Consider the following 72,089-nt stretch of genomic DNA (forward strand, 5'->3'; position numbering starts at 1 on the left):
CTTCCAAACCTGAAACACCTCAACGGTACCAAATATCACACCATTTCTGATGCCATGGCAGCTATGGATGACTGGTTTGAGGCACAACCGAAATCCTTCTTTTTGCTAGGCTTACAGAACATAGAATACCGATGGAAGAAGTGTGCTGACATCAATGGAGATTATGTGGAATAAATGTAAAGTTTAATCATCCTACCTCTTTTCTTTTTGGGTAAAGCCAAAGACAGCAGCCCCTCGTACAGAACTCAGCATTCAGAGAACTGGTAGTTCTACAGCAGATAAAGCAGTGATTTTATCAAAGCAGTCCAACAAGTGAAACTTTGCTGGAATCAGGGTCTCTGACCCTACATTATGCTATTATTGGATGGGGTAGAAAGAACCTGGTGATAGATTCCTTTTAAACAAACCAACAGATCCTGTAAAACACAATCACTCTTTTATCCTATTTCACAACAAATAACCAATGGTATTCAATTCAGTAAAATGGACCTTAATAAAATAAATCAAATGTTAGTATCTATATAACCTTCCAAAATGTATTCTACTTAAGCTCTATTGTCTCTTCGATTCATAATGCAACATCGTTTTAACGTAGGATACAATAAAACCCGGGAATCTCTCCCATTGTTGTAGCCTTTTTTTTCTTTAACTGAATATTTATAGTAGTATGAAATGATTATTGAATAAAAATATTATTAGTGTAACAAGCCTCCCTCATAAGGGAGAAGAGATAAGAGCTTGAATACCATTCATGGGAAGATTGGCATGCATTCATCTCTAATGCACTTAATCAAGACCTACAAGCAAACCGTGCGTGGTGATGGAGATGCTTAATCTTTTATCGTTACATACATTTTAATAGGAAGTTTGGTAATCAGTAGCTTGGAAGAACCTATTAAAAGTGAATAAATGCAAGCAGAAAAGCAAAATAGTAACCCCTTTCTGTTCTTTTATACATTTTTACAATTCTAAGGAACTCATCAACAGTAGAGAAACTAGCGCACAGTCTTCCTTGGCTCATATATATGTATATTATCTTCACCTACTGTGGCATATCAACTGCCATGCTTGTTATCTGGCTCTAGCCTCCCATTAACAGAATCCCTGGTGGAAAGCCGTTTCTCTACATTATATTGTAATGCTCTTGTTAATGATAAATTGATGAAGAGCTGCTTTTTTAGATTAGGTGAGTGGTCCTTTGATAATGGGGTTGGACTCAAGCCAGGGGTTTTATTCAACTTTGCCTGGAGGGTGAGAACTAACTAAAATATTCTTTTCTTGCGTTCACTTAGAAACTGAGACTTAAAGAATTTGCGCTTCACCTTTTTAGACGAGGAAATTAAAAGTCTTTTCTGCAAAGTCTTCTATTTTGTTCCCACTTGTCTTTTTTAGGCAGCTTGTAATTAATTTAAATTAGATCTTATTTACATTATACTTTAATTAGATTGATTGTTTTCAGTACTCACTTTGACAGATAAAATGGTGTTAAATGCCAGTTTATTCTCATTGGGCAGAGTGCAGAGTTATTTATGCACTGACATTTTTATTTTCATATGTCTTTATACCTAAAGAAGTGAAGTGCATAGTAAAGGATTTAGGAGAGAGCTGTAAGCAGGATAAGGCTACATGTGGGATGTAGGGTCTTTCCTTTAAAGAAGTCAATTTCATATTCTTAAGGGTACTTTACACGTTGTGATATCGGTACCGATATCGCTAGCGAGCGTACCCGCCCCCGTCGGTTGTGCGACATGGGCAAATCGCTGCCCATGGCGCACAACATCGCTTACACCCGTCACACGGACTTACCTTCCCTGCTCCATTGCTCTGGCCGGTGAACCGCCTCCTTTCTAAGGGGGCGGTTCGTGCGGCATCACAGCGACGTCACACGGCAGCCATCCAATAGCAGAGGAGGGGCGAAGATGAGCGGGACGTAACATCCCGCCCACCTCCTTCCTTCCTCATTGCCGGTGGACGGAGGAAAGGAGATGATCGTTGCTCCTACGGCGTCACACATAGCGATGTGTGATGCCGCAGGAACGAGGAACAACCTCGCTATGTACGAGACAACGATTTTTGGTAAATGAACGACCTCTCATATACCAACGATTTTTGTCTCTTTTGCGATTGTTTAAGGTCGCTCCTGCCTGTAACATGCTGCGATGTCGCTAACGGCGCCGGATGTGCGTCACAAACACCATGACCCCGATGATATATCATTAGCAATGTCGCAGCGTGTAAATGGCCCTTTAAGTATCGTTTTTTGACTCTTGGGGGTGATTGGTGCATTTTTTTTGGACGGGGGGTCTTTATTTTCTTCTTCTTTACTTTCCTAGGGGTTTATTTCATTTGACTCACATGGATAAATAAGGGCTTGTTGTTTGTAGAATAAGTTATACTTTTAAATGACAACCATCACTTCACCATATAATGAACTTATAATGTTGTAACCAGTGTCCTTGCACTGCGCTGCCATTCTCCCCTTGCGGGGATGCCAACATATTCACCCTCCTGGCCGCCCAGTGGTGGCTGATCCATCCCCAGTCCCTGCCATCGGCTCCTAGCAAACTGCACATGTCCCGTGGAAGCATGCATAGAGCTTGAGTACCTTTTCTTAACGTGCTAGCGCTCTAACCCAGAAGTGCTAGGTATTTAAGGCCTACTCCCCCGATGAGAGGTGCCTGGGCAATGTGGTCTATCCTTTAGAGACACATTGCTGGTTTCAGGTCTCATGTTCTGCTGATATTATGTTGCTGTGTGCTGTATCACTAATACCCATCCGTGTTCCAGTACCTGATGTATCCACTGCTGCAACCTATCTACACCAGCTGTACCTGCCATATCCACTGCAGCAACCATAAATTAGCCGTGCCTGCCACATCAGCCATCCATCTGCATCTGGCTATTAGAAACTGCCAGTTTCCATAGCGCTGGGGTCAGCTATCGCAGCTCCAAGTCTCCTTGAGTGGCACCTCGTGGCTACCAGAAGCCCAGTCTATCCTCAACACCAGAGACTCTAGTGAATACCAATGTGCACCTAAGTCATGCTCCTCGGGTGTACAATGTGCTGAGGCCCAGTGGGCGCACTTCCGCTCGCACCCACAAGCATTACATTACTGAAACACTGGAAACAAAATTCAAATTGGGTGGAATTGGGAAAATAGATCACTACATATAACCTCGCATCACCAATAAGGTGCTCAGGAGAAATTAATAAACAATAAGTAGGAAAAGTACTTTGGCACTCTTAACACTAGAACTACTGGACTCGTGACACCTATATAGAAATACATGGTGCAAAGTAGTCAAAATGACTACCTCAGTAGTTCTAGTGTTAAAGGTCCCAGTAAGAAAACCAACGAGAAAACGGCAGGATTCCCTAAGACACTAATCTTTACACCATGGCATAAGACCTCCTCATTTCCTGGGACTTATTTCTCCCTTCAGCTGTCACATGCTGCTTTACTAATAGACATCTTGGGCACCAGTACCCATTGAACATTAAGGCATTAGAATCCCTGGCTCCTCCCCGTTGGATTAAACATCTACCTTCACTGACCTATTGCAGGCTGTGATTAATTAAGTCACATGACTCTATTGTCACCGTCTCATTCATTTGTTTGTATTATCTACCATATTATAGACTCGACTGATACTCTTTTGTGAACCAATCCCCATTTCTTACCTTCTCTGTTGGTCCATCTGATAGTCCGAGTTTGATAAAGGCCAGGGGCCGAAACGTCAGACTTGTTTTTCGGACTTTGCCATAATTATCACACAGAATAAAAACAAAAATTTAATACAATTTTTTTTCTAGTTGGTTTTCTTACTGGGACATTTATGAGTGCTGGAATTGGGAAAATAGACTGTCAGAAGGGAAAAGATGAAGAAACTTTTTTTCCTTGTTTCCATGTACGAAAAAACTGATGACACTCGGATCACACTCTCATCAAAGACTAGTAAAAAAAAATTGGTTCTATTATTCTCGTACATGCAAAAATACTAATGTGTGAATAAGGCCTAAGCTGGATGTACACTCCCCAGCTTTATTGGTAAACTGCACATGCCTAAGGAGGCAGTGGTTATGTAGGACACAGTGAGTGGCAAGATTTGCAGAGCCGGCGGTGACTGCTGTCTGAGTCAGGCATCACCACTGCCTAACTGGGGCATGCACAGTGCACTGATGAAGCCAGAGTGTGTAAACCCAGCTTCATTATGTTTTACCAGGGTAGCAGAGATTTACAAACAGTTGGTGGTGATGCCACTTTTGCAAATTATGTTGCTCATGCCCACATGATGACAAGATTGATAGAATGACTAAACTAGGATAAACAATGCCTACAAGGCTAGTCACCCACCTATTAGCAAATAGTTACCACAAGTAGAAAATAGTTTTTTTGGCATATGAAATAATCAATTTTTGATCATGGCACTGTGACGACCAGGAAAATAATTGCCACCGCACCACAAATCGGGATGAGCCCGTTAAAGTTCCGGGATTGTTGCATCTAATGGATGCGACAATCCTGGGTGGTTGCAGCCTGCTATTTTTAGAAAGTACAAAGGTATCCAGCTCACCTGTTCCTCCAAGTGTACGGCATCTGTCCAAGGCAATCCAAGAAAAACTTTGTTCCAGCGCATACGGACACTCATGGGCCTCCCCATCCTGAGAATACCAGCCCCCAGCTGTTGGGCTTTATCATGGCTGGGTATCAAAATTAGGAGAGACCGCATACCGTTTTTTAAAGTTATTTGAATAATTAAAAAAAAGCCGCATGTAGTTCCTTTTATTTTGATACACAGTCAAGATAAGCATATGGCTGGGGCCTGCAGCCTGTATCCCTATGCTTTATCTGTGCTGATACCAATATGTAGGGGAACCACACGGCATTTTTAATTTATTTTACACTAGAAGTATTATGCTGTCAGAGAGGATGGAGGCATGGTCTAACTGCAGCCAGAGACATGACCCACTTTTGTTTGATATTTTTCCTCCATCATATAATTTTTGGTATACTCTTAACACTAGAGCCTTACTGACCATCTGACCATTCTAGCAAAAGCCAGATGGACTGGTGTGGCTTTGGGTTGCCCAAATTGCGACTTTATTAACAGTATTGGCATCATCAGGATGCTGCTACAGTTATCAGCTGTGACAGAGCAGGGAGCTGCAGACCCTGCGCTCCATCACTTATTCTGGCAGGCTACAGAATACTTAAGACCTCGGCCTTCTGGTGGCTGATGCCACGCAGGTGTTGTTGTGTGGTGCATCATGCTGCCCACATCCCCTGCAAAACTGGTTAGAAGAGGAGAGTGGTTGCTATGGCTATGGAGGCTGGATTAGTTGAGTATAATTTTTTTTTCTTGTGAGCTGTGGTGCCCTAATAATACTGAGTAGGAATACCTTACTCTATAGTGAGCTGTTAAGAACCATTATACTGTTTGGGGCTGGGGGGACCATCATGCTTTGTGGGGGGTGTCATATTATATTGGGGTTGTGGGTGGATCATCATACTCTATCGGAGGCTGTGGGGGAATCATCATACTGTATTGGAGATGTGGGGGACCATCATACTGTGTGAGGACCATGTTACTATAAGGAAGGCTGTGGGGGAACCATCATACTGTATTGGAGCTGTGGGGGATCATCACACTGAGTGAGGACCATGTTACTATATGGGAGGCTGTGGGGGAACCATCATACTGCATTTGGGCTATGGAAGACCATAAAATGACCAAGTGTGGATTGGACAAGGCGACTTAGATGGATTCGTAACTAGCTTAGAGTCAAAGAGTGCACATCCAGTTGGAAGACTGTCTCAAGTGGGGTACCACAGGGCTCTGTCCTGGGCCCGTGTTGTTCAACATCTTTATCAATGATTTGGATGAAGGAATTAAGGGTAAACTGATTAAATTTGCTGATGACACAAGGCTAGGAGGAATAGCTAATACTAGAGAAGAGAGGAGAAGAGAAAAAGAGGATTCAACAAGATCTAAACAAGCTGGAACAGTGGGCAGCAACTAATAGAATGGTTTTTAAAGGGAGAAATGCAAAGTCATACATCTTGGCAAGAATAATGAAAAGAGCATATACAGCATGGGAAGAATAGAGCTATCCAACAGCATGTGTGAAAAAGACTTAGGTATACTAATAGAACACAGACTGAACATGAGTCAACAGTGTGATGCAGCAGCAAAAAAGGCAAACACCATTCTAGGATGTATTAACAGAAGCATACAGTCTAGATCACGTGAAGTCATTATCCCCCTTTACTCCTCTTTGGTCAGACCTCATCTGAAATATTGTGTCCAGTTCTGGGCACCACATTTTAAAAAACACATAAACAAACTGGAGCAAGTTCAGAGAAGAGTGACCAGAATGGTGACTGGTCTGCAAACCATGTCCTATGAGGAACGATTACAGGATTTAGGATTGTTTAGCTTGCAAAAGAGAAGACTGAGAGGAGACCTAATAGCTGTCTACAAATATCTTAAAGGCTGCCCCACTGTAGAGGGATCAGTTTTATTCTCATTTTCACAAGGAAAGACTAGAAGCAATTGGATGAAACTGATGGGGAGGAGACACAGATTAGATATTAGAAAAAACTTTTTGACAGGGAGGGTGATCAATGAGTGGAACAGGCTTCCACAAGAGGTGATGAGTTCTCCTTCAATGGAAGTCTTTAAAAAGAGGTTGGATGGACATCTGTCTGGGATGATTTAGTGAATCCTGCTTTGAGCAGGGGGTTGGACTAGATGACCCAGGAGTAGAGTTGAGCGCGGTTCGTGGTTCGTGGTTCTCCAGTTCGCGGCTCGAGTGATTTTGGGGCATGTTCTAGATCGAACTAGAACTCGAGCTTTTTGCAAAAGCTCGGTAGTTCTAGAAACGTTCGAGAACGGTTCTAGCAGCCAAAAAACAGCTAAATCATAGCTTGGTTTCTGCTGTAATAGTGTAAGCCATTCCCACACAACCTCTTCATCCCGTTCTCTCTCTGTTGGTGTCCCTCAAGGCTCTGTCCTGGGACCCTTACTTTTTTCTATCTATACATTTGGCCTGGGACAACTCATAAAGTCCCATGGCTTCCAGTACCACCTATATGCTGATGACACTCAGATCTACCTCTCTGGTCCAGATGTCACATCTCTGCTGTCCAGAATCCCAGAGTGCCTATCTGCTATATCTTCCTTCTTTTCCTCTCGCTTCCTAAAGCTCAATATGGCCAAAACTGAACTGATCATCTTTCCTCCATCTCCCCTGCACTCTCCACCTGATCTATCCATTACAATTAATAACATCACGCTCTCCCCAGCACCCAAAGTTCGGTGCCTCGGAGTGACCTTTGACTCTGCCCTGTCCTTCATACCGCACATCCAATCCCTCACCACCTCCTGCCGTTTTCAACTCAAAAATATCTCCAGAATCCGCCCTTTTCTCAATCCCCAATCTACAAAAATTCTAGTGCACGCCCTCATAATCTCCCGCATCGACTACTGCAACATCCTCCTCTGTGGTCTCCCTGCTAACACACTCGTCCCTCTCCAGTCCATCCTTAACTCTGCTGCCCGACTGATCCACCTCTCTCCTCAATACCACCCCGCTTCTCCTCTCTGCAAGTCCCTCCACTGGCTCCCAATCTTCCACCGTATCCAATTCAAATTACTAACACTGACCTACAAAGCTATCCATAATCTGTCTCCTCCATATATCTCTGAACTAATCTCTCGCTACACTCCAAAACGTAACCTCCGGTCCTCCCAAGATCTCCTTCTATCCTCCTCTCTCATTCGCTCCTCATGCAACCGACTCCAAGACTTCTCCCGAGCATCCCCAGTCTCCTGGAACTCACTGCCTCAACACGTCAGACTATCTACTACACTCGCAAGCTTCAAACGGAACCTAAAGACTCATCTGTTCAGAAATGCCTATAACCTTCAATGACCTCACTGCTTCACCACCGTGCGGAGCTGCCGCCCCACCACCGTGCGGAGCTGCCGCCCCACCACCGTGCGGAGCTGCCGCCCCACCACCGTGCGGAGCTGCCGCCCCACCACCGTGCGGAGCTGCCGCCCCACCACCGTGCGGAGCTGCCGCCCCACCACCGTGCGGAGCTGCCGCCCCACCACCGTGCGGAGCTGCCGCCCCACCACCGTGCGGAGCTGCCGCCCCACCACCGTGCGGAGCTGCCGCCCCACCTACACCCCACCTACTGTCTCCTCCCCAAAATCCTTTAGGATGTAAGCCCGCAAGGGCAGGGCCCTCTTCCCCCTGTGCTAGTCTGTCTATTGTAACGTGTACATGTATTCTGTATGTAACCCCCTCATGTACAGCACCATGGAATCAATGGTGCTCTATAAATAAACAATAATAATAATAATAAATAATAAGTCACTCTGTGAATCAAACTATTATGACATTTCAGTGTATAGTGTGCGTGAACAGCGCCTTCAGATCACTGCTGTTTCTATAATGGCGATCGCCATTTTTTTTTTTTTTTTTTCTTGTCTTCCTTCCCTAAGTGCGCGCGTCTTGTGGGGCGGGCCAGCATGTCAGCCAATCCCAGACACACACACAGCTAAGTGGACTTTGAGCCAGAGAAGCAACGGCATGTGTGATAGGATCTGCATGTCACATGTCCCTGCATTATAAAACCGGACATTTTCTTCACGGACGCCATTATCTGCCTTCTGCGTCTTTGGTGTCAGACATCACTGTCGCAGCTCCGTCTTCCTGAGTCCTATAGCCGATACAGCTGTATGCGCTGCATACACAGCGTTAGACAGCTTAGGGAGAGCACTTTATAGCAGTCCTTTTAAGGGCTCCAACCGGCAGGGTCAGAGAGCCATAGGTGACAGGTCCTGCAAACAGCAACAGCGTCTGTGTAGCCCAGGTCAGGGATTTCCTCCCTGCATTTCACCATTAGGAGGGAATAGAAAGGCAGGCTTCCATTCCTCTACCCAGAGCACCACAATCCTGCCACTGTACCCTCTTGTCCTCTGCACACTCCAACTGATAACTAAGCCATTATACTAGCAAACACTCAGTGTACCTAGTGGCATCCTATACGTGGCTATTGGACTTTGCTATAGTCCCACTAGTGCAAAGACATTTGCAGAGCGCGTCTGCCTGCATTGCACACTACAACTCATTCTAAACAAGCCATTATACTAGCAAACACTCAGTGTACCTAGTGGCATCCTATACGTGGCTATTGGACTTTGCTATAGTCCCACTAGTGCAAAGACATTTGCAGAGCGCGTCTGCCTGCATTGCACACTACAACTCATTCTAACCAAGCCATTATACTAGCAAACACTCAGTGTACCTAGTGGCATCCTATACGTGGCTATTGGACTTTGCTATAGTCCCACTAGTGCAAAGACATTTGCAGAGCGCGTCTGCCTGCATTGCACACTCCAACTCATTAAAACCAAGCCATTATACTAGCAAACACTCAGTGTACCTAGTGGCATCCTATACGTGGCTATTGGACTTTGCTATAGTCCCACTAGTGCAAAGACATTTGCATAGCGCGTCTGCCGGCATTGCACACTCAAACTCATTTTAACTAAGCCATTATACTAGCAAACACTCAGTGTACCTAGTGGCATCCTATACGTGGCTATTGGACTTTGCTATAGTCCCACTAGTGCAAAGACATTAGCAGAGCACATCTGCCTGCATTGCACACTACAACTCATTCTAACCAAGCCATTATACTAGCAAACACTCAGTGTACCTAGTGGCATCCTATACGTGGCTATTGGACTTTGCTATAGTCCCACTAGTGCAAAGACATTTGCATAGCGCGTCTGCCTGCATTGCACACTCAAACTCATTTTAACTAAGCCATTATACTAGCAAACACTCAGTGTACCTAGTGGCATCCTATACGTGGCTATTGGACTTTGCTATAGTCCCACTAGTGCAAAGACATTAGCAGAGCACATCTGCCTGCATTGCACACTACAACTCATTCTAACCAAGCCATTATACTAGCAAACACTCAGTGTACCTAGTGGCATCCTATACGTGGCTATTGGACTTTGCTATAGTCCCACTAGTGCAAAGACATTTGCAGAGCGCGTCTGCCTGCATTGCACACTCCAACTCATTAAAACCAAGCCATTATACTAGCAAACACTCAGTGTACCTAGTGGCATCCTATACGTGGCTATTGGACTTTGCTATAGTCCCACTAGTGCAAAGACATTTGCATAGCGCGTCTGCCTGCATTGCACACTCAAACTCATTTTAACTAAGCCATTATACTAGCAAACACTCAGTGTACCTAGTGGCATCCTATACGTGGCTATTGGACTTTGCTATAGTCCCACTAGTGCAAAGATATTAGCAGAGCACATCTGCCTGCATTGCACACTCCAACTTTTTTAAACTAAGCAATTTTACTAGCAAACACTCAGTGTACCTAGTGGCATCCTATACGTGGCTATTGGACTTTGCTATAGTCCCACTAGTGCAAAGACATTTGCAGAGCACGTCTGCCTGCATTGCACACTACAACTCATTGTTACTAAGCCATTATACTAGCAAACACTCAGTGTACCTAGTTGTATCCTAAACGTGGCTATTGTACTTTTGTCTATTCACAGTATTGGAACGATATTTGCAGCACGTCTGCCTGCATTGCACACTCTAACTTTTTTAAACTCAGCCATTTATAGTAGCAAACACTCAGTGTACCTAGTTGTATCCTAAACGTGGCTATTGTACTTTTGTCAATTCACAGTATTGGAACGTTATTTGCAGCACGTCTGCCTGCATTGCACACTCAAACTTTTTTAAACTCAGCCATTTATAGTAGCAAACACTCAGTGTACCTAGTTGTATCCTAAACGTGGCTATTGTACTTTTGTCTATTCACAGTATTGGAACGATATTTGCAGCACGTCTGCCTGCATTGCACACTCTAACTTTTTTAAACTCAGCCATTTATAGTAGCAAACACTCAGTGTACCTAGTTGTATCCTAAACGTGGCTATTGTACTTTTGTCAATTCACAGTATTGGAACGTTATTTGCAGCACGTCTGCCTGCATTGCACACTCAAACTTTTTTAAACTCAGCCATTTATAGTAGCAAACACTCAGTGTACCTAGTTGTATCCTAAACGTGGCTATTGTACTTTTGTCAATTCACAGTATTGGAACGTTATTTGCAGCACGTCTGCCTGCATTGCACACTCAAACTTTTTTAAACTCAGCCATTTATAGTAGCAAACACTCAGTGTACCTAGTTGTATCCTAAACGTGGCTATTGTACTTTTGTCTATTCACAGTATTGGAACGTTATTTGCAGCACGTCTGCCTGCATTGCACACTCTAACTTTTTTAAACTCAGCCATTATACTAGCAAACACTCACTGTACCTAGTTGTATCCTAAACGTGGCTATTGTACTTTTGTCAATTCACAGTATTGGAACGTTATTTGCAGCACGTCTGCCTGCATTGCACACTCAAACTTTTTTAAACTCAGCCATTATACTAGCAAACACTCACTGTACCTAGTTGTATCCTAAACGTGGCTATTGTACTTTTGTCAATTCACAGTATTGGAACGTTATTTGCAGCACGTCTGCCTGCATTGCACACTCAAACTTTTTTAAACTCAGCCATTTATAGTAGCAAACACTCAGTGTACCTAGTTGTATCCTAAACGTGGCTATTGTACTTTTGTCTATTCACAGTATTGGAACGATATTTGCAGCACGTCTGCCTGCATTGCACACTCTAACTTTTTTAAACTCAGCCATTATACTAGCAAACACTCAGTGTACCTAGTTGTATCCTAAACGTGGCTATTGTACTTTTGTCAATTCACAGTATTGGAACGTTATTTGCAGCACGTCTGCCTGCATTGCACACTCAAACTTTTTTAAACTCAGCCATTTATAGTAGCAAACACTCAGTGTACCTAGTTGTATCCTAAACGTGGCTATTGTACTTTTGTCTATTCACAGTATTGGAACGATATTTTCAGCACGTCTGCCTGCATTGCACACTCTAACTTTTTTAAACTCAGCCATTTATAGTAGCAAACACTCAGTGTACCTAGTTGTATCCTAAACGTGGCTATTGTACTTTTGTCAATTCACAGTATTGGAACGTTATTTGCAGCACGTCTGCCTGCATTGCACACTCAAACTTTTTTAAACTCAGCCATTTATAGTAGCAAACACTCAGTGTACCTAGTTGTATCCTAAACGTGGCTATTGTACTTTTGTCAATTCACAGTATTGGAACGTTATTTGCAGCACGTCTGCCTGCATTGCACACTCAAACTTTTTTAAACTCAGCCATTTATAGTAGCAAACACTCAGTGTACCTAGTTGTATCCTAAACGTGGCTATTGTACTTTTGTCAATTCACAGTATTGGAACGTTATTTGCAGCACGTCTGCCTGCATTGCACACTCAAACTTTTTTAAACTCAGCCATTTATAGTAGCAAACACTCAGTGTACCTAGTTGTATCCTAAACGTGGCTATTGTACTTTTGTCAATTCACAGTATTGGAACGTTATTTGCAGCACGTCTGCCTGCATTGCACACTCAAACTTTTTTAAACTCAGCCATTTATAGTAGCAAACACTCAGTGTACCTAGTTGTATCCTAAACGTGGCTATTGTACTTTTGTCTATTCACAGTATTGGAACGATATTTGCAGCACGTCTGCCTGCATTGCACACTCTAACTTTTTTAAACTCAGCCATTTATAGTAGCAAACACTCAGTGTACCTAGTTGTATCCTAAACGTGGCTATTGTACTTTTGTCAATTCACAGTATTGGAACGTTATTTGCAGCACGTCTGCCTGCATTGCACACTCAAACTTTTTTAAACTCAGCCATTTATAGTAGCAAACACTCAGTGTACCTAGTTGTATCCTAAACGTGGCTATTGTACTTTTGTCTATTCACAGTATTGGAACGATATTTGCAGCACGTCTGCCTGCATTGCACACTCTAACTTTTTTAAACTCAGCCATTATACTAGCAAACACTCACTGTACCTAGTTGTATCCTAAACGTGGCTATTGTACTTTTGTCAATTCACAGTATTGGAACGTTATTTGCAGCACGTCTGCCTGCATTGCACACTCTAACTTTTTTAAACTCAGCCATTTATAGTAGCAAACACTCAGTGTACCTAGTTGTATCCTAAACGTGGCTATTGTACTTTTGTCAATTCACAGTATTGGAACGTTATTTGCAGCACGTCTGCCTGCATTGCACACTCAAACTTTTTTAAACTCAGCCATTTATAGTAGCAAACACTCAGTGTACCTAGTTGTATCCTAAACGTGGCTATTGTACTTTTGTCTATTCACACTACTGCAAATCTATGTGCAGCACCTCTGCATGACAACCTCGTGCTCTGTTTTTAATAAGCTATAATGATAGCACAAAATACTGCCATTTTGTGGCATCATAGAACTGGCTGTTGTATTCCATTAGTGCCCCACTGGTGACAAGCTATTTCTAGCACCTCTACATCACACCCTCATGCACATTTAGCTACGCTAATGTTATAGCAAACTCATGGAATTCATTGCTGCATTTCATAATTCGGAGGGATAGAAAGTCAGGCTTCCTTTAGCTTTTCCTTCTGTTCATAGACAGCATCTCCAAGACAAATTTCCCCTCCACGTCTAAGTGTGGAGAGGCAGCTAGTGCGCATGCGTGTGCCGATGTACCCCAGCTGCAGCATAATTACAGTGTTTCGCCTAGTGAGTATGCTCAGCCTGACTGTGCCATTCCTGACGCTAAGTCTTCATTTCGGGATACAGCGCATGCTCCCACACTAAGTGTGAAAAGCCTCTTTGCACAGGTGCTTGCATTCTGTGCCGGGTCTAAGTCCTGTTTTGTGCCTAGACACCATGCTAAAGCTGATAGTCTTTTTTCAGAGACTGTATTTCATGCTACTGAGCATGCTCAGGCACTTCCTGCATCAGAGACTAGGTCCGGTAATGAACTCTTTGGCCCTGGCCCTGATGTGGGGGTCCCATATAGACCACAGGGCATCAGGTGTCCTCCCAAATGGCTTGCAGAGGCCCACACCTATGACTTGTCACCGCATTATTGATGGTCAGACGATGACTGGTGAGGTGTTTGGGTCATGGCAGCCATGAGGTCATCATTGAAGTTGCGTTTCCAAATAGGACGCTAGTTATGCCACTCATGACGTGTCACTCTGCTTTTGTCTCCAGGAGGTGCATTGTGGTTCACCCTGGTTTGGGGCGGACCCAGGTTATAAAAGGGGCTGGAGCCAACAAGGAGGTGCGCAGTCTTCTATTATGCTCCGAAAGAGCACACCTCCATGTGTTGAACCCATTGCGGCTTTAGGCCAGAGGTAGGCAGGGATAGGGTGGTGGATGCAGGCCACCACCACAGTTGGTAACGCAGAACGGTTAAGACCAGCTCCTGTCCTAACAGTCCTGCTTGTGCAGCCCAGTGGCATTAACAGGCCTGCTGCTGCTGATGCGCCTGCTGTCCACAGGTGTGGCCCCTACGCACACGGTCAGCGTACTCAATGGCCCCTGTGTTGTTAACAGGGAGTTCCTGGGCTGGGTGGGCATGTGGACCCTGTGACGCTAACAGGGCTCACAGTCTCCAGATCCGAATGGCGTCTAACTCGGTTCAGGCTACTATTAGTTTCATAGCCACACAGCTCTGTATCCTCCACCAAACCTTCAAGTTGCCAACCTCTCCTTTTCCAACTGGGAGCACGGTGGACACTGACTGCTGAAGGTGATATATACCTTTCTCTTTCTTTTCTTATTAATTTTTGTTATATAGCGGTCACAGATTATATACCACTTTATCCAAATCTGCCAGTCCCACTGTAACAGATGTTGTTTCTTCAGCAAATGTTACAGTTGTTTAACCACCAAATCCACGGACCCAAATTTTTTTCCCCTTTCCAACACACCTGTTCCCCTTTCCAACAGCATCTGTCCTTTTTCAACTCATTTTGGGATATGACCAAAAGTGCAACTGTGCAGGGACACCGTACTCAACGCCATCTCAGCACAGCAGCCATCCCTCGGTCCCTCCGATGTGGACAAGTAAAAGACCATTTCCTCCTATCCATGACAAAGTGTTGAGATTCACTCTGTGCAGCACTGGTGTTTAGTGGAAAAGTAGATCTAAGATTGCGTACCACATTCTGCAGATACTCCTGTATACGTGCGTCTATTTCTATGGCAGGAATTAGTTCGCCAAATTTTGTCTTGTACCGGGGATCTAACAGTGTGGCAACCCAGTATTCAGGATTACTTCAAATTCATACAATCCGAGGGTCATGTAGGTAGTGCAGCAAGAAGGCGCTCATGTGTCTTGTGCATCCAGGAGGACCAAGTCCTTGGTGTGTTGGTGGCAGAGAGGTGAGAATCGTGCATCCTTCCTCTGCCCTCTACCCACAACCTCGCACAACCGAAATGTGAGCAAGCTCTCACTCATCTGCTGAGTCTTCCATGCCCATCGCCAGTTCGTCCTCCATTTCTTCATGGGCTCCTGCACTTTCATCAACACTTTTTGCTGATACTATGCGCCCTTGTTAATCCCTCTCCCTCACCATGACTGCCGCATAGGTGCCGCTGACCATCTGGACCTCGTAGATCTTGTTATCCCTTCCGCATATGACTCCTCCTGTACTTCCTCCCCTTCCTCTTGTCCCAACACCTGACTCCGAATAATAATTACAGTGTGCTCCATCATGTAGATGACCAGAATTGTCACGCTGAGAATGACATTGCCAGTGCTAAACATCTTCGTCGACATTTCAAAACTGTGTAGCAGGGTGCATAGGTCCTTGATCTGACACCACTCCAGCAGCGTGATCTGCACCACCTCTGGATCAACTTATCCCAGGCTATATGTCTTACCGTATTTCAGCAGGGCTCTGCGGTGCTGCCACACACGCTGCAACATGTGCAGATTCCAATTCCTGCGTGTCGGAACATCGCATTTCCGGCGTTTAACTGCCAGACCCTAAGACTTCTGGAGTGATGAAAGTTGTTGAGCTGCTGTGTGCGCACGATGGAAGTGAGCACATAGCGAGCGTGCCCGCTGCACAAGGACATGTAGGCCGTGATGGTGTTTTAAAAATTGCTGGAGAATTCGGATCAACACGTGAGCCATAAAAGGCACGTGTGTCACATTGCCCTGAGGATGGCCCGCAGCCAGGTTTGCATCATTGCCGCACACGGCTGTTAAGTCACCAACGGAGTCCGCTCCGTCAATTTGTACTCCGGTCGCCAGGTGACAACGTGTTCCTTTCATGAATAGTGCTGATGATGGGAGAGTAGTCGATGCCAGCGGCGCAGGTGGACGCAGGTTATGCTCACCCACTGGGCTGCATTACCTTGACAGATGCAGAATCTCTGGCTGAATGTAGCTGGTGGGTATCTCACAGATGAAATACCATCATTCAGCTACAACCAATGGGAAGACACCACACCCTTTTTTATGCCCATCCTGTCTGCAGACCACTGCCAGACATAGCTATGAACCTCTGGTTAATTTTACCCCCAGTTCAGTTTTATGATTTTGTGTGCTTGTTACCTGACTACTTTTCCTGCTTGCTGTTTATGTACCTTGTTGGCCGATACGCATTTCACCTCTGCTTGTTTTCTGATTAAGTCCTGGCCGTCCCATTCTGTTCCTGTTCCTCAATTAATGTTTTGACCCTGCCTGACTACTATTCTCTGTAATAGCGGTGTGACTCACATTTCCCATACATTTCAAAGTAAAACTTTGACCGCCTGATGGCATTGAGCTCTGCTGCCAGCATAGTAAGGAGGTGTGTGGTAGTCCTTGTGCGCAGTTGCAAGGAAGGGTGGCCTGACCACACAGGGTTTGCGCAAAGGTAGAGGACCCACACGAGGTTGAAGAGGCAGAAGCAGTGTATTAACTTCTACATACAGAACAAGGATTGAAACAACTCGTGGGGACGGCAAGACTTGTACAGCAGACCCTTCTCCATCTCTCACCATAGTTTGCCAGTGCCCAGTCAGTGACATGTAATGACCCTGTCTATGCTTACTGGTCCAAGTATCTGTGTTGAAATGCACCCTGTCGCACACAGATTTTCTCAAGGAAGTGGTGATGTTGTGTGCGACATGCCGGTGTAGCGCGGGCATGCTTTTCTTGGAGAAGCAGTGGTGATTGGGCATCTGGTACTGGGGCACAGCGACAGACATAAGGTCTGTAAAATCCTGTGTGTCCACTACGCGTAAAGGCAGCATTTCGGTAGCCAACAGCTTACAGAGGGATAGAGTCAACCACTTAGCTTTGTCATGGGTCGCAGTAAGTGGCCTTTTATTTGACCACATCTGAGGGACAGAGATCTGGCTGCTGTCTGTAGACGGTGTTGAGTAGGGTGTCCCTGGAAAAATGCAGGTTTGTGAGAAAAGTGCAGGCGGAGACATGATGTTGGCTTCATCTTGCCTTCAGATCTGTTCATCTTGTATCATTTTTAAAAAACACAGCAAGCAAGGGTTACTCCAAGCGGAGTCTCCCTTTTTTTCCAAAAATTGGGCCCCACACAGACACCTTATCAGTGGCAGCACTTGTGCCCTAGTTGCAAACAGGATGTTTTGATTTGCATCAAGCACATTCCAAATCCACAAGCATTTACTCTCCCCAGGATGACACAGGGGTAGTAAATTCCTTCTGGATCCATGACTTGTTCATTTTGATGAACGTCAGTCTGTCCACATTGTCACTGGACAGACGCGTGCGCTTATCTGTCAGCACACACCCAGCAGCACTGAAGACACGTTCAGAGACAACGCTGGCAGCTGGACACGACAAAATCTTCGAGGCGTAACTGGAGAGCTCTTGACATTTTTCTAGATTTGAAGCACAAAAGGAGCAAGGCTCCATTTGCAAAGTCATTGCATCGATGTTCATTTGGAGATACTCCTGTATCATCCTCTCCATCCGTTGACTATGTGTCAGACTTGTTGTCTCTGGTGGCCTTGCAAAGGAGGGTCTAAAAAAATTATGAAAAGATTCCATAAAATTGCTGTTACCAGCACCAGATACGGTCCTACTGGTACGGGTAGACTGTTGAAGATGACGAGGCCGTCCCATGTTTGTCAAGTTACAACTGGGAGAATCACTCCCTTCACCTGCACGGTTGTTTGGTGGAAAAGCCGAGCTAAGATCGAGTAACAGCTTCTGCTGATACTCCTGCATACGTGCGTCCCTTTCTATGGGTGGAATTATGTCACAAAATTTGGACTTGTCCCGGGGATCTAATAGTGTGGCAAGCCAGTAGTCATCATCACTTCTAATTTTGACAATACGAGGGTCATGTTGGAGGTAGTGCAACAAGAAGGCACTCATGTGTCTTGCGCAGCCATGCGCACCAAGTCCACGCTGTGTTTGTGGCATAGAGGTGCTAACCGTTCTTTCTTCCTCTGTCATCTCCCCCCAACCTCTTTCAACTGAAATTTGACCAAGGTCCCCCTCATCTGCTGAGTCTTCCATGTCCATGGACAGTTCGTCCTCCATATCTTCATGTCCTCCTGCACCTTCCTCAACATCTCACCTGCTACCATGCGCCCTTGTTGATCCCTGTCCCCCATGGTCCCATGCCTGCCGCGTTGGTGATGATGAACGTCTGGACCTTGGTGATGTTGTTGTGTCTTGCGCATATGAATCCTCCTGTAGTTCCTCCCCTTCCTGTTGTCCCACCCCCTGACTACGAATAGTGTTTAGCGTGTGCTCCAGCATGTAAATGACTGTAATCGTCATGCTGATAATGGCATTGTCAGCGCTAAACATATTCGTCGCCATGTCGAAACTGTGCAGAAGGGTGCATAGGTCCTTGATCTGAGATCACTCCATCAGGGTGATCTGCCCCACTTCTGCATCTCGTTGGCCCAGGCTATACATCATGACGTATTGCACCAGGGCTCGCCGGTGCTGCCACAGTCGCTGTAACATGTGGAGAGTTGAATTCCAGCGTGTCGCCACATCGCATTTCAGGCGATGAACCGGCAGGCCGAAAGACTTCTGGAGCGATGCAAGTCGCTCAGGTGCGGCGGTTGAACGGCGGAAGTGAGCACTGCAGACAGTTTCCGTGCCCTGGTCAGAAGGCCATCTAGGCCGGGATAGTGTGTTAAAAATTGCTGGACAACAAGGTTAAACACGTGAGCCATACAAGGCACGTGTGTCACCTTGCCCAGGCGAAGGGCCGCACCCAGGTTTGCAGCATTGTCGCACACGGCCTTACCAGGCTGCAGGTTGAGTGGAGACAACCATTTATCAAAATCAGTCTCCAGAGCTGCCCACAACTCAGTCGCTGTGTGACTCCTATTTCAAAGACATGTCAAGCTAAAGACCGCCTGATGCCGTTGCGCTCTGCTACCAGCATAGTAATGAGGGGTGCGTGATTCCTTCTGCGCAGTGAGAACGCTGGTGGCCTGACCAGGCAGGCTTGGGGCGGAGGTGGAGGACCCAGATGAGGTGGAGGATGCAGAAGCAGTGGCGGAACTTGGACAGACAGAGGATTGACACACAAGTCGTGGGGACGGCAAGACTTGTGCAGCAGACCCTTCACCATCTATCACCATAGTTACCCAGTGGCCAGTCAGCGACATGTAACGTCCCTGTCCATGCTTACTGGTCCAAGTATCGGTGGTGAAATGCACCCGTTCACACACAGAGTTTCTCAAGGAAGCGGTGATGTTGTGTGCGACATGCTGGTGTAGCGCGGGCACACCTTTCTTAGAGAAGTAGTGGCGACTAGGCATCTGGTACTGGGGCACAGCGACAGACATAAGGTCTCTAAAATCCTGTGTGTCCACTAGGCGGAAAGGCAGCATTTCTGTAGTCAACAGCTTACAGAGGGATAGAGTCAACCTCTTCGCTTTGTCATGGGTCGCAGGAAGTGGCCTTTTATTTGACCACATCTGAGGGACAGAGATCTGGCTGCTGTGTGTAGACGGTGTTGAGTCGGGTGTCCCTGGAAAAATGCAGCTTTGTGAGGAAAGTGCAGGCGGAGACATGATGTTGCCTTCATCCAAAGTTGGTGCTATCGATGTCTGAGAGAGCTGTACACACTCACTTGTTTCCCCTTCCAAACCAACTGACGACCTACCAAGCAAACTGCCTGTTGCGGTTACAGTGGTGGAAGTTGTGGGTGGAAAAACAGGTGTGACAGCTGTCCCCACAGTCCTAGAAGATGACGAGCGCGCGGATGCACTGGAAGGGGCAGGCGGTGGATGGTTCGCTCCGCTAGGCCGCATTGCAGCACGGTGAGCTTCCCATCGGGCCATATGATATTTATTCATGTGACGATTCATGGAAGAAGTTGTCAAACTGCTGAGGTTTTGACCTCTACTAAGAGAACCATGACAAATTTTACAGATCACATAATTTGGGCGATCTTTTTCTATGTCAAAAAAGGACCTGGCTAGGCAAGGCTTAGAGGCCATGCGACCTGTTGATCCACCCCGAATAATGCTCAGAGGCAGAGTGGTGGCTGAGGATGCAGTTGTAGACGTGCTACCAGTGCTCCGACTGTGTCCAGGAAGGCGCCAGGTTACTTCGACGTCGGTTGCATCCTCCTCCACCGCCTCTGTTGACCTCCTCGAGTGTCTGACTGTGGGTTGACAGTAGGTGTGATCTAGAACTTAATCATCAATTGTTGTGTTTGCACTCCCCTACCCCTCAGACCGAGTTTCTTCTTGCCCTGACCGAATATTTAAGTTGTCATCCCAATCGGGTATCTGCGTCTCATCTTCATCAGTATGTTCCTCATTGCCTATAACCACAGTTGTTGGAAAGGCAGCATTTTGGTAGCCAACAGTTTGCATATGATGAAAGTCAACCTCCAAGCCATTTCATGCCCTTCTAAAAGCATGTAAAACACAGCGAGGGGACTCCAACCACAGTCTCCCTCGTTGCCACTAACTGGGCCACACACACCCCACTTGACTGGCATCGGTTGACCCCCCCTTTTGACAAAGAAAAAGATGCTTTGCATGAAGCACTCTCAAAAATACGCGTGCCTTTCCCGTCCCCTGGCTGACCCAGGGGAAGAAAAGTCCTCTGAGAGCCATGACTTGTTCATCTTGGTTCTTTTAGAGACACAGCGAGGGGACTCCAACCACAGTCTCCCTCGTTGCCACTAACTGGGCCACACACACCCCACTTGACTGGCATCGGTTGAGCCCCCTTTTGAAAAAGAAAAAGATGCTTTGCATGAAGCACTCTCAAAAATACGCGTGCCTTTCCCGTCCCCTGGCTGACCCAGGGGAAGAAAAGTCCTCTGAGAGCCATGACTTGTTCATCTTGGTTCTTTTAGAGACACAGCGAGGGGACTCCAACCACAGTCTCCCTCGTTGCCACTAACTGGGCCACACACACCCCACTTGACTGGCATCGGTTGAGCACCCTTTTGAAAAAGAAAAAGATGCTTTGCATGAAGCACTCTCAAAAATACGCGTGCCTTTCCCGTCCCCTGGCTGACCCAGGGGAAGAAAAGTCCTCTGAGAGCCATGACTTGTTCATCTTGGTTCTTTTAGAGACACAGCGAGGGGACTCCAACCACAGTCTCCCTCGTTGCCACTAACTGGGCCACACACACCCCACTTGACTGGCATCGGTTGAGCACCCTTTTGAAAAAGAAAAAGATGCTTTGCATGAAGCACTCTCAAAAATACGCGTGCCTTTCCCGTCCCCTGGCTGACCCAGGGGAAGAAAAGTCCTCTGAGAGCCATGACTTGTTCATCTTGGTTCTTTTAGAGACACAGCGAGGGGACTCCAACCACAGTCTCCCTCGTTGCCACTAACTGGGCCACACACACCCCACTTGACTGGCATCGGTTGACCCCCCCTTTTGACAAAGAAAAAGATGCTTTGCATGAAGCACTCTCAAAAATACGCGTGCCTTTCCCGTCCCCTGGCTGACCCAGGGGAAGAAAAGTCCTCTGAGAGCCATGACTTGTTCATCTTGGTTCTTTTAGAGACACAGCGAGGGGACTCCAACCACAGTCTCCCTCGTTGCCACTAACTGGGCCACACACACCCCACTTGACTGGCATCGGTTGAGCCCCCTTTTGAAAAAGAAAAAGATGCTTTGCATGAAGCACTCTCAAAAATACGCGTGCCTTTCCCGTCCCCTGGCTGACCCAGGGGAAGAAAAGTCCTCTGAGAGCCATGACTTGTTCATCTTGGTTCTTTTAGAGACACAGCGAGGGGACTCCAACCACAGTCTCCCTCGTTGCCACTAACTGGGCCACACACACCCCACTTGACTGGCATCGGTTGAGCCCCCCTTTTGACAAAGAAAAAGATGCTTTGCATGAAGCACTCTCAAAAATACGCGTGCCTTTCCCGTCCCCTGGCTGACCCAGGGGAAGAAAAGTCCTCTGAGAGCCATGACTTGTTCATCTTGGTTCTTTTAGAGACACAGCGAGGGGACTCCAACCACAGTCTCCCTCGTTGCCACTAACTGGGCCACACACACCCCACTTGACTGGCATCGGTTGAGCCCTCTTTTGAAAAAGAAAAAGATGCTTTGCATGAAGCACTCTCAAAAATACGCGTGCCTTTCCCGTCCCCTGGCTGACCCAGGGGAAGAAAAGTCCTCTGAGAGCCATGACTTGTTCATCTTGGTTCTTTTAGAGACACAGCGAGGGGACTCCAACCACAGTCTCCCTCGTTGCCACTAACTGGGCCACACACACCCCACTTGACTGGCATCGGTTGAGCCCCCCTTTTGACAAAGAAAAAGATGCTTTGCATGAAGCACTCTCAAAAATACGCGTGCCTTTCCCGTCCCCTGGCTGACCCAGGGGAAGAAAAGTCCTCTGAGAGCCATGACTTGTTCATCTTGGTTCTTTTAGAGACACAGCGAGGGGACTCCAACCACAGTCTCCCTCGTTGCCACTAACTGGGCCACACACACCCCACTTGACTGGCATCGGTTGAGCACCCTTTTGAAAAAGAAAAAGATGCTTTGCATGAAGCACTCTCAAAAATACGCGTGCCTTTCCCGTCCCCTGGCTGACCCAGGGGAAGAAAAGTCCTCTGAGAGCCATGACTTGTTCATCTTGGTTCTTTTAGAGACACAGCGAGGGGACTCCAACCACAGTCTCCCTCGTTGCCACTAACTGGGCCACACACACCCCACTTGACTGGCATCGGTTGAGCCCCCCTTTTGACAAAGAAAAAGATGCTTTGCATGAAGCACTCTCAAAAATACGCGTGCCTTTCCCGTCCCCTGGCTGACCCAGGGGAAGAAAAGTCCTCTGAGAGCCATGACTTGTTCATCTTGGTTCTTTTAGAGACACAGCGAGGGGACTCCAACCACAGTCTCCCTCGTTGCCACTAACTGGGCCACACACACCCCACTTGACTGGCATCGGTTGAGCCCCCTTTTGAAAAAGAAAAAGATGCTTTGCATGAAGCACTCTCAAAAATACGCGTGCCTTTCCCGTCCCCTGGCTGACCCAGGGGAAGAAAAGTCCTCTGAGAGCCATGACTTGTTCATCTTGGTTCTTTTAGAGACACAGCGAGGGGACTCCAACCACAGTCTCCCTCGTTGCCACTAACTGGGCCACACACACCCCACTTGACTGGCATCGGTTGAGCACCCTTTTGAAAAAGAAAAAGATGCTTTGCATGAAGCACTCTCAAAAATACGCGTGCCTTTCCCGTCCCCTGGCTGACCCAGGGGAAGAAAAGTCCTCTGAGAGCCATGACTTGTTCATCTTGGTTCTTTTAGAGACACAGCGAGGGGACTCCAACCACAGTCTCCCTCGTTGCCACTAACTGGGCCACACACACCCCACTTGACTGGCATCGGTTGAGCCCCCCTTTTGACAAAGAAAAAGATGCTTTGCATGAAGCACTCTCAAAAATACGCGTGCCTTTCCCGTCCCCTGGCTGACCCAGGGGAAGAAAAGTCCTCTGAGAGCCATGACTTGTTCATCTTGGTTCTTTTAGAGACACAGCGAGGGGACTCCAACCACAGTCTCCCTCGTTGCCACTAACTGGGCCACACACACCCCACTTGACTGGCATCGGTTGAGCCCCCTTTTGAAAAAGAAAAAGATGCTTTGCATGAAGCACTCTCAAAAATACGCGTGCCTTTCCCGTCCCCTGGCTGACCCAGGGGAAGAAAAGTCCTCTGAGAGCCATGACTTGTTCATCTTGGTTCTTTTAGAGACACAGCGAGGGGACTCCAACCACAGTCTCCCTCGTTGCCACTAACTGGGCCACACACACCCCACTTGACTGGCATCGGTTGAGCACCCTTTTGAAAAAGAAAAAGATGCTTTGCATGAAGCACTCTCAAAAATACGCGTGCCTTTCCCGTCCCCTGGCTGACCCAGGGGAAGAAAAGTCCTCTGAGAGCCATGACTTGTTCATCTTGGTTCTTTTAGAGACACAGCGAGGGGACTCCAACCACAGTCTCCCTCGTTGCCACTAACTGGGCCACACACACCCCACTTGACTGGCATCGGTTGACCCCCCCTTTTGACAAAGAAAAAGATGCTTTGCATGAAGCACTCTCAAAAATACGCGTGCCTTTCCCGTCCCCTGGCTGACCCAGGGGAAGAAAAGTCCTCTGAGAGCCATGACTTGTTCATCTTGGTTCTTTTAGAGACACAGCGAGGGGACTCCAACCACAGTCTCCCTCGTTGCCACTAACTGGGCCACACACACCCCACTTGACTGGCATCGGTTGAGCCCCCTTTTGAAAAAGAAAAAGATGCTTTGCATGAAGCACTCTCAAAAATACGCGTGCCTTTCCCGTCCCCTGGCTGACCCAGGGGAAGAAAAGTCCTCTGAGAGCCATGACTTGTTCATCTTGGTTCTTTTAGAGACACAGCGAGGGGACTCCAACCACAGTCTCCCTCGTTGCCACTAACTGGGCCACACACACCCCACTTGACTGGCATCGGTTGAGCCCCCCTTTTGACAAAGAAAAAGATGCTTTGCATGAAGCACTCTCAAAAATACGCGTGCCTTTCGCCTCCCCTGGCTGACCCAGGGGAAGAAAAGTCCTCTGAGAGCCAGGTCCACATTGTCAGTGGACAGACACGTGTGCTTATCTGCCAGCAGACCCCCAGCAGCACTGAAGACAGGTTCCGAGAGAACGCTGGCTGCAGGACACGACAAGATCCTCAAGGCGTACGTGGCGAGCTCAGGCAATTTATCCAGATTGGAAGCCTAAAATGAGCAGGGCTCAAGTTGCACAATAATGGAATCGATGTTTCTTTGCATATACTCATATATCTGTGTGTCTCCCTCTTTTTCCTTGTCCAGCTGTTTTGTTTTCACATGAGTATATGTCCTTGTCACTTTCCCATGTGTTTGTGTTATGTTGTGAGTTGTTTGTCACCTTTTGGACACCTTTCAGGGTGTTTTCTAGGTGTTTTACTGTGTTTGTGATTGCCTGCCATTGTTTCCTATGGGCTCGAGTTCGGTTCGTCGAACGTTCGACGAGCCGAACTCGAGCCAGACCCCCCGTTCGGCGAACCGCCTCGAGCCGAACCGGGACCGGTTCGCTCATCTCTACCCAGGAGGTCCATTCCAACTCTAATATTCTATGTATCTATAATACTGTGTAGGGGACTATGATACTATATGGAGGCTTATGGGGGGGGTCCATTATACTAAATCAGTTTCATCATAGGGAGAGTACAGGAAACATAATTATTCAATATTATAAGAATGTATAGGGGTGTTTATATTATTTTAAGTAGGTTTGGAGTCAATATTATAAGGGGTCAGGGAGATTATTGTTATTAAAGGAGGCACAGGAGAATTATTATGACAAGAGCCACAGAAATTTTTCTGTAGGGTGATGTAAGAAAGCATAGGGGAGCATTATTACTAAAAGAAAGTACAGAGAGAACACTATTATTGTGTAGGGGCACAGAGGAGGCACTGTTAATGTGCGGGGGACAGACTGAGGGTAATATTACTATGCAGGTCACAGAGAACTATAATTAATATCTAGTAGAGATGAGAGGTTCTGTGTTCGGAGTTTGGCCCAAACACAGACTTTACAGATCTGGGGGTTTTAAATATGCAAACCACTAGCGCAAGCATCACTCTGCTTAAGTACACTTGGCTCTCAGCTGACTGCAAGCCACTTGCAGTGTTTGAACGACTCACACTGGGGCTAACAACAACATGATTAGATGTATTGTGCACCCTTCAAAAAAGAAAAAACCCCGCCCACCCGGTCCCGGAAGTGATCTGTTTATGGCTGGCTGCATGTGGGCGGAGATCCAAAGTACCAAATTAGTGAATTCCATTGTTGTTCAGGTCAAGTCCGGGTCCCAAACCAAACTTTATCTAAAGTCCATCTGAATCCGCAGAATCGAACTTCAATGGATCTGCTCATCTCTACTGTCTAGGGCACTGGTTATACAACTATATAGTTTGTGTACAGGAGGTAGAAAATGAGGAACGTACTGGAAAAGCAGTAAACCAAATATGTCTCTGTGATACGTTCTGCAGGGACGAATCATAAATGACAGAAGTAGTCATGGCAGTCTGGGCCGAATGAAATAGAAAAGGTAAAATGAATGACAGCAATCAGCAAGTGCATCACTGGTGAAAACCTGCACAGTATACACAAATGATTTGCAAAGCAGTGATGTAGAACTGATATCACTATATAGTCACTGTGTGGTGGTAATATTAGTTGTAGTATAGTGGTTGTGGTTAAAGAAGCCCTCCCATCTATATTTGTGTATATTGGCATGTAATGTAGTGTGAGTGTATTAATATACTCAATTCAATGGCATCCAGCACCATTCTGCTCCATTCAATGAAGACAAACTGGCTCACTCTATTATCTATTTGTGAACCAGAAGTCTCTTTTACAAATGCAAGCCTATGGAGCCTTGTTCTGAGCTTTGGTCTGATGCGCCAAAGACTTAAGGCCACTTTACACACAGAGATAAATCTTTGGCAGATCTGTGGTTGCAGTGAAATCATGGACATATTGTTCCATTTGTACACACAAACCTGGCACTGATTGTCCACAATTTCACTGCAACCACAGATCTGCCAAAGATCTATCTCTGTGTGTAAAGTGGCCTTTACACTGTAAAAGCCGCTTGCTGGTCACGCAGAGCACAGTGTGGCCCAAAGAATCTGGAGAGTGTTGATGTGCCGCCCTGCATCAGCAGCCTGCCGCCGCTGCTCGGATCCGGATCCGCGGTGGCTCAAGGGGTCTCCAGACCCGAGGGTTGGGGTCGCGCGGCCACTCGGAATTAAAAAGGGGGGAAATTATTTACAGGGGAGTTGTATGGACAGTTTGTGATGCCACCCGTGGTGCGTGGTAAAGTGTAGTACCACCGCTGCAATGGGGAGTACCCGGTGGCGATGGTGCGGGCAGCCAGATGTTTAACCCCTCCACGGGTAGGGGGGATGCCCCGGGACTCGGTGTTGGGGACAGGGAGGTGCTGTTGGGACGGTCAGGGATCACTTTAGTACTCACTCAGTCCAATAACGATGACACCGACAACCGTGGTAAACCAAAGTTCTTAGTACCGCTGCAGCAGGGAGGGAGCATGCCTGGATCCCATGCCTGTTGGTGTTGCTTGTTACCCTGTGGCATTTTCCGTGGCACCTCACTTCTAACTGGTCCCTCTAGCATAGAACTATCGGGTCCCGCTCACCATTATGGCTAACTGGGTGAGCTTGCTCTCAGGGTTCACACTTGGGATTTTCTGGACTATGTAGTGGGAAAGTCCTATCCCCCTTGTTGCGCTAGTACCCCGATTTTGGATCAGGTGGAGAATGGATCTTGAAGGCTCCGTCCTCGTCGGGTAAATTGTCAAGACGCTTAAAGCTCCTTCTCGACCTAGGGTCCACGTACCCCGTCGTGCCCTGGCCCCTCCCCGGTGATGGCACAAGGCTGCCGGCTGTCCTCCTCGACAGTCCGTGCCCCATGTCACGATCCCCCTGCGACCGGGGTCCAGCTCCTACCAGGCCCAGACAAACGTCTGCCACCTAGTAAACCAATGAGCCGAGCTCCTGACCTCCTCTCACTTCCACCTCCAACACTACACTGTCCCGCTCCTAACACTCATGAACTCCCCTTACCAACCCCCCAAGTGGGTGACCCTATTCCCTTCAGGTTAGCCACTGGTGTGTCTGGTGGGTGTGGTGCAGAGTGTTCCTCAGGATTTGTGTATACCTGTTCTTGGCAACACCAAAGGCCAAGGACCCATAACCAAGGAGGAGGTGGATACTGTGCAGAAGGGCAGATTGCACAATACCCTGTGACGACCTGATAGGCCAGGGCATCACATTGACGTCATGGAAAAGTAGTGCAGAACAATGCTGGATCCTATTGAAGGAAGCAGTAATGAGCACATTAATACACTCACACTACACAAAATGCATATATACACACATTTGATGAAACAAATATAGATGGAAGGGTGTCTTTAATAAGTATGGCGATTTTTTCACTAATCCTAAAAGTCACCATCTGGAGATCTTTTCTTCATAGCTTTTTGCTAGGCCTGGTGCTAAAGCACAAAGCTGGCAGACATACATGAACCACACATCATGGGTCCGCGAGCCAGTCTCACCTTACCACAGGTTAGAGAACACTGGTATAGTGTATTATTGTTGTCAGCAGCTCATGTCCTGTTGCAGGAAGTTTAAAAATAATTTCACCTAAAGAAACAAATGTTTTGCTCATTCGCTGGGTGATTGTCACAGCAGCAGATAGTGGCTATACCACCTCTATAGTACAACACAAAGGAAGCGGGAAGGAATGCCTTATTACTAGGGAAAAGGGGGAAGTGGTAACCCCTGACAACAACCTGCAGCTCACCATCACTGCCCTCACTGACCCTATACAGGTTCTGCACCCGTCATCAAGCTGGATACCTGGTGCCCTGTCTTTCCCTGGCAAAAGGGCCCTAAGTAAAGCTGGGGTCACACTAAACGACAGCGACAATGACGTCGCTGTTACGTCACCATTTTCTGTGACGTAGCAGCGACCTTGTAAGTCGCTGTTATGATCGCTGCTTAGCTGTCAAACAGCAGCCGAAGCAGCGATCATAACGACAGTGCTGCAACATGTGCAGAGAGCAGGGAGCCGCGCACACTGAGCGCTGGCTCCCTGCTCTTCTAGCTACACTACACATCGGGTTAATTACATGATGTGTCCTGCAGCTACATGTGCAGAGAGCAGGGAGCCGCGCACACTGCTTAGCGCTGGCTCCCTACTCTCCTAGCTACAGTACACATCGGGTTAATTACACGATGTGTACTGCAGCTACATGTGCAGAGAGCAGGAGCCGGCACTGGCACCGTGAGAGCGGCGGAGGCTGGTAACGAAGGTAAATATCGGGTAACCATCTTGGTTACCCGATGTTTACCTTGGTTACAGCTTACCGCAGCTGCCAGATGCCGGCTCCTGCTCCCTGCTCGCTTCATTTCATCGCTCTCTCGCTGTCACACACAGCGATCTGTGCATCACAGCGGGAGAGCGATGACCAAAAAATGAAGCTGGACATTCAGCAACGAGCGGCGACCTCACAGCAGGGGCCAGCTCGTCGCTGGATGTCACACACAGCGACAGCGACGGGACGTCGCTGCAACCTCACAGAAAATGGTGACGTAGCAGCGACGTCGTTGTCGTTGTCGCTGTGTGTGACACCACCTTAAGGATTCGGAGTATGAGCAGTTGTCAACACCATTAATACTAAAAGAAGATAAAAGGTAACAATACAAGGGAAACACGAATGTTATCACCTGAGCCCAGGTAGATAGCAAAAGTCAACACTTAAGGTGGTGTCACACATAGCGACGAGGACAACAACGTCGCTGCTAAGTCACCATTTTCTGTGACATAGCAGCGACGTCCCGTCGCTGTCGCTGTGTCTGACATCCAGCAATGACCTGGCCCCTGCTGTGAGGTCGCCAGTCGTTGCTGAATGTCCTGCTTCATTTTTTGGACGTTGCTCTCCTGCTGTGAAGCACACATCGCTGTGTGTGACAGCGAGAAAGCGACGAACTGAAGCGAGCAGGGAGCAGGGAACCGGCGTCTGGCAGCCTGCGGTAAGCTGTAACCATGGTAAACATCGGGTAACCAAGAAGCACTTTCCTTGGTTACCCGATATTTGCCTTAGTTACTAGCGTCCGCCGCTCTCACGCTGCCAGTGCCGGCTCCCTGCTCCGTGCATACGTAGCTGGAGTACACATCGGGTAATTAACCCGATGTGTACACTGGCTAGGAGTGCAGGGAGCCAGCGCTAAGTGGTGTGCTCTCACACTGCCAGTGCCGGCTCCCTGCTCCCTGCACATGTAGCTGGAGTACACATCGGGTAGTTAACCTGTTGTGTACTCTGGCTAGGAGTGCAGGGAACAGGGAGCCAGCACTGGCAGTGGGAGAGCGGCGGACGCTAGTAACTAAGGTAAATATCGGGTAACCAAGTGAAGTGCTTTCCTTGGTTACCCGATATTTACCTTAGTTATGCTTCCACGCGTCGCTGCTGGCTGGGGGCTGGTCACTGGTCGCTGGTGAGATCTGCCTGTTTTACAGCTCACCAGCGACCATGTAACGACGCAGCAGCAATCCTGATAAGGTCAGATCGCTGGTCGTGATCGCTGCTGCGTCGCAATGTTTGACACCACCTTTATCTGAGGAGCAGCAACCATAGAAGTCTCTGGAGCAACAGGAGATGACCATTACAGACCATAACAAGGATCAAACTATAAATTGCACCCAAACCACACCAGGGTGAGGGTAATAAAGAAAGTAAGAGGATAGCAAATTGAGAGATGAAACTAACCGTTCCTCATGGTCATAGAGTCTGCTGGCTGTAGAAACAAAAAATTGCCAGATAACAACATATGCCGCCAATTTCTGTGATCGTCTAGCACTCGCTGCCACTGAATTGTCAGCTGGCCAGGATACCTCCGTGACAGGCTGTGACACATCCATAACTTTACCCTCTCTTCTACGAGTGACCACTGGACACCCACGACTTGGTCTATCAGGGTGAGAAAAGGGAAATGCATGCAATAACCTAGTAGCATTAACATCAGATACCGAAACCCATGTCCTCTCCTCCAGTCTGTAAACCTTCCAGTGGATGCTGAAGTGAGCGAAGTACACGGTGAGAGTCAACAATTTTGGCAATCTGAAATTCAAGATTGTCATCCACCAAGACTGGCATGGATGGTATGGGAGAGGATTTAAATGGTTCAACAAATTTCTTTAACAATGACCTATGAAACAAGAGAATTTTCAAGGCCCGTGGAAGTTCCAGGGGAAATGCTACCAGGTTAATGATATGAGTAATTTTATAAGGACCAATAATCCTTGGGTCCAACTTCAAAGATGGAATTTTCAACTTGATATTTCTGGTGGAAAACCATACAAAATCATTTACTCTTCAGCCATCATCCTCAGATTGCACTAAACTTTGTGCCATACCAAAGAGAGCAAAGCAGAAAAATGCTCGTCTTCCAGAATATAAGAAGCCCCCATACCCATAAATGTGCCAAACTGAGGGTAAAAACTGTCTGCACCAAAAATTGTCGACTTACCAGTAGACTCCTGACGTGGGTTATTGATGGCACTCGGACAAAGTTAAAAATGATGCACAATCCTCCTAATTCTCAGAGACAAAGCATCTGAGATACGTCTCTAGATTCTGATTAGTGCAATCGGTCTGACTATTCTACTGGGGGTGGAAAGCCGAAAAGAAAGACAATTGCACCCCCAGACGAGTATAGAACACCTTCCAGAACTTTGAGACAAACTAAGTTCCGTGATATGAGACAACATCGGACGGAATCCCATGAAGTCTCACAATGTCATCAACAAACACCTGTGCCAAAGTCTTGGCATTAGGTAATGCCGACAGTGCAATGAAATGTACTATTTTACTAAATCTATCAACCACCACCAAAATTATAGTCTTCCCTGATGGCAATTGCAGGTCGGTGATACATTCCATGGAAAAATGTATTCATGGTCTAGAAGGAATAAACAGGGGCAGAAGAGATCCAGAAGGACGAGCATACAGTATGTGAGTTTGGCAAGCGCACAAATATTTCAAGCTGACACGTAATTCCCAATGTCCCTATGCAATCTGGGCCACCAAAAACATTGAGAAAGAAGGTCAGTAGTTGCTCTTTTCCCAGAATGACCCATCAACACGGTACTGTGATGTTCCCCAAACACCTTGTGAAGCAGACTAGGTGGTGCAGAAATAGGGAACTGTCAGATAACACATGCCACCAATCTCTGTGATCTTCTAGCACTCGCTGCCACTGGATTGTCAGATGGTCGTGGAACCTGCATGACAGGTTATGACACATCCATGACAGTGATTGGTAGACTGATTTGACAGGTTGATTATTGGGAAATGAACAATCCCAATAATCACACTTAAGGCCCCGTTACACGCAACGATGTATCTAACGATATATCGCCGGGGTCACGGATTCCGTGATGCACATCCGACATTGTTAGCGACGTTGTTGCATGTGACACCAATGAACGCCCGTTAACGATGAAAAAAAACTCACCTTATCGTTGATCGTTGACACGTCGTTCACTTTCAAAAAATCATTGATTGTTGCAGGATGGAGGTTGTTCGTCGTTCCCGAGGCAGCACACATTGCTATGTGTGACACCTCGGGAACGACGAATTACAGCTTACCTGCAGCCGCCGGCAATGAGGAAGGAAGGAGGTGGGCAAGATGTTACGGCCGCTCATCTCCGCCCCTCCGCTTCTATTGGGCGGCCGCTTAGTGACACCGCTGTGACGCCGCTTGAACTGCCCCCTTAGAAAGGATGTCGCTAGGCAGGTAAGTCCGTGTGACGGCTCCTAACGATTTTGTGCGCCACGGGCAGCGATTTGCCCGTGACGCACAAACGACGGGGGCAGGTGCTTTCACCAGCGATATCGCTTTACTCTCACTGTGCTAAACATGTATTTTACCTTGAAGTTTAGCCAAATGTATATGAGTATAGTTTAATGGCTTAATATTTATTAGTTTCCAAATCAAAACACATTTTTCTTCCTCTTATCTCACCATCCATTGAATCATTTTTGAAATTTGGAGGTAAAACTATCTTGGTATGCTTTAAATGGCTGCTGTCATTCAAATAAACTTTTCATGAACCAGTAGTACAAGCAAATATAAGAAACTTTGTTATATATCTTATCAGAGAAGAATACTTACTTCTCTACTCTTGATCCATATATTCTCCTCCTCTTCCTCTTGAACTCGTCGTTCACCTTGAATGATGGTACAATCTGCGATGGATGAATTTACAGTTGCCTATTGAACTTTGTGGAGATGAAAGGGTGGAGGAAGTGATAATAAAAGAGAGGTACAGACACACAGACAATCCCATGCTTTACCTTCTGGTATGTATTTTATCTCACCCTAGTGCTGAATTCACATCTACACTGCTCAGTACTGATATTGCTTAGGAAAATGTGCTACATACAGTCAGGAGAGCAGTATCCTTCATTTCTCTGTGTGTAATATTTTAGAGCTATATTAGCATCTGGAGTGTGCACACTAGTTCAGAAGCAACTAGAAGCCAAAGCTAAAGCCCGCAAAGGAGAAAACTGTTGAAAAATGCTAGATTCAAGTCGTATAATGTTGACTGTCCTTCAGTGCCACTGTTTTCACACAATCTTTGATAACTTTTCACTTTTATGTTTCAGTTTAGTCAGCAGATTAATTTTAAAAAGTAGCAGGTAAATCTTTGACAAATATATATCATCTATAAAAAGCATCCGTAACTGTCAAACCCGGGTAGATCCCACAGAACTAGTATAAAACATGTTGAAAGAAGCTAGTGGAGGCAAAGAAGAGGCAATTTATGAGGATGTTATTTTTACCCATACTACTTACCTAAACATTGTCACAGACCAAGTAAACCGTTTCAGGGGAATAGTAGTCTCTAATGTTAGTGACATATTTTAATATCTTGCTATAGCTATATTCCAAAGAATTTTTGTATGAATTGTGTATAGAGCATGACAAATCCGAATTAATTTTCCCACTTAATATATACAGTGTAACCTTGGATTACAAGTAACTTGGTTTGAGAGCATTTTGCAAGACAAGCAAAGCTTTTTAAACATTTTTAACTTGGTTTAAGAGCAATGATTTGCAATAAGAGCAAAAAAATCACCGTGCACACTTCCGGTTCTGTCCTTTCACAGTGCTCTGACCCGCTCTGGAGGTAACTTTCTGTATATATGTAATGTATGCAGTATACTATTGTACAGTATATCCTATATAGCATGTCTATCAATTTGCATTTGTTGATACAGTATTGTACTTTCTTTCTTCTATTGCTTGTACTGTAATCAAATTGCCTGCCCTTATTTTGGGAACAATAGATTTCGGGAGTGTTTTTTGTGTATTGTACTAGAATGAAAGATGTCATATTATACATAATTTTTTCTCTCTATAGTGTATCTCCCACACACCAAAAATTCTATTATAAGCTAACATGCAGTTTAATTTGTTTTATGCTTTTTTAAGGAATTGCACAGTATTTTGTATTAATTTACTGTAATAATTTTATATGAATACAGAACATTATTTTGTATTACTGTAATAAGTTTGTATAAATACAGTAAATATATTTGGGTTGTGGAACGGATTGTCTGCATTTCAATTATTTCGTATGAAAAAATCTGCTTTGATATAAGAGTAACTTGGTTTAAGAGCACACTCCTGGAACCAATTATGCTCGTAATCCAAGGAACCACTGTATATTATATTAATAATACAAATTTTTAGCAATTGATTCTATAAAGTATTGTTGCCTACTGTCTTTTTGACAGCATTTTGATTGGCAAGTCAATCGATTGTGCAGATCTTACAGGAAAATTCGATTGGCAGCAAAGTTATTTTCTGCAAATGAAATCTCTCCAGATCCCGGAGCATAATATAAATATAGAATTAAAAAAAGTAACTGTTCCCCACCATTCATCACGAGAGTAAATAGCATGATGCTCAGTAACGTCCAAGGCTAAGTCAAGCTGTGATCCATGGCCTAGAATGAAGAGGAAGGGGAAAAGAAGAAGCGTGGAGGACCAAACAGCAAGTTGCCAGAATGGCAAGACAGATGAGAGTTGAGTATTGTTATTTTTTAATTAACCATTTGCCTTGCCCTTTATGGCTCATCAAAATAGCAGTTGCCTGCCATTTTTCTGAATTTGAGCTCAGCAAATTGCAAAACAAATGTATTCTGGAGAAAAAATTTTTTGGTAAAATTCAAAATCACTTCTTCCACTCAAATAAATTTGTTGATCTCTAGTAAAGACCCCTATACTGTAGGGAATAATTTGCTGAACCCAATGAATATAGCAGGACTCGCCCTTCTGTTTCCCTTGACAGATGATATCAGTTGTTATTAGGATCAGGCCTCTGAGTTTTAGTGTCCAATCTTATTGTTTTTTTTCTGTAATGTAAGACTTGATCAGCGGTTTCTGACAGCAACGTAAAGGAGGTTGTCAACTACTAGGACAACCCCTTCTAATTCCACATGTTTCCTCTAGGTAAAATAAAAAAGCCTACACTAATTTTTCGTACCGCACTGTTCCAGCTGTGCCATCACTCGAATCGGTACAGGAGAAAAGTATAGGAACATGTGGAATCAGAAGTTGGCTGCCATAGTAGTGGTCAACCTTTTTAACCCCTTCACCCCGCCTGATTTTCTGTTTCTCTTTTCTTTTTTTTTTTGCTCCCCTTCTTCCGAGAGCGGTAACTCGTTTTTTTTTTTTTTTCAATCTTGTCATATGAGGACTTATTTTTTGAGGGATGGGTTGTACTTGTAAATTAGGGTTAGGGTTAGTGTACTGGAAAACAGCAAAAAAATTACAAGTCACAAAAAATTGCAAAAAAAGTGCGATTGCATGATTGTCTTTGGGATATTTTATTTACCGTATTCACTATGTGGTAAAACTGATTTGTCAGTATGATTCCTTAGGTCAGTATGAGTTTGTAGATAACAAACATGTATAGGTTTACTTTTATCTAAGGGATTAAACAAATTCAGAAGTTTGTCCAAAAAAGTGGTGCACTTTTTGTGCTATTTTCCGAGACCCATAGTATGCTCATTTTTCAGGATCTATGGCTCAGTGACTGCTCATTTTTTGCATCTCAAGCTGATGTTTTTAATGGTACCATTTATGTGCAGATGCTACATTTTGATCGCCTGTTATTACATTTTGTGCAAAATACGGGGCAACCGAAAAAATATAATTTTGGCGTTTGGAATTTTTTTGCCATTGCACCGTTTACCAATCAGATTAATTGATTTTATATTTTGATAGATCGGTCATTTCTTGAACTTCAAAGTATTTTCTTTTTTTATTTTTTAAAACTTTTTTTATTTTTCTAGTCCCCCTAGGGGACTATAAGGATCAGCAGTCTGATCGCTCATTCATATTTCTGGTGATCACACAGCTGTGATCACCAGAAATACTCACCTCTTGTTACTGGCAGCACTTGGCTGGGTGAAATAGGAAGTGAGTCATGATTACTATAGGAGTCATCACATAACCCTGTGCTACCATGACAACCATCGGCTCACAGTGATCACATCACAGTGCCAAAAATGGGGCCTGGTAAGTGAAGATTTACCACAGCGGGGATTTAAATCGCGATGTCACATTTTGACATCTCAATTTAAGGGGTTAATAGGCGCAGGTGGAACGCGGATCCACTTGAGCCTGTTTATTTCAGCTGACGTGGACGGATCGCTGGCAGCCGTCCACAGCAGCCACCGGTGATTACAACTATATAGGTTAGGATGTACCGTTATGGCCAACGGTTGTTAAGGGGTTTACATTACCCGATTTGGCAGCATTATTATTTATCATTTACACAGGCAAACCATATTTAACGATGTGCACTGAATGATCTGTAAAAGATCAGTGCACCTAGGCTGCCATTATTCTTGACTTCATGAGTCCTATTTTAAATAGGATGATACACTGCTGAGAACAATGGTCTTTTGTGAAAAACAAAAAATAATTTCAACCGATGAACAAGTGTTTTGCTCCTAAATCTGATGAAATGATTGAACACGATCCTTTTGCTTATTCATGATAAGTTTTCAGCGTAAATGCAAACTTACTCCAATTACCTAATTGACAACACATGAACCCTTGGCTGATCAGTGCATATATAAAATATTAGGGAGTCGGGAGAGACAGCTGTCGGCCAAAAGCTATCTAAGCTTTATGAGCACCTTAAAGCTTAGCTGTAGTGAAGATAAATCTATGAACTTTTTTTGGAGGTAAATACTTTTGAAAGGCTCTGTATACAGAATATGTACAGTGGGTATGGAAAGTATTCAGACCCCTTTAAATTTTTGCACTCTTTGTTTCATTGTAGCCATTTGGTAAATTCAAAAAAAATATTTTTTTTCCTCATTAATGTACACTCTGCACCCCATCTTGATAGAAAAAAAGCAGAAATGAAGACATTTTGCAAATTTTTTAAAAAAGAAAAACTGAAATACCACATGGTCATAAGTATTCTAACCTTTTGCTCAGTATTGAGTAGAAGCACCTTTTTGAGCTAGTACAGCCATGAGTCTTCTTGGGAATGATGCAACAAGTTTTTCACACCTGCATTTGGGGATCCTCTGCCATTCCTCCTTGCAGATCCTCTCCCGTTCCATCAGGCTGGTTGGGGAACATTGGTGGACAGCCATTTTCAGGTCTCTCCAGAGATGCTCAATTGGGTTTAGGTCAGAGCTCTGGCTGGGTAGGTCAAGAATGGTCACAGATGTGTTCTGAAGCCACTCCTTTGTTATTTTTGCTTTGTGCTTAGGGTCCTTGTCTTGTTGGAAGGTGAACCTTCGTATAAGTCTGAGGTCCAGAGCATCCTGAAAGAGTTTTTCTTCCAGGATATGTCTGTATTTGGCTGCATTTATCTTTCTTCAATTGTAACCAGTCATCCTATCCCTGCAGCTGAAAAACACCCCCATACCATGATGCTGACACCACCGTGTTCCACTGTTGTTATTGTATTGGACAGGTGATGAGCAGTGCCTGGTTTTCACCACACATACCACTTAGAATTATTACCAAAAAGTTCTATCTTCGTCTCAACAGACCAGAGAATCCTTATTTCTCATAGTCTGGGAGTCCTTCATGTGTTTTGTTGCAAACTCTATGCAGGCCTTCATATGTCTTGCACTGGGGAGAGGCTTTCGTCAGGTCACTCTGCCATAAAGGCCCGACTGGTGGAGGGCTGCAGTGATACTTTGTGGAACTTTCTCCGATCTCCCTACTGTATCTCTGGAGCTCAGCCACAGTGATCTTGGGGTTCTTCTTTACCTCTATCACCAAGGCTCTTCTCCCACGGTTGCTCAGTTTGGCTGGACAGCCAAGTCTAGGAAGAGTTCTGGTGGTCTGAAATCTCTTCCATTTAAGGATTATGGATGCCACTGTGCTCTTAGGAATCTTAGGAAATTTGAGTACTACAGAAATTCTTTTGTAACCTTGACCAGATCTGTGCCTTGCCACAATTCTGTCTCTGAGGTCCTTGGGCAGTTTCTTTGTCCTGATGATTCTCATTTGGTCTGACATACACTGTGAGCTGTGAGGTCTTAAATAGACAGGTGTGTGCCTTTCCAAATCAAGTCCTACCAGTTTAAACACACCTGGACTACAATGAAGGAGTAGAACCATCTTGAGGAGGATCACAAGGAAATGGACAGCATGTGACTTAAATATGAGTGACTGAGCAGAGGGTCTGAATACTTAAGACCATAGGATATTTCAGTTTTTCTTTTTTAAAAAATTTGCAAACATTTCTACATTTCTTTTATTTTTCTGTCAAGGGTGCAGAATGTACATTAATGAGGAAAAAAATGAACTTTTTTGAATTTACCAAATGATTGCAATGAAACAAAGAGTGAAAAATTTTAAGGGGTCTGAATACTTTACGTATCATATGTGATAATAGCTGGTTTGTAAACCAGGACATTGATTTTCACAAGTTTTACAAATATTCCCTAATTTCTATGTACTATTATAGATGTTTACAAAAATGCTTTGTGCGATATTAGAGCTCCACAAAAAGGAAGATATGGTGTAGTATATAGGAATAACTTTTTTTTTCGGTAGCTAGACTACAGTAATTGTTCTTATCTAGCACTATAAAAAAAACATCAAAGCGGAAAGGTATTGTTTAAAATTATATGTAGGATAATTTAAAAGAAAAGTGATTCCCAGAAACATAGCCTAAAAATAAAAATTATATTAGAGAAAGAACTAAAAATGCAAAAATATACCTTTTTATTAAAGATGATAGCTCTATGGATACTGAGTTCTGTAGAAAATACATGTGAAGAGTTGATTTCTTTTCATTTTTACCACTGCTTTTACATACTGGATAGAAAAGTTTTATTTTTCACTAAAGATAATAATTTATTTATTTTTTTCCAATAATTAACATGCCGTAGGGACAGTGTGGCCGTGGGCAAAAAAGGAAAATGGTTCCCCAAATTCTGCACTTACACTATGACACTACCAGTGCTCAGTAACTTAAACATGTAATGTATCAGTTAAAACGTTCAACTGACCTGTTCATATAATGGTTTTCTTTGTTCTTATTGGAATGAGCCCATTGTAGATTTGGATTGAAGGCAGCATAACCCTAAATGGACATATATGGAAACAAGGAGTAAAGAAACGTGTATTAAACAAACCAGAATATGAGTTAGAGTTGAGCGAGTACCTAACTATTCGTACTCTCTATAATCATACCGAGTACTGTATAATACTTGCATATTCATTCCGAATAGCATGTGCAATGCAATGCAAGTCAATGGGGAAAAACCTTGCAAAGTAACGAGTAACCCGAATACTGTACTATTCGTGCGAGTAGCGAATACTGTGGAATTCGGGTTACTCGTTACATTGCGAGTTTTCCCCATTGACTTGCATTCCACACGCTATTCGAAACGAATACGCGAGTATTAGACAGTACTCTTTATGAACATAGCGAGTACAAATAGTTAGGTACCCGCTCAACTCTAGAGTTAAACCTTAGGTTCCTCAAAGTGTTCCCCCTTTTACTCTGATGACAGCTTTACATCCCCTTGTCATTCTCTCAAGCAGCTTTTCCAGGCATTCACCTGAAATGAATTTTCAAATGTCTTGAAGGATATCCCAGAGGTTGCTGACAACTTGTTGACTGCTTTTTCCTCATACTATCGTCCATTACATCCATACCATCTCAATTCGGTTGAGGTAAGATGATTGTGGAGGTGATATCATCGGACACAACCCACCATACCTTTCCATCTTGTCGCATAGCTCTTACGTAATCTGCTGGGGTGTTTTGGGTCATTGTTCCAACACAAATGTTGGTCCCACTAAATGAAAACCAGTTGGAATAGCATTTTCATGTAGAGTGCTGTGTAGCCTTGAATTTAGGTAAATCATCATCTCACAATACATAACAATTGGTACAAAAAAATCTAAGATTTTGAGTCATCAGACAACAGTACAGATTTTCGCTAATCTAATCTCTAGTACTTAAGTTGCTTGGCCCAAACAAGGATCTTTTTCTTGTTTGCTGGTGGAAGTAATGGTTTCTTTGCAGTAAATCCACCATAAAGGCTGGCTTCTCACAGTCTAATCTGGACAGTTGATCTTGAGCTGTATCTCCTACGTGCTTTTTGTACATCATTTATAATTAGAGATATTGTGACTATGTAGTTTTTTAGGCTGGTAACTCTGATGCACCTATCCTCTGCAGAGATTGCAGAGGTAATTCTTTGTCTTCCTGCCATTTTTGTCATTGCCATTGATGATTTTCATGATTGCAAAATGATAGCTTGAAGGTTCCCAGATTGAATGACCTTCATGTAATGTAATATAAGAAATTATGGACTTTAATTTCTTTTTGTTTAGTTGAGTGTTTCCTGCCAAATTCTGCCTTAGAACAGTTGTTAATTAGGGCTCAACAAAATATGAAACCCTGCAAAACACACCTACTATTCACACTTGAAAATCATTGGATGCAATTCCAGGTTACTACTTCATGAACCTGCTTGGGAGAATGCTAAGGGTCTATAAGATGTTATCAGCTGAGGAATCAAAGTTTTAACACAATTAGAGTTGAGCGGACTGGGAATAATCCGGGTTCGGCGTATCCGCGGCGGGTTGATAAAGAAGTCCGGATCCGATCCGGAATCCGACACCATATATGTCAATGGGGAGAGAGAGAGAGGAAAGAGAGAGAGAGGAGAGAGAGTGAGAGAGAGAGAGGGGAGAGAGAGAGAGAGGAGAGAGAGAGAGGAGAGAGAGAGAGGAGATAGAGAGAGGAGAGAGAGAGGAGAGAGAGAGGAGAGAGAGAGGAGGGAGAGAGAGGAGAGAGAGTCTTGCTGCCCTAAATCTGAATATTCAACGTGCACATTCCAGTAACAACAAGGAAAACTGTTGCACAAAGAGGTATCCCCAAAATTTTGAATGATAATATATTTCTCTTTGTCATTACATAGTCCAGCCCAGCGGTAGAATATGCAGACCCTAATCAAATTGTGCCTTTGACAGATACAAACCAGGTCTAAAACCATAAGGCGGATAGAAATAATTCTAGAGTTTAGTGCCAATTACTCTGAAACTCATGCAGGCATCAGAATTACTGATCCAGTTTCCACTATACTTTTAATAATCATAAAATTAGGGATTCTTAGTGTGATTCCTTTGGGAGCTTTGTAACTGCGCATTACTATATAAAGTAGTTACAATTAGAGTTCTGCAGAAGTACTGTAATTCATGTTACACTTACAAATCATAGAATAATCATTTTGCACTGTTAAATATTGGGATAGGTCTGAAATAATGTTTTTTAGACTTAAGGGTGCTTTACACACTGCGACATCGCTAGCGATATATCGTTGGGGTCACGGTGTTTGTGACACACATCCGGCATCGTTAGCGACATCGCAGCGTATGACAGCTAGGAGCGACGATCAACGATCGCAAAAACGGCAAAAATCATTGATCGTGGACACGTCGCTCCAAATCATAATGTCGTTGGTGTTTCATTCCGCTGGTTGTTCGTCGTTCCTGCGGTACCACACATCGCTATGTGTGACACCGCAGGAACGACGAACATCATCCTACCTGCGTCCATCGGAAAGGAGGACGGAAGGAGGTGGGGGGCATGTTCCGGCCGCTCATCTTCTCCCCTCCTCTTCTATTGGGCGGCCGTTTTGTGACGTCGCTGTGACACCGAACGAACCTCCCCCTTGAAGGAGGGATTGTTCGGCAGCAACAGCGACGTTGCTGAACAGGTATGTACGTGTGACTCTGCTGTAGCGATATTGTTCGTAGTAGTAGTAGTAGTAGTAGTAGTAGTAGTAATTATTAGTAGTAGTAAAACATTTTAATAAAAAGTAGGCATCAAGTAGTCATAACAAACATTAAAACCATGTCATCTGGTTACCACCATACAAGTGTATACATTATTATCTGTTTAGAAGGAAGAGATATCGGCACATCCAACGTAAAATAATTTCTTTCTTTATTGTCACATAGTATTAAAATGTCCATCCATATTTAGAAGACTCTGATGCGTTTCCGACGCAAAAGAGCGTCTTTAATCATTGAGCCTATGATTAAGGACGCTCTTTTGCGTCAGAAACGAGTCTAAATATCTAAATATAGACCAGGTAAATAGATAATGACAGGAGACTGCTTGGATGCAGACCAGGTAAGTAGATTAAAAACACCAGCAATAATCTAACAACAAACTGCCAAAATACAGACAAAGTATATAGATACACATCATGCAAGGCGTATAGAAGGGCCGCCACCAGGAATTTCAGGGCCCCATACTGGCAAAATTTTTGGGCCCCCTTGGGGCTCCTCCTCCACCCCTCAAACCTTCCACACTCTCACTGCCACTCTTGGAAAACATGTGTGTGTAGATATATGTATGTGTATATATACTGTATATTGCAATTATTATTATTATTTATCCCTCTCCTGGACACATGCGGGTATGTATGTTACCAGCTTGGTTTCTGCCCCTAATGGTGAATATGTCCTCTTTCCGGTATATATATCTCATCCTGGGGGCTTTCTGGTATATGTTTGCGTGTGTATATATATATATATATATATATATATATATATATATATATACATACATGCACACCCCCCCCTGGGCACATGCGGGTATATATGTTCCCAGCCTGATTTCTGACCATTCCTGGTGAATATGTCCTCCTCCCGGTATATATGTCAACAGATTAGTAAATCATATACATCATGTAGGAGATGCTGAAGGCATGTACATCACAGGAGGGACTGGGGGCATATATATATATACACATCCCAGGAGGGGCTGGGGGCATATATATACATCACAGGAGGGGCTGGGGACATATACACAAATCACAGGAGGGGCTGGGGACATACACACACATCACAAACAGGACTGGAGGACATGAACAGGACTGAGGGAACACAGACAGAACTGGGGGTGTGGCACACAGCACTGGAGGGAGGGTGGCTCATAGCAGCGGGAGGCATGAGGCTCACAGCAGCGAGGTAGGAGGCTCACAGCAGCGAGGCAGGAGGCTCACAGCAGCAAGGCAAGAGGCTCACAGCAGAGAGGCAGGAGGCTCACAGCAGAGAGGCAGGAGGCTCACAGCAGCAAGGCAGGAGGCTCACAGCAGAGAGGCAGGAGGCTCACAGCAGCGAGGCAGGAGGCTCACAGCAGAGAGGCAGGAGACTCACAGCAGAGAGGCAGGAGGCTCACAGCAGAGAGGCAGGAGGCTCACAGCAGAGAGGCAGGAGGCACAGAGGAGAGGCAAGAGGCTCACAGCAGAGAAGCAAGAGGCTCACAGCAGAGAGCTAGAGGCTCACAGCAGAGAGCTAGAGGCTCACAGGAGAAAGGTAGGAGGCTCACAGGAGAGAGAGGCAGGAGGCTCACATGAGAGAGGTAGGAGGCTAACAGGAGAGAGGCAGGAGGCTCACAGCAGGAATGCAGGAGGCTCGCAGCAGGAATGCAGGAGGCTCACAGCAGGGAGGCATAAGACCACGGGCCGGAGGTTTCCCACCCCTGATCTAGCTGAAGCAAGACAGGGGCAGGGGTCAGCAGGCCTGCGGTCTGGGGCCTGTGGTCGGCGGGCCGGCAGGTCTGCGGGCTTGCGGCCGGCGGGTCTGTGGTCGGCAGACCTGCGGTCGGCGGGTCTGTGGTCGGGGGGGCCTGTGGACGGTGGGTCTGCGGGCTTGCGGGCGGCGGGTCTGTGGGCGGCCCCAGGCAGAGCTTAGCGGGCCCCCCTCGGGCTGGGATCAGCGGGCTGGACTCCCCACCACCTCACCCCCCCGACGATCGTATTCAGCTTACAGCGCTTATCTGTCCCCGCTGGATGCCAAGTCCTCGCCACCTCCGCGTTGTCCGCAGCACTGTGATGAGGCGCAGAGTGATGATCTCATCACAGTGCTGTGTGATGACGCGCCGCCTCCCTGCTCTACTCACTTCAGGTCACATGGCTAATTTACATGTGATGTCCTAGAAGGGCTTCGCCTGCAATTTGCCACTGTGTGCAGTGGCAGAAACTACACGGCCGGGCCCCTCTGCTGCGCCTGTTACTGGGGCCCAGTGAAGAGAAGGGGCCTGTCCTGCCTGGGGCTTAACAAACCCAAGTAATTACCCCGGGCATGACCGGGCCCCCTCTCTTCATGAGGCCTGGTACACCAGGCACAGTAGTAATGCCCGGATGGCGGCCCTGGCATATAGTAAATAATTATAATCACCACCTTATGGAACAACTATAGGCTGCCTTGGTATAGAGCAGACAGGTATATACACATTGCATAAGGATGTAGCAAAGAAATAAAAAACAATTGCTGTTGCTGGTATGCACTGAATGGCAGGGAGCAATAAAACAAATAGTGGCTGGAAAAAATGTACCGTATATACCTGTATAAGTACTGTATATGGTCCTCTTTGTTTCATTGTAGCAGTGAAAAAACGTTCATTTTTTTCTCATTAATGTACACCCTGCATCCCATCTTGACAGAATAAAAAACAGAAATATAGAATTTTTTGCAAATTTTTTAAACAAAAAAACCTGAAATATCACATGGTCATAAGTTTTCTAACCCTTTGCTCAGTATTGAGAAGAAGCACCCTCCTTTTGAGCTAGTACAGCGATGAGTCTTCTTGGGAATGATGCAACAGGTTTTTCACACCTGGATTTGGGGATCCTCTGCCATTTTTTCTTGCAGATCCTCTCCAGTTTCATCAGGTTGGATGGTGAACGTTTGTGGACAGCCATTTTCAGGTCTCTCCAGAGATGCTCAATTGAGTTTAGGCCAGGACTCTTGCTGGGCCAATCAAGAATGGTCACAGAGTTGTTCTGAAGCCACTCCTTTGTTATTTTAGCTGTGTGCCTAGGGTCATTGTTTTGTTGGAAGGAGAACCTTAGGCCAAGTCTAAGGTCCAGAACATTAAGGAATAACGTTTGGAACTCCATTCTATGTCTAAACTGGGTGCAAAAACATAAAAAACATCACTATGGGGAGATAAGGTATGCACACCAGTGACTATGCAAGGGGAATACATGTAATAGCAGAAACTGCTGTGTGAATACTGACATGAAAAATTCAATAGCTATATGTAAGAATGAAATGTGAAAAATGGAACCTGCATTACTGCCATGAACATATGAATAAAGAGAAATTTAGCTACTGAATTGATCAATGCAATAGAGCCCCAACACTACGCCAAAGTATTTCTCTACGTTGGGGTCCTCTCATGCAGTTAAAAAACTTACCGTGTATGGGAAGCTGAGACCCAGGCTATATATACGATGTGGATTGGCAATAGGTGTGAGTGGGGAGGGTTCACAAACGAAAAACTACTAACATTAAGGAATAACGTTTGGAACTCCATTCTATGTCTAAACTGGGTGCAAAAACCTAAAAAACATCACTATGGGGAGATAAGGTATGTACACCAGTGACTATGCAAGGGGAATACATGTAATAGCAGAAACTGCTGTGTGTATACTGACATGAAAAATTCAATAGCTATATGTAAGAATGAAATGTGAAAAATGGAACCTGCATTACTGCCATGAACATATGAATAAAGAGAAATTTAGCTACTGAATTGATAAATGCAATAGAGCCCCAACACTACGCCAAAGTATTTCTCTACGTTGGGGTCCCTAGCTTGTGTGTGTCCTCTCATGCAGTTAAAAAAACTTACCGTGTATGGGAAGCTGAGACCCAGGCTATATATACAATGTGGATTGGCAATAGGTGTGAGTGGGGAGGGTTCACAAACGAAAAATTAGGTTTTTGCACCCAGTTTAGACATAGAATGGAGTTCCAAACGTTATTCCTTAATGTTAATAGTTTTTCGTTTGTGAACCCTCCCCACTCACACCTATTGCCAATCCACATCGTATATATAGCCTGGGTCTCAGCTTCCCATACACGGTAAGTTTTTTAACTGCATGAGAGGACACACACAAGCTAGGGACCCCAACGTAGAGAAATACTTTGGCGTAGTGTTGGGGCTCTATTGCATTGATCAATTCAGTAGCTAAATTTCTCTTTATTCATATGTTCATGGCAGTAATGCAGGTTCCATTTTTCACATTTCATTCTTACATATAGCTATTGAATTTTTCATGTCAGTATTCACACAGCAGTTTCTGCTATTACATGTATTCCCCTTGCATAGTCACTGGTGTGCATACCTTATCTCCCCATAGTGATGTTTTTTATGTTTTTGCACCCAGTTTAGACATAGAATGGAGTTCCAAACGTTATTCCTTAATGTTAGTAGTTTTTCGTTTGTGAACCCTCCCCACTCACACCTATTGCCAATCCACATCGTATATATAGCCTGGGTCTCAGCTTCCCATACACGGTAAGTTTTTTAACTGCATGAGAGGACACACACAAGCTAGGGACCCCAACGTAGAGAAATACTTTGGCGTAGTGTTGGGGCTCTATTGCATTGATCAATTCAGTAGCTAAATTTCTCTTTATTCATATGTTCATGACAGTAATGCAGGTTCCATTTTTCACATTTCATTCTTACATATAGCTATTGAATTTTTCATGTCAGTATTCACAGCAGTTTCTGCTATTACATGTATTCCCCTTGCATAGTCACTGGTGTGCATACCTTATCTCCCCATAAGGTCCAGAACAGTCTGGAAGAGATTTTTTTGTTCCAAGATATCTCTGTACTTGGCCGCATTCATCTTTCCTTCAATTGCAACCAGCCGTCCTGTCCCTGCAGCTGAAAAACACCCCCATAGCATGATGCTGCCACCACCATGTTTCACTGTTGGGCAGGTGATGAGCAGTGCCTGGTTTTCTACACACATACCACTTAGATTTATCACCAAAAAGTTCTATCTTCGTCTCAACAGACCAGAGAATCTTATTTCTCATAGTCTGGGAGTCCATCATATGTTTTTTTTAAAACTTTTTGCGGGCTTTCATATGTCTTGCACTGAGGAGAGGCTTCTGACGGGCCACTCTGCCATAAAGGCCCAACTGGTGGAAGGCTACAGTGATAGTTGACCTTATGGAACTTTCTCCCATCTTCCAACTGTATCACTGGAGCTCAGCCACAGTGATCTTGGGATTTTTCTTTACCTCTTTCACAAAAGCTCTTTTCCCACTATTGCTTAGTTTGGCTGGATGGCCAGGTCTAGGAAGAGTTCTGGTGGTCTCTAACTTCTTCAATTAAGAGTTATGGAGGCTACTGAGCTTTTAGGAACCTTAGGAACCTTACAAACTTATTTGTAATCTTGGCCAGATCTGTGCCTTACCACAATTCTGTCTCTGAGTTCCTTGGGCAGTTCCTTTGACCTCATGATCCTCATTTGGTCTGACATGCACTGTGAGCTGTGAGGTCCTATATAGACAGGTGTTTGCCTTTTCAAATCAAGTTCTATCAGTTTAATTAAACACAGCTGGACTTCAATGAAGGAGTAGAACCATCTTAAGGAGGATCACAAGGAAATGGACAGCATGTGACTGAAATATGAGTGTCTGAGCAATGGGTCTGAATACTTATGACTATGTGATATTTCAGTTTTTCTTGCTTAATAAATGTCTAGATTTTTGTTTTTTTCTGTCAAGATGGGGTGCAGAGTGTACATTAATGAGAAAAAAATGAACGTTTTTGAATTTACCAAATGGCTGCAATGAAACAGAGTGAAAAATTTAAAGGGGTCTAAATACTTTCCGTACCCACTGTAAATGCTATGAATGAGACATATTTACCAGGATGTGTGACAGATATACCAGGATGGGACCCAGGAGAGCAGACATGTATACCAGGTTGGGGCACATATATACTAGGATGCAAACATACCTACCAGAATGGGCCCAGGATGATGACATATATACCAGGATGGGGATATATACCTGCCAGGGCCCAGGATCGCGACATATATATACCAGGATGAGTCCAGGTTGGGGGACATACATACCAGGATGGGCCCAGAGTGAGGACATATATACCTGGATGAGGAACATACAGTATATACCATTATGGGCACATATATACCAGGATGGGGACATTTTAACCAGGATGGGGGTTGGACATATTTTTTCGAATGTGGAACTTATTTACCAGTAAGGGGCTCTGGATGTGGGACATTAGTACAAACAGCATGCAAACTGTGTTCCACTGGGAACTAGTAATTTGAGATTGCCAAGCTAGTGACCATCAGCGTACAAGGTACGATAATCCAGTAAATGTGATAGCTACTGGGCTTTATGGGGAGGCTGCATGGTAATGCAAAATGATATTAGCCAAATCCTTGATGCGTCAGCAGTGTGGGAAATGGTGCCAGGAAAGTTTTTTGCTTGCAAATTGCAAATCGAATATCAAAATGTTTGAATTAATTTGGAATAGCGAATGTCAGGAATTTTCACTCAAACACAATCTTCTGGGGACCAATACCCTGATCTCTACTTCTGACACTTGTTGGATGAGTGTACAAGATAGGAACCCCATCTCTGAGGCTATTTGACTTCCCACATGCGTACTTAAAACTAAAGCGGGCTTTACACGCTGCGACATCGCTAATGCGGAGTCGTTGGGGTCACGGATTTTGTGACGCACATCCGGCCGCATTAGCGATGCCGTTGCGTGTGACACCGATAAGCGATTTTGCATGGTTGAAAAAACGTACAAAAACCCTAATCGGTGACATGGGGGTCCATTCTTAAAAAACGTTACTGCAGCAGTAACGAAGTTGTTCCTTGTTCCTGCGGCAGCACACATCGCTGCGTGTGACGCCGCAGGAACGAGGAAGCTCCCCTTACCTGCCTTCCGGCCGCTATGAGGAAGGAAGGAGGTGCGCGGGATGTTACGTCCCGCTCATCTCCGCCCCTCCGCTGCTATTGGGCGGCGGTTCAGTGACGCTTCAGTGACGTCGCTGTGACGCTGCACGGACCGCCCCCTTAGAAAGGAGGCAGTTCGCCCGTCACAGCGACGTCGCCGGACAGGTAAGTATGTGTGACTTCTTTTGTGCGGCACGGGCAGCGATTTGCCCGTGTCGCGCAACAGATGGGGCGGGTACCCACACTAGCGATATCGGGAGCAATATCGCAGTGTGTAAAGTAGCCTTTACAATGTGAACGTCTTGGGGTTTACATTCATTTCAGTGGAAGGTACTTTTTAAATAAAGATTTATAATGCTCTTATAAATAACATATATAAACAGTTTACAGTTATTAAAGGGAATCTGTCAGCAGGTTTTTGCTATGTAAGCTGAAGACAGCATGCTGCAAGACACTGAGAATTCAGGGATGCCTGTATATGTGAAGGTCCGATCTGTTGTTTTCCTGGAATGTTTATTTAACAAGCTTAACTTCTCATTGCTTGGACTGCAATGTCACACCCAGGTCAGTCCAACATGCCCCTGCTGTGTTTGACACCTCACTGTCAATGTACAATCTCTATAGAGAGCCTGATGTGGGTGGGGGAGTTCACTCAGCTCTGCTACATGACTAAAGGGTTATTTTACATGCTGCGACATCGCTACCGATAAATCGTCGGGGTCACGTCGTTAGTGACGCACATCTGGTGCCGGTAGCGACATCGCAGCGTGTGACACCAAGGAGCGACGATCAACGATCGCAAAATCGTTCAAAAACGGTGATCATTGACACGTCGCTCCTTTCCTTAATATCGCTGCTGCCACAGGTACGATGTTGTTTGTCGTTCCTGTGGCAGCACACATCGCTATGTGTGACACCGCAGGAACGACGAACATCTCCTATCCTGCATCCACCGGCAATGCGGAAGGAAGGAGATGGTCGGGATGTTATGTTCCGCTCATCTCCGCCCCTCTGCTTCTATTGGCCGGCTGCTTAGTGACGCCGCAGTGACGTCGCTATGATGCCGAACGCACCTCCCCCTTGAGAGAGGGATTGTTCGGCGGTCACAGCGACGTCACTGACAAGGTATGTGCGTGTGATGCTGCCGTAGCGATAATGTTTGCTACGGCAGCGAGCACCAAATATCGCACAAATGACGGGGGCGGGTACTATCACGCTCGATATCGCTAGCTATCGCTAGCGATGTCGCAGCATGTAAAGCACCCTTAAATCTAAGAATTCTGATTGTGTCACAATTACTGCACCCAGTAATCTAAGTGATACACCGCTACATTCAAAATATCTTTCCCTACATCATGCTGCTCTCAGATGAGGTAGCAAAAAAAAGCTGACAGATCCCCTTTAATCCTTCACAACCTATGACGTACTCCATTTGTCATGATTGCCAAGAGGTTCCTGACCTATGACATACGGGGTATGTCACAGAGGTTGCGCAGACTCAGGGGCGGTACCCCCATGACCGTCACCGGTGGCTCTGCTTATGTAAAAGTGGAGACCTGGCTTTCAAAGCCAGGAGTGGTGACTGAAACCCCTAAATGTTCAATAGCAATCACAGCATTTGGGAGTGTGGGAGGGGAGTGCTCTCCCACTTCCAAACAATTCGTAATCAGGCCCCAATTATTATGGGGGCCTGATTTTTGCCTTTGTAAGTCAAGGTCATAAGGATGATGTCATGACGACCTCTGGGTCACCCTGCTACGGCAAGCCTCTTTGACCATGCCAGGAGCATGGTGTAAGATGTTTTTATCAGTGTAAAAAAAACCAAAAACAGGTATACGGTAATCCATTGAAATGTTTGTGTATTGCAATGGATACCAGAGATCAAAGTGACAAAATGTCCCATATAAGTACTAAGTAAAAAGGTACAAAATATTTTTAAAATACTGTATAAAAAAAATCACAAAATAAAGAGCAAAAAAATGAAAAAGAGAAAAGGATACCAATAAATACGTATACTTATGTAGAAAACTAAACAAAAAAGTACACATATTTGGGATCACTGGAACGACCTGATCTATCAAACTGTCACACTATTTACCCTTTTATTGAACACCGTAAAAAAGAAAATAAACGCAGCAAAAAACAATCCTTTTTCATCAAATCACCCAAAAAGGGAATAAAATGCAATCAAAAAGTCAAATGTAAAAATAAGTGTAGTTAAAAACATCATCATAAAATAGATTTTATGATGTAAAACATAAAAAAACACAATATGAAAGTGATATCACTGTATTTGTACTGTCTAGAAATGAGCAAACCCGAAGTTTGGTGTTCAGAGCAAACAGAAACCTTGTGTAAACTTCCCCCCTCCAGCCTGCCTCACAACAGCTGAATAGAAAGTGATCAAAAAAGGTTGTGTGGCCCAAAATGGAACCAACAAAAACTCCAACTCCTCCTTCAAAAAACAAGTCCTCATATGACTGTTGGCACAAAAATAAAAAAGAAAACTATAGCCTTTAAGATTCGGTGGTGCGAAAAACCTTTATTTTGTAAAAATAGTGTGGCAGTAGCCAAACCAAAAATAAAGTAACGTGATGGAATTACTCACTCTGCTTGCGATTTCAGGTAGCACATAGTAAAACTTCCATTAAAAAGTGCAGCTAGCTTATTGACACATACATATGTAGTGGGTGGGCCTACCCCCTACTAGTCTAGCATAGATAACCCGGCACTGTTGTTATTAAAAATGTTTTATTATTGTATATGATGTGTTAGGGCACCCCCTAGTGGCCGGGTGGGACGGCTGTTGCCACCGGGGAGGAGGAGTCGGCCGGATTGCTAGGCAAGGTCTGAATGTGTGTGAGTTAGAAAGATCCGGGTCAGCGGAGTGTGAACATCTGGAGCGGCAAGTGCGATTGTGTGAGCGGAACATCAGGGGACACCGGAGATAAGGAGGTGGACGCAACCTCAAAGCCTATTCTGCCGGTGTGGGTCCGGTGTATGCTTGGCTGAAGAGTGGGAGTCCAGTGGCGCAACCTTAAAGCCTATTCTGCCGGTGTGGGTCCGGTGTATGCTTGGCTGAAGAGTGGGAGAAGAACTCTGGGCATATCCCCATCAGAGGGTGCGTTTGGGCAGGTTGTCCCCAGCTCCACTAATATTGCCGGAATCCGCTGACCGGAGTGTTTTTCCTCTTTAACTTTGTGAATAAATGTCGTTTTTATTGCATCTGGACTGTTGCCTGCAGCCTCTTTGTGCATCGGCCGATGAAGACACCGACATACACTCTCTCAACATTAAAGAAGTGATGAAGCCAGGGATGTGCCTTGAATATAGTGCTGCCACGACTACACAGCCAGAGGCCTCCCTGGCTGGTCACTTCATGTGGCGTAGTCGGCAGGATCCGAGTCCCTTGCCGGAGAACCAGGAGTCTGAAGACCAAGTAGTGCCTGAAGCACGGAATTTGGACGATGAAAGAAGATTCCCAGTCCCATGGTGGGAGGAAGAAGTGCCCAAGGCGTTGGACCGGGCACAAGATGGCGGCAAGATGGCCGACGTCTGTGAAGAAATAGAAAAGGCGCGGAAAATTGGCGCCGAAAGAAGAGCCTGGGGCTGGCCGGTGCCGAAGAGAAAGCATGGAGTACTCCGCCCAAAGAGGGGAGGCGCCAGCTCCAGGGCATGGAAGAAGAAAAAGAAAAAGAAGTACCTCAGCGGAGGAGTCGAAATGATGCGTGAGGCTGGGGGTGGAGTTCGTTTAAGAGCGGGAAATGAAGACCCGCCTCCACTTCCTCCAGTCTCAGCGTCGACACCACCGCCATTATCAGCGATTCTGTTGAGAACCGAGATGGAGAACTTTGGGCAACCTGCGGAGTTGGCGACGACTATGGCCCTCATCAGCCTTGGCCGAGGCCGACCCCGGTTCGCCCCTGCTAGCGAGGCCGCGATAGCGGACCTTCCCATTGGGCCGGGAGGCTCTACAAGACCGGACAAGGTCTCTTGGAAGACCTCATGGGACGCTCAAACCGGGAGCACCATTACAGAGGTAAAGGCGACCTACGCTACCCCGCCCATGCCAAGCCGTCCGGGGGTTGCTGCTTTCCCATGGGACACCCCGCAGCTTAACACCGTCGCCACACCACTTGTCCCGGCGCCAGAGTCGGCTGAGGAGTTAGCTGGGCGTCTAGAGGAGGACCACCTGGGCTTCTTCTGGGACCCAGTCATCGCCCCGCCGGAGAAGGCGCGCCCCAGTGTTCCGCCCCCGAAGCCTGACCCCGTCCAGGAACGGCTCCTGGCTGAGACCATTGTCCGGGAAATGCTGTCCGGTTCCGGTGGCGAGAAGCTAGCCCAGCAGTTTGTGACCGGGGTGGTAGTCAAGTTTAACCAGCAAGAGGGATACGGCTTCATCCGAGAAGTAGAGACCGGGGATGACTATTTTTATAACCGGGTTCATCTCGATGTCGAAGGACTCCCTAAGCGATTGCACACCCTTTGGCCGGGCGAGAAAGTCACCTTCCTGCCGGACGCCGGTAGCCGCGGCCTGTTTGCTGTCTGTGTCTCCCGCATGCCGACCTCCCGGGAAGCGGAGCAGTGGCAGGAGGAGATTGAGTGGGAGGAGCAGCAAGAGCGGCGCCGGAGTCACGCTAGGCCGAGTCTGTCTGAGCCCTCGCACCCCAGGCGCATCAAGGCTGTCATCCCAGAGGCAGTGGCTGAACCGACCCCCGATCCGGAGAGGGTTCCAGCCGTGGTAGCGGTGACGCAAAATGTCAACAACAGACCGGTTTTCATGCTGGACGCGTCGCCCGCCGCGCCACCACCATCCCGGGCAGAAACGCCATCACCGCCAAGAGGAGCTGCAGCAGCTGTGCCGGAGGAACCGCCCTACGCCCCGGTGTCTTTCAGGCGAATCCGCCGCCAGCCGGGACAAACTCTGGGGGCCTACATCCAGGCTCAAGCGGAAGAATGGAAGAGAGCCTGGCCCCCAGAGTAAGTTGTTGCCTCCAGCACTTGCCGAGACCGGTGTTGTTCCAGACCGGCAGAAAGTTCCTCTGTTGTTGTAAAGTTTTACGGGCCTGTTGCCCCCAGCAAAGACCGGGAGCGCTCTTGAAGCCTCCGGGCACCTCCAGCGAAGACCGGGAGCGCTACTGAAGCCTCCGGGCACCCATCTAAGACCGGGAGCGCTGTTGAGCCTCCGGGCGCTATCCAGAGACCGGGAGCGCCGCTGAACTGGTGCCGCTGTTGAGGACTGAACCGAAAGGTTTTTATGTGTTTATGTTTTTATGTGTGTAAAGAGCCTTGCCGGGAGGCTCGGATTTTAAGAGGGGAGGCATGTAGTGGGTGGGCCTACCCCCTACTAGTCTAGCATAGATAACCCGGCACTGTTGTTATTAAAAATGTTTTATTATTGTATATGATGTGTTAGGGCACCCCCTAGTGGCCGGGTGGGACGGCTGTTGCCACCGGGGAGGAGGAGTCGGCCGGATTGCTAGGCAAGGTCTGAATGTGTGTGAGTTAGAAAGATCCGGGTCAGCGGAGTGTGAACATCTGGAGCGGCAAGTGCGATTGTGTGAGCGGAACATCAGGGGACACCGGAGATAAGGAGGTGGACGCAACCTCAAAGCCTATTCTGCCGGTGTGGGTCCGGTGTATGCTTGGCTGAAGAGTGGGAGTCCAGTGGCGCAACCTTAAAGCCTATTCTGCCGGTGTGGGTCCGGTGTATGCTTGGCTGAAGAGTGGGAGAAGAACTCTGGGCATATCCCCATCAGAGGGTGCGTTTGGGCAGGTTGTCCCCAGCTCCACTAATATTGCCGGAATCCGCTGACCGGAGTGTTTTTCCTCTTTAACTTTGTGAATAAATGTCGTTTTTATTGCATCTGGACTGTTGCCTGCAGCCTCTTTGTGCATCGGCCGATGAAGACACCGACATACACTCTCTCAACATTAAAGAAGTGATGAAGCCAGGGATGTGCCTTGAATATAGTGCTGCCACGACTACACAGCCAGAGGCCTCCCTGGCTGGTCACTTCACATAAACTGTACTCCGGGTAAATTACAGACTCGGGTTTCAAATCCGCTTGACTCGTGGTATGCCAGCTCGGGTTTGGCATATGCATAAAATTGGCAATTGATTCACCCACATTATTACTCTTAATTTATAATATCTTAAGGCAAATCCCTGTAATGGTACAAACGTGGGTGATACTGGACCATCTCAGGACAGTCGTATTGAATACGTGTCAAAACAGGGGGGAAAGGAAACGACCAAAGTCCTCTTTATTGCAAACATATATTTATTTATAACTGACAAGAGACAGGGAAAAGACACCACAGTGTTCAAATAAAATCAATAAAAGAAGGATGTGATTGACCATGCATATTTCAAGTATATAACATACAGTATATATGGCAGGTAGTATAAAGGGGTTTCATAGACAGTCCATATAATTCTCTCAATACACCAATAGCGTACTCAATTCATAGTATATACAGAGATCATAACGCACTCAATTCAAAGTGTATATAGAGATTGTAGGGAGGATAGTCCAAAAATATAATATATCATATGTCAATGAAATAGCAGTGCGTACACCTGGCAAAAAACATACCCCAAAGATAACCAGAAAACAATAACATTAGAACTGCATATAGCATGTTCATGGTACAAAAAAACAGTAATCTCAATGTTTAAATCCACCCCACATTTCTCAGCTAGGGTCATATAAATATAGATATAAATCTAATAAATTAACTGCCAGGTGTCGGCACTGATACCTCATCAAGCATCCCCAAATCCAATCATATGACAAACTGTACACTGAGGATATGATGTTACAACCGCCTACCTAGGCTGATGTTTGATTAATCCAAGGACTACAGGGGTAGTGGCTAACATGGCTGCAGGGGGATCATATACACTATAAACGTGTTGCTGGAAACAACATGAACCAATTGATGGATATATAGAGATTGCAATGCAACATAATCAACCAGCAACACATATATTGTGACATCAATCCTAAGTCCGTGAAGACATACACCCAAGCAGGCATGTAAACATTAAGCCACTAGATGTCAGAGGTGAGCCAACCTCCCAATCCGATGGCTGAACCTATGCAGTAGGTGAAAGTACATTACCTGTGCCACACTTAGGGTCACACACATCCAAGGACGCCCTACGCGCGTGGACGAAGGCGTTGCCGAAACGCGCGTAGGGCGTCCTTGGATGTGTGTGACCCTAAGTGTGGCACAGGTAATGTACTTTCATCTACTGCATAGGTTCAGCCATCGGATTGGGAGGTTGGCTCACCTCTGACATCTAGTGGCTTAATGTTTACATGCCTGCTTGGGTGTATGTCTTCACAGACTTAGGATTGATGTCACAATATATGTGTTGCTGGTTGATTATGTTGCATTGCAATCTCTATATATCCATCAATTGGTTCATGTTGTTTCCAGCAACACGTTTATAGTGTATATGATCCCCCTGCAGCCATGTTAGCCACTACCCCTGTAGTCCTTGGATTAATCAAACATCAGCCTAGGTAGGCGGTTGTAACATCATATCCTCAGTGTACAGTTTGTCATATGATTGGATTTGGGGATGCTTGATGAGGTATCAGTGCCGACACCTGGCAGTTAATTTATTAGATTTATATCTATATTTATATGACCCTAGCTGAGAAATGTGGGGTGGATTTAAACATTGAGATTACTGGTTTTTTGTACCATGAACATGCTATATGCAGTTCTAATGTTATTGTTTTCTGGTTATCTTTGGGGTATGTTTTTTGCCAGGTGTACGCACTGTTATTTCATTGACATATGATATATTATATTTTTGGACTATCCTCCCTACAATCTCTATATACACTTTGAATTGAGTGCGTTATGATCTCTGTATATACTATGAATTGAGTACGCTATTGGTGTATTGAGAGAATTATATGGACTGTCTATGAAACCCCTTTATACTACCTGCCATATATACTGTATGTTATATACTTGAAATATGCATGGTCAATCACATCCTTCTTTTATTGATTTTATTTGAACACTGTGGTGTCTTTTCCCTGTCTCTTGTCAGTTATAAATAAATATATGTTTGCAATAAAGAGGACTTTGGTCGTTTCCTTTCCCCCCTGTTTTGACAGCTCGGGTTTGGATATACCTTTCAAATATCCCAGTGGATCTATATCAGTCACCACTCACTGACCCCAGCTAGTATACACACCCCTCTCCAGAGGTATCTTCTGGAGGTTTCATCAAATTTCCATACACTGACCCTGGTCACACGAAGAAAAACCCCTCTTCTTCAGAGGAACCCTTCAAGAGGCATCACAACCTCTATCCATGGTCTCAGTCAGGACAAGGAAATCCTCCTTTTGCTCAGAGGATTCCATCCTGGAAATATCACACTATATAAATTTGGTATCACTGTAATCGTATTGACCTGAGGAATAAAGGTGCCTGACTAATCACTTCTACCGCAAGGTGAATGGCATAAAAATAGTAATAAAGCTAATTCTTCAACTGCTGTTGATTTTTTTCTGCCTCCTAAAGATTGCAGTAAGGTTAGGCTCACATTTACCCTGTGCTCTAAACTGAATGCTTACTTCGGGGTTTAAGTGTAAATCTTCCCAATGGAAAATTGACTGTAATGAGGCAAATGGAGGCACTTTGAAAACCCATCTCACCTGTGTTCCATCGGTGTCCATCTTTTACGTCTCTTTTTGAGGTTTGCAGTTTTGAGCACCTTTGAAAAGAAGGACACCTCAGAACAGAGGCCAAATGGAGTCCAGAGTAATTCTGTTACCTTGTTAGTAAATGGATTAATTAGGGGTTTCACCTGAATCATGCATTTTGGAGATAAGGGTGCTTTACACGCTGCGACATCGCTATCGATTTATCGCCGGGGTCACGTCGTTAGTGACGCACATCTGGCGCTGGTAGCGACATCGCAGAGGGTGACAACAAAGAGCGACGATCAACGATCGCAAAATCATTCAAAAACGGTGATCGTTGACACATCGCTCCTTTCCTTAATATCGCTGCTGCCACAGGTACGATGTTGTTCGTCGCTCCTGCGGCATCACACATCGCTATCTGTAACACGGCAGGAACGACGAACATCTCCTTACCTGTGTCCACCGGCAGGAAGGAGGTGGGCGGGATGTTACGTCTTGCTCATCTCCGCCCCTCCTCTTCTATTGGCCGGCCGCTTAGTGACACGGCAGTGCCGTCGCTATGACGCCGAACGCACCTCCCCCTTGAGGGAGAGATTGTTCGGCGGTCACAGCGACATCGCTGCACAGGTATGTGCGTGTGACGCTGCCGTAGTGATAATGTTCGCTACGGCAGCGATCACCAAATGTTGCACAAGCGACGGGGGCAGGTGCTATCGTGCTCGACATCACTAGCAATCGCTAGCAATGTCACAGCGTTTAAAGCACCCTATATAGATGGAAACCCTAATGTAAGTTTCCAGCATAAGGCACGGGATTAATGTGAACTTATGCAAAATGTTCTGTTTGCAAAATTGCTACTAATAGCATTCAACTTAACACACAAAAAACAAGTCCATACACAGTTCCATCTTCTGTTTACGGAAATATAGGAGGCTTCCATGTTAATGGTAGCACAAAGCCTCTGGAAAAGCGCTATGCTCCCAAAAGAAATTCAGGAAATTCTGAGCTCCAAAATCCAAATGCCCCACAATGTGTCTAAGGCCTCCGCCACACATCCGTGAAAACCACGTCCGTGTAAAACGGGCCATTTTTTGGGTCCGTTTTCCGTTTTTTAGGTCAGTTTTTATGGTATGTGTGGCCTGCGTGTGTATCCCGTATGCTAGCCGTATGTGCGTGTGGAATGTCCGTGTGTGCGTGAGTGAAATAACTGACATGTGTGTGTTGTCCGTGTGAAATGTACGTGTGTGATGCAAAATGCCGTTACTACATGTCGGAAGACAGAGTAGCGGGATGAGAATGAACTCGGGTGAACTTCACCTGACTTCATTGTCATGCCGCGGCTCTGTCTTTGTGCCGTGTACTGATTAGCGGTCACCTGTGAAGGATTCACCGGTGACCGCTAATCCCCCGAGTGACTGAAGTGTCCCCCCCTCTCATACTCACCGATCCCCGATCAACGGCACTGCACGGCATTCACACTGCTCCGGCGGCTTTTTCTAATTTGAAAAAGCCGGCCGCTCATTAAACAATCTCGTATTCCCTGCTTTCTCTCCCCACCGGCGCCTGAGATTGGTTGCAGTGAGACACGCCCACCACGCTGAGTGACAGGTGTCTCACTGCACCCAATCACAGCATCCGGTGGGCGTGTCTATACTGTGCAGTAAAATAAATAAATAAATAATTAAAAAAAACGGCGTGCGGTCCCCCCAATTTTAATACCAGCCAGATAAAGCCATACGGCTGAAGGCTGGTATTCTCAGGATGGGGAGCTCCACGTTATGGGGAGCCCCCCACCCTAAAAATATCAGTCAGCAGCCGCCCAGAATTGCCGCATACATTATATGCGACAGTTTCTGGGACTGTACCCAGCTCTTCCCGATTTGCCCTGGTGCGTTGGCAAATCGGGGTAATAAGGAGTTATTGGCAGCCCATAGCTGCCAATAAGTTCTAGATTAATCATGTCAGGCGTCTCCCCGAGATACCTTCCATGATTAATCTGTAAGTGACAGTAAAAAAACACACACACACACCTGAAAAAATCATTTATTAGAAATAAAAAACACAAACAAATTCCCTCATTACCAATTTATTAACCCCGACAAAGCCCTCCATGTCCGGCGTAATCCACGGACCTCCAGCGTCGCTTCCAGCTCTGCTGCATGGAGGTGACAGGAGCAGCAGAAGACACCGCCGCTCTGGTCACCTCCACGCAGCTAATGAGATGAGTAGCGCGATCAGCTGCTGTCAGTCAGGTAACTCGCGGCCACCGCTGGATCCAGCGGTGGCCGCGGGTAACCTCAGTGACAGCTCAGCTGATCGCGCTACTCATCTCATTAGCTGCGTGGAGGTGACCAGAGCGGCGGTGTCTTCTGCTGCTCCTGTCACCTCCATGCAGCAGAGCTGGAAGCGACGCTGGAGGTCCGTGGATTACGCCGGACATGGAGGGCTTTGTCGGGGTTAATAAATTGGTAATGAGGGAATTTGTTTGTGTTTTTTATTTCTAATAAATGATTTTTTCAGGTGTGTGTGTGTTTTTTAACTGTCACTTACAGATTAATCATGGAAGGTATCTCGGGGAGACGCCTGACATGATTAATCTAGGATTTAGTGGCAGCTATGGGCTGCCAATAACTCCTTATTACCCCGATTTGCCAACGCACCAGGGTAAAAGGGTAAATCGGGAAGAGCCGGGTACAGCCCCAGAACTGTCGCATCTAATGTATGCGGCAATTCTGGGCGGCTGCTGACTGATATTGTTAGGCTGGGGGGCTCCCCATAACGTGGAGCTCCCCATCCTGAGAATACCAGCCTTCAGCCGTATGGCTTTATCTGGCTGGTATTAAAATGGGGGGGACCGCACGCCGTTTTTTTTAATTATTTATTTATTTATTTCACTGCACAGTATAGACACGCCCACCGGCTGCTGTGATTGGGTGCAGTGAGACACCTGTCACTCAGCGTGGTGGGCGTGTGTGACTGCAACCAATCACAGGCGCTGGTGGGTGGGTAAAGCAGGGAATACGAGATTGATTAATGAGCGGCCGGCTTTTTCAAAATAGTAAAAGCCGCCGGAGTTTTTATAACAGCCGTGCAGCGCCGCGCCGGAGATCGGGGAACGGTAAGTATGAGAGAGGGGGGGGAACTGACCGACAGACAGCTAGAGGGACAGATAAGACAGAGAGACCGACAGACATAGAGACCGACCGACGGACTGAGGGAGAGAACGAAACAGAAAAAGAAAAAAGACCGACATCACATGAAAAAAGCACAAAACGTACAGGGAGCAAACAGAGATGCGTCCGTGTCACTCGGACGTGCGCACAGACCCATTGACTTTCATTGGGTCCGTGCTGCGTGTTGAGTGCAGAAAATGGACATGCTGGCGTGAGACACGGACCAAAAAACGCATCACGGAGACGGACTCACGGACATAACCAAAAACGCAATTGTAACCGCAGAGATATAGTAACATTGGTGCACGTTTGGCCGTGTCTCCAGTATACACGGAAACGGACCAAACACGCACGTGTTTCACGGATGTGTGTTTCAGGCCTGAACCACAGTTAACGTCTACCTGCTTGGCATTATTGTAGTGAGGAAGCCCATTTAATTTACTGGATTTGTGTCTCCAGAAGCACGAGCTGGGCACAATATACGGTCACTACAATATACTGGGCACTACAAGGGCTTATTTGCAATTTTTACTTTTGCAACATTCACTGCATTTGACTTCATCCATGGTTTCCAGAGATAAAATGATCACTACTCCTATAGATGAATTCCAAGAAGGGTGTACTTTCTAAAATGTGGTCACTTAAGGGGGCTTCTGCTGTTATGGCATTTAGGGGCTTTTTACATGGGGACTGCAAACTATTCTAGGAACATCTATGCAACAAAAATCAAATGGCACTGCTTTCCTCCCCTCCTAAGCTTGGCGGTGTGGCCAAACTGTACTGTACAGTCACATGTGTATTGATATGTTCAGGAAACATTGTTTAACACATTATGGGGCTTTATTAACTATTCCCTTTGTGAAAATTGAAAGTTTGGGGTTAAAACAACATTTTAGTGGTTAAAATGTAATTATTTTTTCTTTGCCGCCTAATAGTATACAATTTTGTGACACACCTGTTGTGTCAATATGCTCACTGCACGCCTAGATTAATTTATTGATGGGTGCAGTTTGTAATATGGGGTCACTTATGGGGGTTTCTGCTGTTTTGGCTTGTCAGGGTCTCTTTAAATGTGACATGGTGTCTGCAATCTATTCCAGCCAAAATGGCGCTCCAAAAATAATTCAAATAGCTCTCCTTCTAAGCCCTGTTGTGAACAAAAGCAGTAGTTTTCCACCACATATGGGATATCAGTGTATTATACAACAAATTGTATAGTGCATTTTCTTCTGTTAGTTTTGTGAAAATACAAAATTTGGGGGTAAAACAACAGTTTTATGGAAAAAATGTGATTTTTTTTATCTTTAAAGCTCAACATTATAAAATTGTGTGACACAACTGGAGGTTCAAGGTGCTCACCACATATCTAAATAAATTCCTTTAGGCCTCTGCCACACTCACGTGAAAATCACGCACGTGCCGAGAGACACGTATTTTCCCTGCGTGTTGCGTGCAGGTAAGTACATGTCTCTGGTACGTGCGGGCCACGTGTGTTCTACGTGTCCGATCCGCGATAGCACACGTAGAACCGGTAATTAACATACTCACCTGGTCCTTCCTGATGTCCGCGCTGCTGTCCATGGTGCTGATCCTCGGTCTCCAGCCCTCCCGTCTCCCCGCTGCTGCTGCTGCCAGGCAGTGAAGTGAATATTAAATGAGAATAATGAGCGGCGCTCGGCAGCAAGAGGCAGCAGCGGCAGAGACAAGAGGGCTGGAGAAGGTGAGTTAATGTTTTGGGTTTTTTTTCACTGACATGTGTGTTTTCTCCGGCGCGTGTCACACGGGACCGCATCCACCCTACACCCGTGTGGTACGGGTGCGGGCCGTGTGACACCCGTGCTGCGGGAGAAATCACTGACATGTCAGCGCTTTGAAAAACGCACACACGTACAAACGCACACGGACACACGTTCCGTGTGGTTTTACGTGTGTGTGCCTGCTACAATAGGGTAGCATTGCTGAACAAGTCTCCGTGCCGCCGGTATGTGTAAAAAATGACAAACACGTGCCGGCGGCACGGATGTGTGTTGCAGGCCTAATGGAAAATTTGCAATATGGAGTCACTTATGGGGGGTTTCCACTGTGAAAAATTAGATATTTTATTTTCATGGCTCTACATTATAAAAAGCTGTGAAGCACCTTGGGGTTCAAAGTGCTCATCACTCCTCTAAATAAATTTGTTGAGGTATCTAGTTTCTAAAATGGGGTCACTTCTGTAGGGTAACCACTGTTTAGGCACATTAGGGGCTCTCCAAACATGACTCTCAACCAATTCCAGTCAATTTTACATTCAAACAGTCAAATGACGCTCCTTCCATTCTGAGCCCTGCTTTGCACCCAAACAGTAATTTTCCACTACATGTTTTATATAGGCGTACTCAGGAAAAATTGCACAATAAATGTTTTGGTGCATTTTCTCCTGTTAACCTTGTGAATTTGCAAACTTTGGGGCTAAACTAACATTTTTGTTGCAAAAGTAACATTTTTATTTTTCCTTCCACATTGCTTTAGTTCCTCTGAAGCACCTGGAGGGTTAATAAACTTCTTGGATGGGGTTTTGAGAACTTTGAGTTGAGCAATTTTTAGAATGGTGTCACTTTTGGCTATTTTCTGACACACCTCATACTAAAGACTCACCTATCTTTGTGCCTAAGCCTCACATTAAAGGGGTTTCCACTTTTTTTTATCCTAGCTCTTAGGCTGGGTTCACACATAGCGACAGCGACAATGACGTCGCTGTTACGTCAATATTTTCTGTGACGCAACAGCGACCTTGTATGTCGCTGTTATGATCGCTGCTTAGCTGTCAAACACAGCGACGCAGCAGCGATCATAACGTCGCTACATGTGCAGAGAGCAGGGAGCCGCGCACACTGCTTAGCGCTGGCTCCTTGCTCTCCTAGCTACAGTACACATCGGGTTAATTACCTGATGTGTACTGCAGCTACATGTGCACCATGTGCAGAGAGCAGGGAGCCGCGCACACTGCTTAGCGCTGGCTCCCTGCTCTCCTAGCTACAGTACACATCGGGTTAATTACCTGATGTGTACTGCAGCTACATGTGCAGAGAGCAGGGAGCCGCGCACACTGCTTAGCGCTGGCTTCCTGCACTCCTAGCTACAGTACACATCGGGTTAATTAACCCGATGTGTACTGCAGCTACATGTGCAGAGAGCAGGAGCCGGCAGCACAGGCAGCGTGAGAGCGGCGGAGGCTGGTAACGAAGGTAAATATCGGGTAACCACCTTGGTTACCCAATGTTTACCCTGGTTACAGCTTACCGCAGCTGCCAGATGCCGGCTCCTGCTCTCTGCTCGCTTCATTTCGTCGCTCTCTCGCTGTCATACACAGCGATGTGTGCGTCACAGTGGGAGAGCAACAATAAAAAAACAAACCAGGGCTGTGTGTAACGAGCAGCGATCTCACAGCAGGGGCCAGAATGCTGCTCAGTGTCACACACAGCGAGATCGCTAATGAGATCACTGCTGCGTCACAAAAAACGTGACTCAGCAGCGATCTCAGCAGCGATTTCGCTGTGTGTGAAGCACCCCTTACTGTTTCCTAATACAGTTCTGTTATCTACTTTACTCCTGTAAGCTTATCTCTAAGATAATAGTAAATACCTTTATTGATTTTATAGCTTTGATTCTTTTGGCTAAAGACCGTAATCAGACCAACTTAGCTGGCATGTCACTGATAGTGGCAGAGCTGCTTCTCTGTGAGTGACAGCAGTGTGGACACATATGCCCAGATCACACTTTACTCCCCTCTCAGCCCATACCAGTGATGAGCCTTGCTCAGATGGTCTGATTCCAGTTTGCAGCTGGAAAGATCATAGATACAACAACAACAACAAGCCTCGTAGAGATAAACTTAAAGGAGCAGAGTAGATAGCATAAGTATGTTAGGAAATTGTTAGTTAGGAAGAGTTAGGATAAAAGAAAAGGGATCACATTAGTGATGGCTAACTTTTTTAAGGAAAAACAGAATCCAGCTATACTTTGCTCTAATATAAAACAGTCTTAGAAAGATGTGTAGATAGTATGCACAGATATTGGATGACACCACAACCACAATGCAAAAAATATACAATTGACAAACACTATGTGTTAATAATGAAACCTATTTAATTTTACAATTATATCCATGCAGGATGCACGCTACAGAGCGTGAAACTGCCGTCGTCCACGCCATGCATGCACCTCCCTGCACACCCACGCTGAAAATTGTGATATGATACAATAAAAAAAAAATGTTTCCACTCCTTGGTGAATGCCCATCTTGCTTCTTATGTTTATGGACATTAAATGAATGTTGTGATGTCACTGAGGGTAGCAGCACAACCATGCAGGATCTCTACCTGTCTCGTAAGGCTCCATGGCACTATAAGGGCAGATTGTAATATTTAGTGTGGTTCTTTCTTTCTTTCTTTTTTCTTTCTTTCTTTCTTTTTTCTTTTCTTCTTTTTCTTTCTCTTTCTTTCTCTTCTTTTTTTCTTTTTTTCTTTTTTCTTTTTTCTTTTTCTTTCTTACTTTTTTCTTTATTTTTCTCTTTCTTTATCTCTTTCTTTCTCTTTTTCTCTCTTTCTTTTTCCTTTTCTTTCTTTCTTTTCTCTTTTTTTCTTTCTCTCTTTTTCTCTTTCTTTTTCTATTATTTTTTCTCTTTCTTTCTTTCTTTCATTTTTTCTATCTTTCTTTCTTTTTCAATTACTTTTTCTTTCTTTCTTTTCTCTCGTTCTTTCTTTCTTTTTCTTATAATTATAATATGCCTTAATTTTATTTCAGGTTAACCCTATCAGGTCATGGATGAACTCAGCCATTTCTGTGCTACACCACACTATTCAAATCTAGTATCCAGACTAGTGTATGTAAATGTGCTGACACCTGATCCACATGCAGAATGCATTAGTGTACAAAGTAGTACATTTCCCTTCGCATACACATAGGCCTCTTGTAATGCGCCAGGTATAGAGCCTGAATGTTTTGATTTACAGTTGCACTGATGTGTGAAATTTTGCCTCAATTACATTAAATTGCTGTAAAGCGTCGGTGGGCTTCTTGGCAGATTCAGAACTAGCGTGAAAGACTTTTTCTTAACTGAACCTTGATTCAAGTACTGAAGGAGCACTGACTGAGCGCTTGTTGCATTGTATATTTTCTTTTAAGTGAAGAAAGGATATGTCAAGTCTTAACTCCAAATATATTCACACATTTGAATATATAAATGATACTGTTACTTACCTTTAGTATGTTTTCCCTCTGACAGGTATGCTCGGAAAACATCTCTCACTAAAAATGAAATGTTGATATAAATATCTGAGAAAAAATACTAATCAGAGAATACATTGAGAAGACTTACTGATCTTGTATACCTGGAAACTGATTTTCAAACACACTCTGTCAGTTCAGGCTTGGCATTTCTTGTCAAACAAAAGCACGCCTAAAGACACATTTCAAAAGCAGACAATACAGTACTTGCTAACCTGCAGAAAATCGAAAAGGATCAGGGAGACGGAGAACAAACAGAATAGGTAAGCATTAAGAAATGGAACACAGTTCTAAAGACATGTTTCTGAGAGCCAAATATGTTTAAAGAAGCAGGCATTAATAATTAAACATGAGTAAGTAAAATTCAGTATACTTCTTTTTGCTCGTATTGTCTTAAGATTTGTAATGTAGAAATAGAATAATTGATTCAATATCAGTAAGGAACGAGAGCGATGGAAAAAAAAAATATACTGTCAGGAGAGGCGACTTGGCCTGAAATCTGAACTTTTTGTTAACGGCAATACATACTTTTCCGCGGTATTTGCCCATCGCAGTCACATGAAAATTTGGGTCAGGTAGCCGTTATGTGAATTGACAGCAGCTATCTCACGAAAAGATGTTTGCTTATAATGTGACCTTTCCTATCTGCTGTGTCACATTTACGCCACTCATGTTGCTTATATTGTGTCATATTGTACGGTGATTTGATGCTACATAACACAACATGACAAGAGCCACAGTTGACTGCTATTCGCATTTCATTCAGCTTGCTTCCTAACTCAATTCTCTCTGCAGTATGTTTTCTCTGCAAAGTTATGTTGTTGTCTATATTTTTTTTTTTTACATCTCCTTTTAAGACGGAGAAAGTGGTTTCCAAAGGCTCCGAAAATACATTTTTCATGACTCACAGCACAAAAAGTTTGGTCACTTCAATCACTTAGGAGCATTTATTGGCCCTAATTTTAAGACTACTAAGGTTATTTCTTGCCCATGGCAGAAATCTTTAGAGATACTTGCTTTATAGGTAGAATATTTGAACAAGTTTTCAGGATAGAAATAATAACCAATTCCGACTGAAAACAACTTTAATCCCTTCCATTTCAGAAACCCTACAGCAAAAAAAAAAGGTTATTTGCCAAAGCAAATGCTGTTTTAAGGCTAAGCGCTTTAGATGGCAACGACCGGTAGCAGAATGTGAGGTAGTACTGTTTATAGAAAAATAGAAGATATTGTTCCAGCAAAAGGATCCACGTATATAGGGATGTATAAAAAATCCATTAAAACTTCGTAAAAAAACTGGCAGAACACCCATCTCTAAATACACTTTCCCCACTCATTTTCGAATCCCCCTTCTTCCTATCCCTTCCACTTTTCTTTTTCTCTATTTCGTTTGCTCTATGTATATACCTATCTCCAAGCACCACCAACGGTTCATTATATTACTAAGCTGTATTATAATGTTGTGATATTGTATCATATATGTTATTAAGGAAGATGCCAATGGTGTATGTCATTCATTTATACTGTATTCTAAACTTAGGAGAGCCGAACTGCCCAATCAGTGACTTCCATTGGGGTTCAGGTCAAGTCCGGGTCCCAAACAGAACTTTATGTAAAGTACGGCTGAACTCACTGAACTCGATCTTCAACGGGTCCGCTCATCTGTACTCCTCATATATGAAGTAAGCTTCATACAGCGCTAATGCAGTCTGTGTTACACAACCAACACCAGAATCGAACTACTGTGATCGGAACACAGCAGATTAACCTCCTTGATGCAGTTGTCAATTGTGACACTGGAATTTAAGAAGTTGTAAAAAGTAGTGGCGCCCCTTCCAATGCCCATTGCAACATGATTATGTGATGTGCATATTGGATTGTCATGACTTGCTGTCACACAGGCGGGGGGCGCTGTTTGACTGCAACCAATCACAGATGCCGGGACTGCCTTTGGGCAGGGAAAGCAGTGAATATGTATGAGGCTAATGAGCAGCTCTGGAAGTAGAGTGAGTGGCCTGAAAGCAGTTACAGCCATGCTGGAGACTCGGTAAGTACAGTATAGCGTGCTTGCTTTATTTTTTTTTTCCTTTAATTTTTTATTACCCGAATTGACAGATCATTAGCCAGAGTTCCCTGAGAACTCCAGGCCTGGACCCGGCACTCTGGTACTTTTGAAACTTTTGCAGCCCAGGTCCGTCCATCACTATTGGCGATTCTTTTCAAGCTTTCTAATCTGAATTTTTGTCGGGAACTGATCCATATCCAGGGTATAAAACCATAACAGATCACATTTAAAGGAACAACTTTCGCTGCTCGCTTCTACATCAGGGCAGGGCTGTGCCAATCACATTAGGTACCCACATGTCTACCAAGCTTTTTAGTTTTCATATTTATATTACTCTGCATTTGTAATCTACATGTAAAAAATTTGCCTTACTTATTTTGCTCATCATTTCTTAAATTACACAATTATTTAATTTTCATTCAGGCAGAAAATTAAAATTAGGACTGTGACTTTTACCATATAGCGGTGCATTGTGGAAATTTAGGTAAGGTTTTGGTCACAAGAGTGTATATTCTTTCATGCGAGAGAATCAGATCAATCATATTAATGACATTTGGATCAAACTCTGAACAGAGTTTGATCTGAGTGTTGGCTTAGTTTCATCTGATTCTCCCGGAGGAGATAATGGTTTCACAGGTGAGAAGATGGAAAACAGAATTTCTCCATCTTCTCCTTTCTGTGAGTCTGCGGAAATTGGACTGCACTTGGTTGTCATCCAAGTGCTGTCCAATGATTTTCACGCACCCATAGACTTGAATAGGAGTTCGCCATCCGATTTGGGCTTTCACTCGCAACATGCTGCGTTTTATTCCCATGCTGAATCAGCTTGAGGAACTCCCATATGGAATAACATTGATCTGAGTGCTGTCCGACAAAACATGGGGTAGCACTCGTTTGTGTTATACGCCCATGTACCACCCCGCACTTGGCTGCAGCCGAGCCACTCAGATCCGGGCTTGTCGGTGGGTGGCTCGAGCGCCTCCGGACCCGGGGTCACTTTGCTCTGAAAGGGTTTGCTGGCGCTACTTAGGGGGGTGGTAGGTTGGTGGATGGCCGGAGCCGTGTTTAAGTTCGTGACGCCACCCACGGGACGTGGTGAAGGTGTAGACACCACCGCTGCAGTTACGGGGCACCCGGAAGAGATGGTGATGCAGCAAGATGTTAATTTCTCCGTGGGCAGGGATGATGGCCCCGGGGCCCGTTGGGGAGAGTAGCTGGGCAGTGCAGGGCGGCGCGCTACCGGATAGAACTGTTGTACTCACAGTTACTGACACACACAAGTCTCTGGTAAACAAAGTTGATGGTGGTCGGTGCCCGCAGCCAGCTGCATCTGGTCCCCCACCCAGTTTGGTGGTCTTTGCCTTTCTCCTGCACCGTGTTGTGAATGTGTAGACTGCCTATGCTTCAGCAACGGGAGTCCACTCCCCGGCTTTGTGGATATCGGAAGAACCTGTTTGCCCGCAGACGCTGGCCTGTGGGATCTCTCCGCCTGTGCGGTGGCTCTCTATCTCCCTCGGTGGGCTGTTGTCTTCAGTCGGAACCTGTGTGGGAAAGGACCTATAGTCCAGACCGCAATCAGTAAATTCGACTTGGCCCAGTGGCTTCTGGACCTCGTGCAGGGTCTGAGTACCCCCCTTGTGCTCCGGATTCCGAGTCGGTTCCACGGGTCGGTACCGGCGGGTCACTACCCTGTCCCACTCCACCATGGTTCCACCGAGCCGTCTTCCCGGGTCCTGCAGGCTAGGCCACCGTCTGCCTCCTAGCCAAGGTGTGCGGGCTACGACCCTCACACCTGCCAGTCTCCACTGCAGACCTGTCACCACAGGCCTGCTGCACTTGACTCAAACTTGAACTAGCACACACTGCACTTAACTCAACTGTTTCCTGCCTCAGGCCCTCTGAACTCCTCGGTGGGCATGACCAACTGCCTTGCTCCGCTCCCCTGGTGTGTCCATTAAGCTCTAAGGGAGGTGACTAGGTTTTTATGTGTTTGGCTGATGTCACCTTATTGGGGGAAGGTATTGTGCGGGGCACTATCTGTGACTACCTGGCTAGTCCGGGGCATCATACTCATGATTCCTAATAGTTGCACATAATACCTTTCAACAAGTTGCAAAAATGGGCTGTGAACTGGACTTTCCAAAGCCAGACATAGTATGCCTTTTAAGAGAAACTCTTTTAACATGTCAAAGACCCAACTGATTATATGTTGATCTCTCATCTAGCAATAGAGATGAGCAGTGTCAGACTGGCTACCGGAGAAACTGCTAATAATACCAGGCTTGGATGCAGTTACTTGCATTGAACTCCGAAGCTCTCACTTGAGCTCCGGAGTTCAGCCCGGCCTGTCTGCAGCTGTCATGAACTGAACTGCAATCGCTGGGGAATCAGTCGGCGCTCACGGTTCAGTCCTGCAAACCCTGAGTTCAGTCCAGGCTGCACTCCGGAGCTCAGATGAGAGCTCCGGAGTGCAATGCAGGTAACCGCAGCCAGGCCTGGTATTTCTGGCAGTTTCTCCAGTAGCCAGTCCGACACTGGAGATGAGCAGTACCTAAGTATACTACTAATCAGTTAAGACATAACGTCAGGAACACCATTCTAAAGGTACCGTCACACTAAGCAACATCGCTAGCAACATCGCTGCTGAGGCACGACTTTTGTGACGTAGCAGCGATGTTGCTAGCGATGTTGCTGTGTGTGACATCCAGCAACAACCTGGCCCCTGCTGTGAGGTCGTTGGTTGTTGCTGAATGTCCTGGACCATTTTTTAGTTGTTGCTCTCCTGCTGTGAAGCGCACATCGCTGTGTGTGACAGCGAGAGAGCAACAACTGAATGTGCAGGCAGCAGGAGCCGGCTTCTGCGGATGCTGGTAACCAATGTAAATATCGGATAACCAAGAAGCCCTTTCCTTGGTTACCTGATATTTACCTTCATTACCAGCGTCCGCCGCTCTCAAGCTGTCAGTGCCGGCTCCCTGCTCCCTGCACACGTAGCTGGAGTACACATTGGGTAATTAACCCGATGTGTACTGTGGCTAGGAGTGCAGGTAACAGGGAGCCGGCACTGACAGCTTGAGAGCGGCGGACGCTGGTAACGAAGGTAAATATCGGGTAACCAAGGGAAGGGCTTCTTAGTTACCCGATGTTTACCGTGGTTACCAGCGTCCGCAGAAGCCGGCTCCCTGCTGCCTGCACATGTAGCAGAGTACACATCGGGTAATTAACCCAATGTGTACTGTGGCTAGGTGTGCAGGGAGCCAGCGGTAAGTGGTGTGCACTGGTAACCAAGGTAAATATCGGGTTGGTTACCCGATATTTACCTTAGTTACCAAGCGCAGCATGCTTCCACGTATAGCAATGCTCCAGCGATCCCTGCCAGGTCAGGTTGCTGGTGGGATCGCTGGAGGGTCGCTTAGTGTGACATCTCACCAGCGACCTCCTAGCAACTTACCAGCGATCCCTATCAGGTGGTATCGTTGTTGGGATTGCTGGTAAGTTGTTTAGTGTGACTGGGCCTTTAGTCTGAACTTGGT

This window comes from Anomaloglossus baeobatrachus, chromosome 8 (genome assembly GCF_048569485.1).
Source record: "Anomaloglossus baeobatrachus isolate aAnoBae1 chromosome 8, aAnoBae1.hap1, whole genome shotgun sequence".
Classification (NCBI taxonomy): Eukaryota; Metazoa; Chordata; class Amphibia; order Anura; family Aromobatidae; genus Anomaloglossus; species Anomaloglossus baeobatrachus.